The sequence below is a fragment of the Triticum aestivum genome, chromosome 1A (assembly GCF_018294505.1).
Source record: "Triticum aestivum cultivar Chinese Spring chromosome 1A, IWGSC CS RefSeq v2.1, whole genome shotgun sequence".
Lineage (NCBI taxonomy): Eukaryota > Viridiplantae > Streptophyta > Magnoliopsida > Poales > Poaceae > Triticum > Triticum aestivum.
In genome coordinates this window covers 320,319,678-320,391,766 of record NC_057794.1, presented here as the reverse complement: position 1 = coordinate 320,391,766, position 72,089 = coordinate 320,319,678, and positions in this window count along the sequence as shown.

The following is a 72,089-nucleotide window of genomic DNA, read 5'->3' as shown; positions in this document are numbered from 1 at the left end:
TTAAATTATTTTGAGAGAAGAATTTTTTTATGCTCATGTTCTTCACTTAAATTTGTTTGAGCTATTAAAAGCAACATATGAAACTAGTCCCAAAGTGATAGATATTCAAGAGGGATATAATAAAAACTTTCATGAAGATCATTGGACAAAATAAACTTGATTCCTTGTAATAGTTTTGCGATATGGTGATATAATATGTGAGTCATGTTGATGAGTAATTATGCTTTAGTAAGAATATTGGTGTTAAGGTTTGTGATTCGTTATGCAAGCACGAAAGTCAATAGTTATGCAATGAAATTACATCCTACTTTCGGTGCATTATTCGGTGTTAGTTATGCTTAATGCTCGCTTATGAGATTTTTCGTTTCTTGGTTGGATGCTTCTGAATCTTTTGCTAGCCTTCATTTTCACTAAGTATGATCATTACTTGTGCATCCAAAATCCTTTAAACCAGTTGTTGCCACATGAGTCCACTATACCTACCTATATGCGGTATTATTTTGTCGTTCTAAGCAAATTTGTATGTGCCATCTCTAATTTTCAAAATAAATTTCTCATTTGTGTGATCGTACCGCTCATTAAACGGTAGGGGGTGGATGATATATTTCCATACTAGATGTGTTATTCTCAAGATGAGTGTTTATTCACTTGTCATTGCACGAGAGTACGACAAAGGTATTAGGGATGCCCGGTCCCTAAATGAAAAATGAATTTACTTTATGTTGTCAAATAATAAATTCCTTGGAAAGTGTTGGTATGGAAGGCACCCATGGATACGGTTAGCCATGGAAAGTGAAAGTATGGTGGAAAAAGGAATAAACTTTATTTTCTGTTTGGGAACCGCCTATGATATATCTAGCATGGAAAGTATTGGAAACTACTTGATCGTTTTCGTTGACAGGAAAAGCATGCCACCCAAAATGTTTTATCTCTATCTTTTTTGGTTTGAGCTCTAGCACCTCTACAAATCCCTACTTCCCTCCGTGAAGGGTCTCTCTATTTACTTTATGCAATTTTTTTACTTGAGCCTCCATCTTCTCTTATAAAGCACCAACTAAGGGGCACTATGAACGTACTTGAGCATTGGGTCACTACTGCAGGATGCTGCTAACGCGACACTACGATCAGAGACCCTTCGAGAAACTGTGTGCGATGCAATAATCACAAACGGTGCTATATGAAAACCATTAGAAATGATGCAAAACATTTGCGATGAATGATACACCAAACACGGTTCAGATTATAGTTGCGTGTGCGATGAGGGGCATATGGTTGATCTGTACGAACTATTTGCGATGAGACAGAACAACTGAAGCGGGCAGCCACATCAAGGTGTGTGCGATATACGGCATACAGTTCACTCTGATGAACCGTTTGCGATGAATGAGGTGAACACAAATGATTCGGTGTAACAAGATGTGTGTGATACCTGGCAAACAGGTCAGTAATCAGAATTGTGTGCGATCATTATAGACACCCCATACTGTCTTTTTTGTGAATTGTGTGCTCGTTAGGGCACATAGTTCGACAAACCAACCTGTTAGCGATAATGTAGAAGATCTCTGTCGAATACATATTACTAACTGTGTGTGATGAGATTGACAGGATAAACAGAGATATATACAGTGTGCTTAATTTAGTCCTTCTTCTTATTGTTCTTGTTGGATGGCCCCGCGACATCGTCTTGGCAAGGACGCTTCTTGCCGCTGACCATTGGCTTTTCATCACCGCCGCCGTCGTCATCGTCGTTGCTGTCATCGTCCTCCTCCTCCTCCTCATTCGACCATTCCTCCTCCTCATCATCGTCATCCTCCTATTCGTCCTCCGATGGCTCCTCGTCCATCTGGTTGTTGTCTGATGACTCCGGAGGCGGCGTCCCTTCCATGACTCGGATATAATCAAGGTCTGGGCTCGACGCCTGACTCATGGAAGACGAGCGGGATGATTCCGATGTTGACCTATCATCGGGCGCCAGACTGCTGGCCGACCTGTCATCCTTGCTATCGCTCGACATGGCTGTAGAGTGTGTGCCGGTGTGTAGCGCGGCCTGCCGGGAATGATGAAGATGGTGGACACTTAAGAGGGGTATGTAGAGAAGAGGAACTGCCAATTGAAGCGGGGATTGAAGCGGGGGTTGACGTATTATCTAACAGCTGATATAATCAACCACAATTATTTATACCCAGTCGCTCCAAATTCCCGGGGTTGCGCAGGACTCCTATGGGCTATTTGGCTAGTTTCCTTTTCCAGGACAAAAACAAGGAACGACTTTTGGGATTATGCACCGGTACCGGTACGAACAGAGTAGGACAGTTGGCAAGCAATACATTGAGCTCTTCTTATTGATAAAGCCAGTAATAATCAAACTAGAAACGAAAATAAAAAAGACAAAGAAAAATATATGCACGAATCTTCGCGTAACATTAATGGCATAGGACCTAGATGTGCATTACTTAGAGCACATCTAGATGTACTTTAGCAATACTGTCAAGCAAAACCCCTAATCATCATTGCAAACAACGCATAGAACATGGCTAATGCTACAACCACAACTACACATGCTAGTTCCTTCTTGTCTCTTCCTTTCATCTGTTGCCTGTGATTGATTCTTTCTTGCTTCATCGTACTGATTGTACATTCCAGATCAGCCAGTTTCTTCTTCAACTTTACATTATCTTTTGCGAGCTTGGTGATAAAACTCCGAGCCCTGCCATGCCATTCTTCATCCAGCCAGTTAACAAAGGCACAAGACTTATATCCCTGCCAATGTTAAATAGTATTCTGGATGAGCGGTGGCATTAAATGAAGTAAAATTATGAACTTAATTAGCACTAACCTCTAAGGGGCAACTGAGAAACCGCCTGCCAATGTCGAATCTCTCCGTGCATACACGTCGAGCGGGAGTGTGCCCGTGCACACAACTCAGCTTTTGGTACTTCTCGGTGGCGCAAAACTCAGAGTCGAACTCGTGTTGCGGGAGTCTAGAGTCAAGCTCCGGACCCGGTGGCAGATAGCTTTCCTGGGGGGGTGGGGGGGTCATTCAGGACGGATTCAACAAGGATCTATACTTTGTATATGCTAAAAAAGATCGGGATAGATTGGAACCTGACAGGACGATTCAGATCTGTAGTACACCTGCTTTCTGATGACCTTAGGCAAGTGTTCGGCACTAATACGAGCAGGAGCAGCCGCACCGAAACCATCAGCACCACTCCGAATTCCCCAATGTCAGAGCCACACGAGGGAATTTGGAGGCTATGTAGGGATTTGGGGCAAATGGGGAAACTGTGGAGATAAGCTAACGGTCGGGAACTACTAATGGCACTAAATATATGTTATATATGGCACACTGTTTGAACATGTTGTTTGTGTTGGGTATTACAACGTCACACACGATTTCTGCACCAAACCATGTGAGAAGACAATGTAGGTTAGACACGGTTGCCATTACATAACCGTATGTGATGTACTATCCTGTCCATATAATTGAGTTACGGTGAGATACCATGGATATCTGTAAAAAAAACAGCCGCTCTTCATATAGAGATGGCGGCGGTGGCCTAGGCAGCGGCTACCGGAGAAGAGGTCAATCCTCGGTCGGTGGGTGGTGGCGGCATCATAGGAGGTTAATCCTCGGTCTGGGGCGGGAGATAGGAGGAGCTCGACCATCGAGGTCGACGACGGCGTGATTCAAGCACATCCATCGCGGTCGATGGCGGGATAGTGGAGGTCGAACTTCACGCGACAGTCGCACTAAGCTTTGCTCCTCGACCCTGCTGTCTCGGCGTGCCGCCGCATCGCGCTTGTCTGTCTGCTGGGTGGAGGTCGCTGCGCATCTAATTAATTAAGGCATTCTTTTCGTGAGTGGCTTAATTAAGGTATTCAATTCCTAAGTGTAGTGTTGTACTAGTACTCTGCGTGTAAATTGACTGGCCATTAATTTTTGTCATTGCACGTCTGATAACAACATGGAGCGCCCTTAGTAATTATTAAAGTAAAACCTTATGATTTATGCACGCATCTCTAGGCATCAGTTAATCCGTGTATTAATGTTGCTATTTTGTTTTTAATTACCATTCGTCTTCTACAGATGGAACGATCTCGATGGATGAAGAATCGGAAAACTGCAGATTTTATCAGTGGCGTGACAGAGTTCATGAATTTGCCTGAAAGTACAACAAGGAGAATTGGTGATGCAGATTACATCTTGTGTCCATGTATTGATTGTGCCACTACAGAGTCACATGAAGTTGCAGATGTCCAGATGCACTTAGTCTCTAGGGGATTCATGGATGGATATACACGTTGGACCAGACACGGTGAAGAGGAGGTCATGGATGAAGATACCCAGGACAGCGAGATGCCAAACCCCAATCAGTGTCACATGGATGTCGAATCTAACATCAGGGCAGAGGTGTCAAGCTACCAATGGAACATCGGAAAGCCAAAACGCCCACTGGCTTGCGTACTACCATGCCGCTGGTGGGTCCCTACTATCATCCTCTCCACGTATAGTCATCTCCTTGTTCCTCTCGGTTGTTGACGACGTTGACGACGCAAGAGGGCGACGCACCGCGCACGGTGAGCGAACCAAGGCTGCAAGGCGGAGGACGACGACGAGGCCTCGGACGGAACAAATAGGAGCCGTGGAAGATGTGTCGATCCAGTCGCAGGCGGAGGGGAGTACGAGGGTTGACTGGTTCGGTGCGGGTGCGTGTTGGGGCTGACATCACCGGAGAATAATAGGACGTGTGGGGGAATAGAGGGAGGGACTAGCCAACGTTGGAGGGTACATACGGTAGGGCGGTGGAGGCGCAGCCAGCCATGGGAGGCAGGTGTAGGAGGAGCCGATGGGGTGGCTTGGTTTGGGTGAGTGGAGGAAGAAGAAGACAAGAGATAGAAGATACATGACAGATGTTGGATGTCAATCCAACAGCTGGTAGGCAGAATCATTTGTTGACTGGCTAGTAAGTCGACACCACCTTGGATAGGCTATTTCCTCGCGGGTCCCAAATATCAGAATCCAAATCTGTCATGGTCATGCAGCCTTTCCTATGAAAATTTACAGCCCATTTGATGTGCTAGTTCGAAATAAGTTTGTGGGTGCTGGTGGAGGCTAATCACTTGGCTTCTGTAATGCACAGTGAGCTCAAGCACCGACGAGAGTGATGTTATTTCCCGTGGTTGGGATTTGTTAGTTGTTACATTATTTCACTCTAATTAAACGATTGGCAAGACATTTGCCTTGCTTCAAAGAAAATATGACAGTCACAGCCGAGTTGAAAAGGGCAAGAACATCTAACTCCAGCTTACAAACTGTACAAAAGCATGAGGGTTAATTGTTCATCAAGTTTACAAAAAAAACCAGGTTGAAAATGGCAACAACATCTAACTCCAGCACTGTTTTTGGCAGTCACAGTCAAATGGATCGGTCAGGTCCATAGAATGAACATCCTGGGTCGTAAAATTTACTGGATTATGACCACAATATGTTGTAAATAGAAGCCCGGCACGTTCAGAAGCTTATTTGCCCACCCGAAACTCCTTTTTTTGCTCTTCCACATACCCATCCGTCAAAACCATGCTGCTAATAAACTTAAGCCTGATGGACAATAGTAACCTCGCATTCAGCAGGAAGAATGTGACAAAACTAGTGTTTGCATGGTTGGCTAGATATCGTTCTAGCATTATTGTCTTTAATCGAATCTCATGAGAAGTGATAAAATCCCGATGCTTACGAATCCACCGATTGGTTATAACTTTCTTACGCTGTCTTGTTGCCTAAATAGACATGAAGATTGAAAACAATTAAGGTATAAAAAAGAGTGTCGAAAGAGCAACAGCTAAACGGTTAATTCTAGTACACTATATGCGGGCTTCCAATGTGCGTGAAATTATCACCTTTATATACAACTTCTCCAGACATGGAAAGCATTGTAGCAAGCCAATAATCTTGTTCAGATCAAAACCATAAATTTGGATATGTAAGATCTTGACAGAATCCAGCACCATTGATAGGCCATCCATGGAGAAACTCTTCATTGAGCATAGAACATAATATTAGTACAAAATGTGTAAAGATGACATATAACTTATGCGCAGAAATTTAAAATGTAGCTTATGGTTACAAGTGTAGATGATAATATAAAGTTCCTGAAGAACTGTGGAGCCAAACACCATATTGAAATGAGCACAGAGATCATGTATTACACCCAAGGTTTCTAGTTTAGGCACAGAGAGGACGGTTATTTGCAATGGTGAATAACTAGAATCAATGATCAACCTTTGAAGTGAAGGGGCATCTTGGATGATGAGCTGCCTTCCGTCAAAAGAAATTCCAATTCTTACAAGGTTAGGTGACTTTCTTTGGAGACAACCGATTCTAACTGTGAAAACAAGCACCAAGCACTCTAGGGCAGGGCAACTGGAGTGGATGATGTTGTGCAATGAGGCCTCCGATATACGAACCCGCACAAGTGAAAGTTTCTTGAGAAATGGAAGTCAAAGGTTTAGTACCAGATTGTCTGGTAGGTTGCACAATGCAAAGGTGGCAGTGTGGAGAGAGGAGGAAAATCGCGAGATGGACATCGGTGCTGAGGGCATAGGTAGATGGCATTCGGTATCTGGTAGGTGATTTCCAGGGGAATAGTAGAACTCAATCAGCTGTAGTTCTGTGAATTCTGGGGATTTCAGCCAGGCTTCCACCATGCAGGGCATGGTATGCTTGCTCAGGTAGCATGACGAGATGCAGAGGCTTTGAACGGAGCCCTGGTGGGAGGAGATGATGGCTCTGAGGATTTCAAAAACATTGAAGAGAGATAGCTGACGATAGTCGAGATTAAGGGTCACGACGCGCCATAGAGGGCGCCACTGAATTGAGAGGACTTGGGTGTGGCAGCAATCCTTGGTGGGGAGAAGCAAGATGATCTCCCCAAGGACGGCGTCCGGGAGATCGCTGATGCGGTCCACCCGAGATTCTATGAGTTCTTGGGATCCATTGGGGCGGGGTCGCCACTTCTCCCCGCACTGCCAGGTGCGGGATCTACAACAAGCGTCGCCGCTGGCAGGAGCCTCATCTTCTTGGCGTTGGGGTCAGCCAACTCCATTTTCCTCGAGGGCGTTGCGTTCACGGATTTGAGCAGAGTAACGAATGACGAGCCTAGTTGTAGTGCGAGTGAAGAAGAAGGGGAGCTAAGGTTTTTCTGTAGTAGTGAGGAAGAAGGGGAGCTGGGGTTTTCTGTAGGAGTGAGGTGAGGAATTTGGGGGTATGAGTGGAGCAAGCTGACGTGAGGTGGGTGGGAGTGAGGAGGAAGAAGAACACCCAAGTTTTTTTGGGAGGCGGTGTGCTGGGTGTGGGTAGCGCCTCTTATTCTATAAATATATGGACTTTTGAATTGATTTTACTATTTACTAGGGTGGATGGGCTGTTTTGTCTTGGGCCCAGAGAAACAATTACTACTTGTACAGTGGAGACACTCTACAGCTACCCAGAAAAACAATTACTACTAGTACAATGGATACAATACTGCCTCTGGCTCCTCCTAGGTCATCGAAACGTCTCCCTCTACTGAATGTTGTTATACTTTTGTTCACCGACATGCGGGCCATGCAGCGCGCGGGCCCAAATGCCATCCACCAAACTAGAAGGCAGTATGCGGGCGGAGAGTCACCCCGGTCGTAGCACGGCAGTAACTACGAAGCAACCATCATTTAACTCTTCACTGAATCCCCTTCTCCCTCACCGTCTTCAAGAAAGGTAACACTCGCATCTGCCACTGTTCTTCTCTCCCAACAAAGGGAAGGTAAGCGGATCCGTGATGTTGGTATATTTTCGTTCAGAGAAAAAAAGAACTTTTGCAAAGCAGTAACCGATCCTCACTCTCTTTTTTGTTTCATTGTCATTGCGATTGTGTTTTCCTTTCAGTGGTCTCCTAGTATTCGTCAGTTTCATGATGGACCAAGGAGAACCAAGCAAAGATCTGCCGATATTGGAGCAGACGCGAGAGGCTGATCCCCACGAGACAGACAGCTCCAAGAAGATGGAGGCAGCCACTGAGCCGACCCCATATACGCTCACGGCCACTACTGAGATGGTCAACGCCCCGTTTGAGGTTACAGCCCCCGTGCCACTGCAGGAGCAGTTTCCCCTTCGAGGATGTGCCCCCTCCCCCCGCTGAGCTGCCCAAGGTGATTTTCTTTTTTGCCGATCTCGATTGTGGTTTTTCATCTAAGTATGTGGTGATGAATAATGCAAAAATTTATTAGCTTCGATGCCATGGTATACATAGTGGTTTAAATAACTTGTGTTTCTTATACTGGAAAGTAATTCAGAATTTGTTTCTGTTTCAATTAGAGCCCTGATGCAAAACAAAGGATTGTGTGGTTGTACATGTCACTCGCTATGAGGCGGATGACCTGAATATACGAACTGGGAAAACAGAGTTTTTAGGATGTTGGATCCTGGAAGCCATTTGCGCTTATACCAATGAAGAGTTGTATTCCAGCCTCACTGTTGTCAGGCGTGTTTTCCAGGGTGTACTGAAGCACAAGAAGTTCAAAGCTACTCCTTCATTTGTGAGGCATACTGTTCTTGTCAAGCTTGCGAAGGAAGATGATGTGGCATGCCTCCACAAACAAGTTTATGAGTGGCAAGGCCACAAGGTTGTCTTCATGAAGGTTCACAAGATTGAGCTGCTATCGTACGTCCTCGATGATGTTCATGGCAAGGTTCGTCTTGTGTCCAGCCCAAATTAGATCGAGGCATGAAGTAGTTGCCCCAGCTAGTGTTTAATAGTAGTTTGGATTGTGTCAAATTATCCGAACCTTGCCTGTTATCGAGCCCTCTGGGGCTAGTACTCTGTTTGAATCCGTCTACGGGAACTGCTGCTACTTTTGTGTGCCCGTGAATCATGTGAGAACCATCATAATTGTTGCCGAAACAGATGCGTCCTCACTAGTTTTTTCATGAATATGGCATGGTAAGACATAAGTTGTCACGGTTTATCACACGAGCAGTGTGTGTTTTGATGAAATAGAGTACTCGTTCGAGAACTGTGCGCCGACGTATACATAAGTACTTGTAAACACTGTTGGTGCTACCCCACTTGTAAGCAGTTGTGCAAAACACGACACATTGGCTCAGCTCGCTTCAACAAAAGGCTATCGACCAACTAACAATCAACAATCTTTTGTCTGACATATAAGCAACTATGTATCTTGTTACAGTGGTTGATGCAGTTAACTGAGGCCACAATGTAAATTCCAAATTTTCACACGCTAGTCCATCATTCATGTGGAACACTCACATTAAACTCGGCTTCATAAAAAACTTGAAAATCATAAGTTAAGCAATTTTATACATCTCAATGATTCATAGAACATAACGAACATATACTAGTTCACAGCAAAAGACAAAGTTGTGAGAAGGTTTACAAATCAGGAAAAAACAAGCAAGGCTTCTCTGAGCAAAGGGCCTCGCGGCAGGCTTAAATTTCCTGGAGTTCACTCTGGTTTTTTCTTGTTGCCACCATACAGGGTTAGGTTCTCTCATTCCAGAATAACCAATTATAATTATGTTCTCAGCTGGAATGCTGAACTGAACCATGTAGTGTACTGACCAGGTGAAATTCTTATGCATTCCACTAAATTTAAGCACCGCTATTTGCAGAAATAGGCAGACCACAATGCCTCTTGTCCGCGCACCTGTCCAAAAAACCGCCGTGCAGCCGTGCCAGCTAGTCCTCGGTCCATGGATGACCTGGTAGAAAGTGCATTCTGGACTAGGATGCAGTTGTTTTCGCTCGTCCCTACACTGCAATCAGGAAGTAAAACATATGAATCAACTTCTTTTATATTGCATTGGTCATTCTACCTAGTAACTACCAATGTGGGAATACATGGAAGACAGGTGGTTAGACGACGGCAACAAGGGATAGCCATCTCATTTTGTGCAGTTCTACTAAAACTGAGGTGTGTGCTTTTGATTGCGCGGATAGAACGATACAGAGACAGACATCCCGAAACGATATGGAGACAGACATCCCTGTTTGCGCAAATACGAAATACGGTTATTTAAACAGTGACAGATATTTGCAGTGGCATATGATTAACAACAGCATCTGTTGTGTTATAATTGGCACTAGATTGACAGTATGAAAGTGTCCTTAAGTAAGTAGCATCACATCACATCAACACTGCCACTAGATTAACATGCAGAACAAAAGCATTAGTATTACTGTCATGAGAGTAGCACATGGTTAGTAAATGTGCAATCAAATTTGTGCAGTTCCACTGGGATGAAGTAATGTTAGCGGTGTGAGATTTAAGTGTAACTGCAAAAACACAATTCATGGGAAATAAAGCAACACGAAAGCACTTCATAAAATGGTGGTGGCATTGCTTCAATTTATCGATGGCACTAGACCATTACTTATAGTGACATTAGGTGGCATTGCTTAATGCTTCATGTGATTTTACATTAACGGTAGCGATATGGGCGTAGGGACAGCGGGGGCATAAAGTGGTGAGGCAGATGTGGTTGCCGAGAGTGGCAAACACTCAGGCATCATGTATGCATTTGTCCCATTTTTTATCTCCTGGGCGACATTTTCCTATGTGAGCATAGGAAATCTAGACCTGCTCATTCTCATTTGCGTTATCCCCCAACACCCATCACTTTCTTTCCCTTTTCAACCAAGAGATAGGTCCACTTCCCCCCACCCTTCGCCATCCACCATGCTTTCTTCGTCTTTTCAACCAAGAGACCGGTTGGGTAGCCAGTATCTACTACTTTCCCCCATTTCCTCTTAGAACCAAGTCCCGAACGCAGCAAGGCGGTGGACGACAGCGAGGCCCCGGACGGGAATGACTCGGAGATGGGAAAACGTGGCAGTGGAGTCGCAGATTGAGAGGAGGAGAAGGGTTATAACTGGTTCTGTTGCAGTGTGGGGCTGTAGTCTGTGGAGAATATATAACAGGAGGTGTCAAGGGGTGGAGGGATAGCCTGGCCGGCGGTGGGGTAGCGCTTCACAGTGATGCATGCTAAGCAGAGCCGCTAGCCGCCGGAGGCCGGAACAGGCGGTCCCGGCGACGCTGGAGGAAGAAAACGAGAGATTGAAGGTGCATGTCGGCCATTGGATATAAATCCAATGGCTGTGGATGACACAATCATTTGTTGAACAAGTTGACAACGCCCTGCGTAGGCTTTGACCTATTGGCCCACATGTCAGCCTGCAAAAATGTGGCATATATTTAACCCATGTTTTCTAGAATGTACAGTCCATTTGCTAGGCTGGGTGAACAAATAATTTCGCGTCAATCAGGCCCATTTATATTTTCTAAGAAATCCCAGCCCATTTGCACTTCCTTGAAATACACGTATTAGGTGGGCTCGTTATATATATAATGTTATGTTAGAAGGAGCAATTAATATCAAAGAATAAACCGGAGAGGCACATTTTTTATATATATAATTAAGAAATTAGCAAGTTATTGCTCAAAATAAAAATGAGCGCGTTATTATTAAATTGGTCTTTAAAATCTTCGCAAGCTTTTGTATGCAATCACCAGGATTTTCCTTGCCTGTGAGTCAAAAATAACCAGGATTTTCCTTGCCAACTTCCGTTAAACATTTACTTTTATAAGTTAATAACACGTGGGATGTTTTTATAATGTATATATGAGTCTCTATAAAATATACGATAATAGTAATAATATAAATATTTCCCTAATAATAAAGCACGGATTGACTCTTTGGGTTCACCGTCACAATACGCTTCTTTCCGTGAATTTACGCTTTCAGTTTTTTTCCGTTAGTTTTGATCGACACTCCGTCCAATTGCTGCGAGGTGGTACTAAAAACTTTTTCCATCCAATTGGTCCATGTCCACATTCTCTTATTGGGCATGCACGCATGTTTCAGCCTGCATGCACGCTTCTGTATCTGTACCTTACCTGATTTTCACACATGTACTCAGAGTAATCCCACCTCGATTTCTTACATAAAAGTCTACTAGTTTATATACCTAGGAAAATTGCATATCAACAACAAGCCTCTTGAATCAACAAACACAGAATGAGAATGAAGGGAAATTGTACAACAAAACGGCAGTCCGGCGCTAAGCTATTCAGTCCGACGCTCGCCGGGGTGAGGAAGCGGAGGCGCGGCGCGCAGATGCCTATGACGCAGCCTGTTCCACTCGCTGGCCACCTCTACACCACACATGACATGGACACGAGCGCGGTGTCAGGGTGGCTTGAGGCTCGTGGTGGACCGGATCCAGCGAGGGGAAGGTCGGATCCCTCAGCTTGGAGAGGGAGGTGTGGAGGAGCACGCGGGACAGAGGGCAGAGGAGGATGGAGGCGGAACGCTGAGGTCAGGCCGTGGACTCGGAGTGGAGGAGCCACGAAGAGGCCCGGGAGCCACCACGAGAGCGAGATGGGCCTGGCCATGCTCGGCGGTCGTCAGCCGACTTCGTGTTTCTCTGCTGATGATCCCTAACCACCTGTTGCCCGGGGTTGACTACATGTTGTTATCTCAGTTTGCTTGGTAGTTTCATTCTTGCTTAAGATTAGACCTAGCCGTGTAGATGCAGATGGACATTGGAGGTACAGTGTTGGAACTGACGACTTGGATAAAAATATTTTTGTATGCACTTCGAGTGGGTCAGTCTATATACACTTAAATTTTCACATTCAGTTTCCTTCAGTTAGACGACGGCAAGGAGATAATGCACTCCTTTTTTCTGAAAAAATATCATAAGGGACATCTTTTGGAAGAATGACGAGCCATGTTGGCCGTAGTTGGAGTGAAAGAATTACAACTTTTTTGTGCCAAATAATCAAATATAGCACTGGTTCAGAAAAAACCGAAACCATGAGAAATGTTGTTGTTGGATGTCAGTGCGCATCATATATCCTCTTGGCCATGCCGGTCATAACAACAACAACTTTCTTCAGGCTGGTGATGCTCATATTGTCAATCATTCTCACTGTGGTGCCTGAGACAAAAACTCCTAAGGAAGTTTGGTAATTTATGATGTTATTACACCGGAGCACATGTAATGACAGACCCGGTAAAGAAGAATAGAACGTAAGTGTGTGCCATATTTTTTCCCGTCGCAATGCACGGGCCCTATTGCTATTATATATAATGTGGTTAGAAGGGAAAACATAAATTGGACACAACATTACTTTTATAAGAGACCTGCGTTTTATACCCCATAGTAGGCATACTAACAAGTTCACACACAAATACAACAGAAAAGGTAAACATTCATATCAAACTCAGGTTCACAGGACACGTTCATATTCATAGCCAACATTCACTATCAACAACTCAAAAGATTCATATATACACAAGTTCAGCATATATATATGCATCCAAATGATTGATAGATCACACGACAATATTCATACATAATTCACAAAAAGATACAAATATACACATGTTCAGTATGTTTATGCATCCAAATGATTGAGATCACATCCAATATGATCCATGGACGAACTTTAATTACCTAGGGTACAGACTGGTAAATGGTGTTCAATCGGAGGTACTTCTTGCTAAAATTAGTTCTTGTACGAGTAAACTTTCGAGTACATAAGAGGCAGCACAGACAATCTGAACTTTGCTTGTAGGTTTATCATTAAATAGTGGCCTCGTGCCGAGGGAGGTTTGAGCAACTTGTCCACTACTTTCATCCAACTAGTTTACTAGCTCATCTTGGTCCTGTATCTCGCCAAAATTCGACATTGCAGACGAGAAAGGAGGCGGTTGAGAAAATGAACCACCCAATTTTTTTGTGCAGTTCAACTGAAATGGAGCATCCTTGGCGTGCAGACTGATTAAGTGCCAGATGAATATACGCGTCAACCAACTTGTCTGGAATCTTTAGACTCAATGCCATATAGTTCGCTACCATATGTGCCTATAACCAAAAGGCACAAGTTGGGACCAAAGACTGGACTGCGTTTTTCTAGGCTATGCACCAAGCAATATTTTTGGCGTTCACTCTCCTAATACTTGGAGTTTGAAAATTGGTTGACACCGGTTGATACTCGAATGAATATAGGCACTTCTTGTCAACATCGATGCTTATCTGAGGGAACTTTGGAGTACATAGCAGCAACATAAGTACCTGTCCATCTGATCATTTTGTGTAGTTCTACTGAAATCACCCGATGTAATGATTTGCCTGCGAGTTCAGGCGCCAAATTACTCCTTTATGAAATCGGCAAATAGTAGCACAATACCAAATTACCAATACATATGACAGGCACAATAATCAGGATAATGACCAGTACCAACCTGTGTGAGGTAGCATATCAATTACTATTTCCTTTGACTGGAAGCCGAGATAAGCCAAGCGACTGATAGCAAAGGAAGAAAGCAAGCGGAGATTAGCAACTGACAGGAAAGGACGGAAGCTGTCAAGGCAATGAATCACCCAAAGTTTTTGTGCAGTTCCACCAAAATCGAGCATCCCTGTTGGCACATATATTGAGAGAGTGAGATTACTGTAATAGTGGGACTAGTTGATGAGACATACACTAAAAAATAGAAGCACCCTCATTATCTTAATGGGTAAAGTTAGCAACATAGTAGTCTTGCTTAAAGAGAGGTATTAGTTTATTTAATCAGTGCCAATTAGCTCAACTCAACACTCAAAGTATTGCCATTTATCATAGGTTGCAAAACTTTAACGTGCAAAGATAAAGGAGTTTCTCATGACAGTAGCACGATACAAATAGAGATGACAGCAAACTAATATGGATGAAGGCCTTAGGCCTGTACCAACCTGAGAAAAAAGCTTATTCATGTAGTCCCATAAGAGATGATAAAGCACTCACTGGAATCACACAATAGTATATATTTTTGTGCACTTCAAATGTATGGTTGAAATCACTCTTGTTTACCAGTGCTGAGATTATATCGAAATATTATCAAGAACTTCCAGCAGAGTTAAAGCAATGGCTGGGATACAGTTCATTGTGTTGTCTTGCATAGTTCCACTAAAATGTATGATTGGCACAACATGTTCCCTGTTTGCACAAGTAGGAACAAGGTGAAACCTTCATTAGGTTAGTGAGAGAGGATAGGAAGACATTAGCATATTACTCAAATAGTAGCATCAAATTTATGATGGACAATACGCAAAACATTGCCTCATTGAACCAATGGCAATATATTGACATGCAAAACAATAGCACTATTATGTCATGACACTAATAATATTCCCTCCCTGCTCCACCACATGATTCACCTCCATAGACAAACATACACACGTACATGATTTAGCATAGGGTCCTACTAAGATTTGTTTAACTCCAACAGGAAAATTAGGCAGTAATAAATTAGTGGTACTTAAGTACTCCTAATTAATTAAGTGAGACAGAGAAGTGGAAGGGTGTAACGCCCTCGATGCGGCTATATCTCCCATGTGTCGAAGCATGACTTAGAGGCATAACCGCATTGAAAGCATTGTCGCAAGTGAGGTAATCTTCGCAAACAACCCATGTAATACATAAGGGAAAGAGATACATAGTTGGCTTACAATCGCCACTTCACACAATACATGAATAAAGCATTAAATCAACCAGATAAAATCAAGGTCCGGCTACGGAACCAAAATAAAAGAAGACTACCCCAAATGCTACACAGATCCCCGATCGTCCCAACTGGGCTCCACTACTGATCAACCGGAAAGGGAACAACATAACAAACACAAACTTCATCGAGCTCCTCCTTGAGCTCGGTTGCGTCATCTGCACGGTTCAACGGCACCTGCAAGCTGGTTTTGGAAGTATTTGCGAGTCACGGGGACTCAGCAATCTCACACCCTCACGATCAAGACTATTTAAGCTTATAGGAAGGGTACAAGGTATGAGGTGGAGCTGCAGCAAGCGACTAGCATATTTGGTGGCTAACATACGCAAATGAGAGCGAGAAGAGAAGGCAAAGCACGGTCGATAAAAGTATGATCAAGAAGTGATCCTAGAACAACCTATGTCAAGCATAACTACAACACCATGTTCACTTCCCGGACTCCGCCAAGAAGAGACCATCACGGTTACACACGCGGTTGATGTATTTTAATTAAGTTAAGTTTCATGTTTTCTACAACTGGACATTAACAAATTCCCATCTGCCCATAACCGCGGGCACGGCTTTCGAAAGTTCAAATCCCTGCAGGGGTGTCCCAACTTAGCCCATCACAAGCTCTCACGGTCAACGAAGGATATTCCTTCTCCTAAGACAATCCGATCAGGCTCGGCATCCAGGTTACAAGACATCCTCGGCAATGGTAAAACAAATCCAGCAAAGCCACCCGGATGTGCCGACAAATCCTGATAGGAGCTGCACATATCTCGTTCTCAGGGCACACCAGATAGGTCAAGCTACGAGTAAAACCAGCCCTCGAGTTGCCCCAAGGTGGCCCCGCAGGCTGCCCATTTCGGACCAACACTTAGAGAAGCACTGGCCCGGGGGGGTTAAAATAAAGATGACCCTCGGGAGCGCGACTCCCAAGGGAAAAAGAGGCTAGGTGGCGAATGGTAAAACCAATGTTGGGCATTGCTGGAGGAGTTTTATTCAAGGCGAACTGTTAAGCGGTTCCCATTATAACCCAACCGTGTAAGGAATGCAAAATCCAGGAACATAACACCGATATGACGGAAACTAGGGCGGCAAGAGTGGAACAAAACACCAGGCATAAGGCCGAGCCTTCCACCCTTTACCAAGTATATAGATGCATTAATTAAATAAGAGATATTGTGATATCCCAACAAAATATCCATGTTCCAACAAGGAACAAACTCCAATCTTCACCTGCAACTAACAACGCTATAAGAGGGGCTGAGCAAAGCGGTAACATAGCCAAACAACGGTTTGGTAGGACAAGGTGGGTTAGAGGCTTGGCTTAGCAATATGGGAGGCATGTTAAGCAAGTGGTAGGTATCACAGCATAGGCATAGCAAAAGAGTGAGCAACTAGCAAGCAAAGATAGAAGTGATTTCGAGGGTATGGCCATCTTTCCTGAAATCCCGCAAGGAAGAAGAACGAGTCCATGAAGAAGATAAACAGATGTAGTCGAATGAATCCTCACAACACGGCGTTACCATATTACCGAGAAGAAGTACACCGGAAAGAAAGCAAACAACATAGTAAACAACCACCACATAAGCATGGCACGATGCGCAAACAAGTATGATGCATGTTCGGTTTAATGAGGCATGGCATGGCAAAGTGCACAAACAATCCTACAAATTAAGTGGAGCTCATTATGCAACGGAGTTGCATATTGAAGAAAACACCACATGACTTATTTAGTTCTCTCTCGTTCATGAACCCAACAAGATTAAATGTTGGTAGCATGTCAAGAGGTGAAGCATGATGAAACTATCTAATATAGGCAAGTTTAAATGAGGCCGGACAACAAAACAACAAGTCCGGAAACTCCTCATATGCATAGATTAGGTTTGGTACTGTTCTGTCCTAAACATAATTTTAGAGTTGTTAAACATACTAGATGAGTGCATCATGTTAAACTAGGCATTTTTCTACCCCATTTACATATAAAGTTTATTAAATTCCGAGTTACGGTTAATTAGTTATGAATTAAATCATTTTAGCATGTTATTTAAGCAAATTAAAGCAAACAGCAAGTTAAACACCTCAAACATGCATGAATGTTGGATATTGTGAAACTAGATGAAATTCTAGTCAAGTTACATATATAAATCATTTCCATCTGATGCACGGTTTGAGAGTTATGTTATGCATGAACTAGGAGGACTTTTCTGTAAAACTTCAGTCTCAGGATAAATGGCTAAAATGCAGATATGAAAAAAAAGGAACTGGGCCGAATCTGGCCGGCCCCAAAAGTGCACAGGAGCGGGGGCTACTCATCCTGGGCTGAGGCCCACTACGGAGAGGAGAGGGACGCGCTGGGCCTCGCTGGAGGTTGCGACCTACGCGGGCACGAGGAGGCCGGCCCGGTCTCGCTGAATTGAGACGAGCAGGGCAGCAGTTTGAGCTCCTCTACTCGAACAAAGCAGAGGCGCGGCGCGGTTGCGGGCAGAGGGAGACGCAGCTCCGGCGGGCAGTGGCCGGAGACGTGGCAGCGGAGCGGCGCGAATCTGGGCGGGGGTCGAGGTAGAGGCGGCGGCGTCCTGGTAGAGGCAGAGGGCGCAAGTAGCAGTGCTGGACTTGGTCGTCGGCGGGGATGGCGGGGCTTGAAGGCGAGGCAGGAGAGACGGGGCACGACAAGGGATGCAGGGGCGCTTGCCAGGGCCTGCTGGTGCTCCGGCAGTGGCGCACCGACGACGACTCAGATCGAGGCTCGGGGCTGTTGCTGATGATGGAGGCGAGCTCCATGGCAGAGGGCACGACGACAGTCTCCTGCAGAGAGAGAGAGATGTGAGGGAGAGATAGGGGAAGGGGAAGGACGAGAAGGAAATAGAGGGGAAAACGCAGCAGGCCTCGGTTGCTGCTGCTGTTCACCGACGACGGGCGAACTCCGGCTCGAGGGGAAGGCCGAGGCGCTCGGGAACAGGGAAGCGAGGTGGTTCGAGGTGGAGGCACGCAGGGGATCCGGCGGCTGCGGGGTTGAGGATGAGGTGGAGGCAGCACGGTCGCTGGTTGCTGCTACTACTCCGGCGAGGTGGCTTGGGCACGCTGGTTCCTCGGGCACGAGGGATCGAGCAAGAAGGATGGGGTTGCGCTGGTTGGTTGGTTGGATCGGGAAGGGGAGATCCCAAGGGAGGATTAGGTCAGATGGCGGCGGCGATGAGACAAACTCCTAGGTTTTAGGGTTGCTGGTTTATATAGTGGTGGGTCTATATGCAGACTAATGGAATCCCTACGATCTAAATCAGACGGCAGAGAAAATATAGGTTAGGAAGTCCAATAAACAAAACGTAGATGTTTTGTAGACGCTTGGGGATGATCTGGATCCAACGGTGACGACAGCCCGGTTCGGGTCCGGGACAGCTTTCGGGCGCGCGTGCGAGGAGGGCCGCATGCTGACGAGAGAGGTTAGGTTGGGCCTGGTGGTGAGTAGTGGGCTGTGTAGACGGTCTCGAGCTGAGAGAAGAGAAGAGAGAGACCCGGCGACTGTTTCCGGAGACCGAAAACGTTCGACGAAAAGACGGGCTATAATGCCGCTATAGTTTAACGGTTGGGCTATCAAACGAACTCCGAATGCGATGAAACTTGACAGGCGGTCTATCTACACTATAATAAGACCACACGTCAACTCTCATCCCATTCCAAGAACATTTTCCGGCCACATATAAAATAATATTTCGGACGTGCCGCGGGCGCGTGCAAGTGTGTCTGGGCTCAGAACGAACAACGGACGAAACTGGGGAAACCCGGACGAATGCAAGTTTTGAAAACATGATGATGCAATGCACATGATGACATGGCAAGATGCAACACGCAAGCAAATGACATGGCAATGACAACGAATAACTAGAAAACACCTGGCACATCGGTCTCGGGGCGTTACAAAGGGCTCCCTGGAGGATCGTCTCACATGTAAGGTAGTCGTTACCGGAGCCCTTGAATGGCCTCGACCGAGGCCTCTGGCTTCAGCAAGATTGCCTTGGCACTATTTATTCTTCTTTTTCTTCCTCTTCATTCTATGTTTCTCTTTCTCCTCACCAGTTGGTGAAACCAAGTACATGATTGGCCTTCTAATTCAGAATTGGTTTTGTCAGTGAGGGAGTACAAGTGTACTAGTAAAAACAACATTATTTTCTCATGGCAGTTGGAAAATAGAGATGAACACATGCATTAAATATCATTCTTACCTAAAGGAAGGTTATGGCGCAAATATGGATGATGAGGATTGGAACACAGATCTCCCTTTGTGCAGTTCCACCAAAATGAACCAACTGTTCCATTCTGACATTCCAGTTAAACATCACAAAAGTCACTTCTTTTAAGAAGTGTTTTGTGCAGTGCACCAAAAGGTCACAACAGCAACCAGGTGAATTGGATATCCCTGTTTGCACAAAAAGGCATAGAGGAAACAGTCAGAGTCTCAAACAATTACAGGCAAAAACATTTGGCTAAACTTGTCATGGCTTATAACAGTGGCATGGCTTTATTTTTACCAGGGACATTAGATTAAGAACAGTGGGTGCACCAACAGTCCAACACCATGTACGTAAATAGGGGCATAAAGTGGTGATTCATAGTTTGTTGCCCCGAGAAACAACCATCCAAGAAACATATCTGGGTTGGTCCCATTTTTGTTCACTCTAGCCACCTACTCCTATGTGTGGATAGCAAATCTAGTCCTGGTCATACCACTGTGTACAGCGTTACCCCTATATTTCCTTTTCGACCAAGAGACCGGTTGGATGACCAGTGTGTACTACTTTCACCCCCTTTCCTTCATGTTTGTACCAAGTCCGATGTACATACTAAATCCCCCCACCCCCACTTTATTTCTTGTTTGAACCAAGTACTACCTCCGTCCGGAATTATTTGTCATCAAAATGGATGTGTCTAGAACTAAAATACATCTAGATACATCCATTTCAATGACAAGTATTTTCGGACGGAGGGAGTACAAGATTCGACTCCATGAAGTAGCTTTACCTCTAACATTAGAAGAAGAAAAATATGTGACGTTGGACCATCCGATCGAGAGGGACTGAGAGGTAGAAAATGATGCACATGCAACAACGTAGCGAGCTGGGGAAGTAGAGCTAGGGCGGTTTCGAATGAAGATATACCTGAAGGTCGTCGGGATGTGGAAAGGTGGGCGGCGGGAGGTCGGATCCTCCCACAGGCAATGACGAAGGGATCAGAGGACCTCCCGCGCTGGCGCTCGGCCAGAGATAACGGTGCGGCCAGTAGTGGGTCTCCTCCCTCACTATCGGCGACGGCCTAAACGCTGCCCCTCCTCCCCTTCACCGGCGGAGGGGGATACGTCCAGATCTGTAACCAGCGGTGAGGATAGAAAGCTAGTGTTTTTTGAAGGGAGAAAGACAGTGTTACTACCCCCTATCTTATTTAGATCTGGAGAGGATGAGAGTGTTTGAATAGAGCAACCCTAGCAAGCAAGCGCGGAGGCTCCGGCCTATATATACGTAGTGGGGTAGTTTTCCTTTTTCACTCCATCAAAACAATCGTTTAAAATTGTGTACTACTACATGCCAGGTCGCGGTTTTTTTAGTTGTTGATTGTTTTTTGAGATATCTACCCGCTTGTTCCAAGTGGTGTTACGGTGTGCTAGGTCGCACTTTGTATCGTTCAAGTCTGGTACTACAAGTCCCTCCATTAAATGACCAGCCACCCCCTCGTAAAAATTTTGAACAAGCCCACGGCTAAAATTAGCGGAAACGTGGGTTGCCCAAACATGCATTATTATTAATATTTTCTACTCCCTCCGTTCCTAAATATAAGTCTTTTTATTAGCCACACCTAAGACAAGAATTTTTTTATTAGCAGTGAACCCCACATGTCATAGACACAAAAATTGTGGCAAGATTCCCTTAGGCAAGCCAAAGTGTGTCTAACAATTTGAGCAACTCAGGTTAGGCAAGTGTGGAAAGTGTGGGAAAAATAATGTGGCAACATAAGACAAACATAGTCACAATCCAAACAGCCCCGTAATTTTTTGTGACATGCATGAAAATTTGGTTAGTTAAATTTATAGTCAAAATTTGGCAAGGTGCATCAAATCAACACATGCAAGTATCAAAAGGAAAGTCATGGCATGCATCCATGCATTGTACTCCCTCTGTTTCCAAATATAAGTCTTTCTAGAGATTGCAACAAGTGACTACATACGAAGCAGAATATGTCTACTCCTACATACAAAGTAGCCCATTTGAAATGTGTAAAAAGACTTATATCGAGTGCAGTGCTTTGATGTGTCGCGTCAACTCGTACAAGACCGAGAAATTTGATTACTACAACGCCCTCTCCCTCGTGTACTGAGCTTTGGTGCCTTAACTGCACCTGCCTTTGGCTGCATGACAGGAGGGCCAACCACCTGTTGGGCCCACCTGTCATAGACGCAAAGGCAGGAGCAGTAAGTAGAAGCTTTCGCTACACGCTATCCCTCCCGCACGAGGTGGACGGACATGCAGCAGTGGATTCGATACTGTAGAAGTAGGAGTAACATCATTGTTCATCTTCTCGAAGAGGCGAAGAGCCAAGCGCAACCCGAACGTGGCAGTTGCGAACGCTCGCGTGGTGCGGTTCCTTGGAGTACTAGCCAGGCTCTTGCATGAGACAAAATTGCTATTGTTTAACAATTAAACTCCATTATCCATTGGTTGATACTCATTCTGCATAGGTCCACGCGCTTAGCACCATTTCGTCCTAGGGTCACCAATGTTTATTTGCTAATTAATAGCATTGCATGCAATGAACTAGCCATTGCAAGTCATTAAAAGCATGCATACCTCTCATCTCTTATTGGTTGATATGTCAAGAAACAAGAAACAAGGTAGAAGTTAATGCACCACGCCTAAGTGTTTTGGGACTATTTGGTTTTCGTAAGATGACTTACACACCTAGACGGAGGGAGTAGTATAGCCCTGTAAACCGGAAAGGAGTATTTGCCTTTCTAGAGATTTCCACAAGTGACTAGACTACACCGTGTGCAGTACTCCCTCCCTTCCGGTTTATAGGGCTCAAATCTCAAATCTCATGAACCAAGGCATTTTGCGATTGGAGGAATGTATCTCGTACTTTACAAAACTACCCTAATTAAACTCATGCATTAATTACGTAGTTCTCTCATTTTCCTATCCGCCTTGGTCGCGGTGCACAATATTGAGCACTCCTATATGACTAGCCGCTCTATCTACATGCGGGACATTTCAAAGCATCCGAGCCCGCATGCCATACACCAAATCACAGTGAGGTGCTATAGTCGAGACTCACTTGTCACCCTGGTGTGGCCGTCATGACCCGTCATATCAAAAAACCCACACCTTTACCAGTAGTGGTAAGGTGGCCTCCAAGTTGGACTGGACGAAGCAACCATCATTTCACTGGAACGCTCGTTGAAGCCCTTTCTTCCCTTTCTTGAAGAAAACCTCACTCCAAGCTACTCACTTCTGCCATTTTTCCTATGTACCGACAAAGGAAAGGTGGGCGAATCAGTTATGCTGCTATATTTTCATTCCAAGAATCTTCTTTTTGCGAAGCACCGACCGATTCTCACATCCTATTCTTTTCCTTTTTTCATTGCGATTTTGGTTTCCTTTCGATTACTTTTTGTTTGTCAGTTCATTGATGGACCCTGGAGCACTAGGCAAAGAGTTGCCGACAGACAACCCACTGGAGACAGCGATCTCCTGGAAGCGAGCACCGACAACGAGTTGACCATGTTGGCGGGCCAACCAATGGAGACGAAGAACTCCAAGAAACAAGCACTAGCCAAAGAGTTGAGGACGTTGGCGGACGAACTCCTCAAAGGAAGTTGGAAGAACAGCAAGGGCCCCATCGTGCCTACCCCAGGAACTCTGATTGCCACCTATGTGAGGCTCAAGACCGAGTTTGAGGAGATAGTCACCATTGAGAAGCAGTATTCCCCTGGCAAGGTGATGGCCCCCATCGAGGACGAGGAGATGGCCCCTGGAGGGATGAGATCCCCCGGTGAGTTGCACAAGGTAAAAAATAATGGCATATTACCATAGTTGTGGTTTTCGATTATTTGCAATGTGCTTGCTAATATGTTAGGGTTGTGCAGATGCCGGTGGACGTCCTTGATGATTCCGATATCGTGGCTGCCCTGTTGGCATCGCCCTGGAGATCGATTTCGATGCCGCTGTCCATCCTGTGGACATCTCCCTAGAGATCGATTCCAATGTCGCTGTCAGTCCTGTGGACATCGCCCCAGAAATTGATTCCCATGCCGCTGTCCGTGCTGTGGTCATTGCCCGAGAGATCGATGACAAGAAATAGTTGGTCGCGCTAATCCTTCAGGGTAGTTTGCATTGCCCGGTGTTTAATTACCAGAACGATGCATGTTATCAAACCATCTTAGGGCTAGTGCACTGTCTTGTGTGGGCGGATCTTGCTACTTTTGTTTGATAGTGAATCATGCGATGAATCATGCGAACCCTCTCCGAGTTATGGAAACAGATGTATCCTCACCAGCTTTTGATGTAATATATGGCATGCTTAGATGTAAGTTTGAACTGTTTATCATATCAGCAGGGCTTGTTTGATGATTCTTGGTGTTAGTAGGCTAGCTACTGTGCGAGCTATAGTACTTGCAAAACACTCACCGAAGAGAAACATTGGGGCTGATGAGCTCGTGGTACGCTTATACTTATCCCTCGTCGATCGACCAATAGCCCTAGCTCCTAAAATTGTAGGCTTAGCGATCGATCAGACAATAGTCGACATACATTCAGGCCTCATTTGGTTCATAGGGTAGGAAAATCGTAGCAAAAGTACAGAGAACGTGCAACACAAAATCATAGCAGTGCAGAGACGTACTCCCTCCGTTCCAAAATAGATGACCTAGGCGGGCTAGTTTGGCCTAGTGGGTTTCAGTGATATGACGTGGTACAGTGCCGTCCAGTCTTCGCGTGTGGTAGCAGTATTGCGGGTACAGTAAGTTTTCTTGAAGAAGCGGAATTCAACGAAGTCATGATGGTTCCTTCGTCCGAACAACTTACAGTGGGAAAGGTTGGGCCTGCGATACGACCGGGGTAGACCAGGATAATTTTGTGCATGGCAGGTGGACCAGGATGGTCGACGTCCCACATGTCGGCGAATGAAAGTATTCTTTCCGATATAGAGGACGAGCAACGAGTATTCATTGTTTATTTTTGATGAAAGCTATTGTCTCCACTGTTACGACGGAGGAGTGTGAAACACGGCAGCCCAGTGAACTTGGCATGTGCACCACTCCCTCCTTCCTCATGTAATGCCCAGGTTACAGCTTTTTCTCACTTTCTCTCTATCTATTTCCTCTCAAATGTTTTTTACCTTTCTTTTTTAAGACACAATTGTTTTTATGCCTTTTTTAGAATTATTTTTTTATACCTAGGAGCACGTGTAGAGACGGGCTCTTGCAGAGCCCACTCCTTGACTTTGTCAATGCCTCTCTCTCCTCCACATAAGGAGTACTACTTGCTATGCATGCATGCGGCGGGCAGCTGGCGTCTTGAGGGGCCAGGGCGGTGAGAGCGGGCTCCGGAAGCGGTCCGGACTCCAGCATGGCCCACCTCACATTATCACCATATATTTCTTGGAGTCCGTGCGCGGCGGGCGGGCGATCTCTTCTCCCTCCCCCGTTTCTCTCTTCTCAGCCGACGCCCGCCGAGCGATTAGATTTCGGCTATCGACGGTTTATTCAATTACGGTCCCACATGTCAGTGAAATTGCAAGACAACGCGTGTCCCCTCTGGTGAGCGGCGTGCGAGCCGGACTGTCGGGGTTGCGACGCGTACGAGTCGTAAGTGTGCCGCCTTTTCCTTTAGAACTTGCGAAGCGTAACATTTTCGCGCGATCGATCGATAGAAATCCAGAACAAAATGACGAGGGCGGTGCTTTCCCGCTCGTTAGGCGGGCTAGTTCGAGTGATATGACGTGCTACAGTGCCGTCCACTTGCTCCATTTTTATGTAAGCAAGAGTTTACACTCTTACGCGGGAGGAGTGCGAAACACCGCGGATCTGATTTTGATCGAGGGATAACTGTTCCCTGCCAAATAATGGAGGATTGTTAGCGATTATAGCATGATAGTTAGGGCATCTCCAGCGCTGGCCCACAAATTTACACCGGCATCTGTCCGAGGACACTGATGGATGCCATCCGATGCTGCCCGCATACCTTTCGACAACTATATGAACTAACCGGACGAAATTCGTGCAAACAAAGCAAATTTCAAATTAACCGGATGAAATTCATTACATTTCGAAAACTTTTCCTACAAACTGGACGAAATTCATTACATATTTCGCACAAACCGTACTAAAACCTACTGTAAACCTAATCTAAACGATCGCCGGCGCCCGACCACCATGTCCGGCCATGAACCCGAGAAAGCCGGCCATTGCCTTTGCCTCCTCCTCATCCACCTCGATAACCTCCTCCTCCGGAGCACAAGGTTATGAAGATTTCCGCCTCCACGTCGCCGTCAAGCGGCTAATCGGCCGCCGATGTTTACCCCACCAAGCTTGGCGTCGACTGAGTGGAGTAGCGGTGGCCTTCCCGGGACCAGAGCAGCGGCGACCTACCGTGTACTACTCTTCCTCGCTGCCGGCTGCGCCCGCGCACGCGCGCCGGCTTCGTGGTCGTGGCGGCGGAGGGTGGCCGGGGGGGTGGCGGCGATCTCCTTCATTTGCTCCCGTGACAGTACATTGAAGAGAGCTTTGGAGCGTGCCCGGAGCGGAGCCGCCGATGTCCCTCATCTGCTCCTGCAACAGTACGTCCAAGAGGGCTTCGGAGCGCCAGGAGGCCATGGTTGAAGTGGTGCCGACAGAAGGAAGGGACCGGAGGAGAATAAGTGTGGGTCTTTGGCTATGGCTAGGAGCTGAGGCTCAAGTTAATATAGCGGGCGAATGGCAATGAGCCGCGGTAGACGGATGGACAACTGGCGTCGGAGTAGGTTCGTCGGGCGTGAATGCGGACGCTGCTTCAATGACTTAACTGCAGATGCGTTTGGGTTACTGACATGTGAGCCCAACGGGCATTTGGCCCGCATGTCAGTGACACACCAATTGCACCTGCAGTTAAGTCCGGTGAATACGGCATTGACATTCTGGAGAGACGGTGACCGTTTCAGGCGGGAAGCGCGCGCTAGCGATGGAAGGGGTTTCGGTGTGCAGTGGCACTAAGATCGGTCGCTCACGATAGTACATACTCCGTACCATACTACCATAGTACCCTCTCTAGCTTAGGCCGTTTTATAGATTGTCATTGTGATGGACGATATACATGAGCAAGGCGGTCCGAGTATGACTGTTGGTGTTGAGCCAGGTGAATACATGCTTGGCGTTCGCATAGGCCTCCATCAAACGTCTAAACAGTAATGTCAGGCACCGCCGGGGCGCGCAGGTGATGGGCTCGCCGTTTGCGTTGCGCCATGAGCAGGACTTTGATTTAGAGGGCGACGTGCATGCATTAGCATGCTTTGACAGCGTGAGCGTGAGTGTCTGACGCGAAGTATTTCATTTTCATTTGGCTGACGAGGGTGCGTTGCAGCGACGAGTCCGTGGTTTGATTCCCCACATACGCATAATTTTGGTTTTTACAGTATTTCTTTCTCCATTGACAGGTAGGCCCGCGTAGATAGATAAAGAACACGAGCTGATGAGGCGCATGCGGACTGTTTGACTGGTCAACCAGACAAATACGGAGCTATACGCTGAGCCAGTGACCGTATAATCACCATATCTCGTATACAATGATCAAAGTGAGCTATCAAGACAAGTTCGATGACCGCCAATGCATTTTACTCGGTAATAAATGACCAGGATTGAAGGGGAATCCAAATTTGCTTCGTCTTCTGTCCTTGAGCTCTTGACAAACCAATGCACTATACGGTTGTCCGGCCACTCCACCCCAGAGCTCTCACCAAGCGTCGTTCATGCCACCGCGCCGCACACTAACCGGTAAGGCAGCGATGGCATCCCGCCGCGCCGAGTTCCTCGCCGCCCACGACCGCACACAAAATGGTAGGGAAGCGATGGCATCCCGCCGTGCCGAGTTCATCGCCGCTCGCGACCTCACAACTATGTGGGAGGAATTTGAAGATGCCAAGGCCGAATGGGCGGTAGAGCAAGAGGCGGCCAAAGCCGCACAGAGGGAGCGGAAAAGTCAGAAAGCACTCAAGAAAAGAGAGGCCCGCCGCCGCAAGAAAGAAAAGGACGCACGCGCTGCTGCGGAGAGGTCGGCGGAGATCCAAGCACGGTGGGGTGTCGCCGACAAAGCCGGGAAGGAGAACGACGGCGTCTGGCCAGCATGTGAGAAGTAGTAGTACTAGTAGTTAGTGTGTGTGTCTGTGTCTGAGTACGAGCATGTACCAATACTACTAGTTACTACTGTAGTTTTTAGAGCAAATTACCAGTACATTAGCCTAGACTAAATGGAAAAATTCCTATCCTAAGCATCAAATGGCATCTCTTTCTCTATAGGAATTGAGATGCATGTCATCTCACTTCCTATGATTTTCATATTCCTATCCTATGAACGAAAGGAGGCCTCTGTTGGAGTAACTACTGTAGCTAGCAGTACTGCTGGTACAGTAGTTTTCTTCAAGAAGCGGAATTCAACGAAGTCATGATGGTTCCTTCGTCCGAGCAACTTCAAAGTGGGAAGTGGGCCTGTGATTTGACGGCTCATTAGTCATTGTTACTGCGGCGCGACGACCTGGGTGACTCTCCCTTGGAGTTCTGCGTGCATGGCAAGTGGACCAGGATGGTCGACGTCCCACATGTTGGCGAACGGAAGTATTCTTTCCGATATCGAGGAGCAAGGAAACCGCGTGGTATAGTATCACTGCTGATTGGTTCGCAAAAAAATAGTATCACTGCCGATTTATAATTATTTTTTATTTCTGATGAATGCTAGCGTTTCAACTCTTACGACGAAGGGTGCCAAACACGGCACGTGCTGGATGTCCCACACGTCAGCGAAAGGAGTGGGACATGAACAGCGTGGTAGAGCCCAGCGTAAAAAAACAGCGTGGTAGAGCGTCTCCACTTCTTCCACTTCTGGGTCGGAGACCACACGTAGTAGTACTTAGTGGTATGAACGATACAAAGTGCGACCTGGAGAGAAAGACACGTCTAGTTGGAAGGTCTCGGGGCATACACGTAAACAAATATAAAAGTTAATATGTGCCTCCAACTAATATAGTAGTAGTAGAGTACTTAGGCACGTACTCCATAACATCACCGTGCATTGCACGTACAACATTTAGTGGTAGTACGTAGTAAGAGACAAATGCCGCCCAAGAGTTCCCTTCTCGACCTACTTTTGGGTGTTTGGTAGAGTGTATGGAGGGTGCATGAGTCCACACTAGTTTAGCACAAATACACTAGAAGCATGCATGAAGAGAGCATGCATGAAGAGGGGTGTTGAGTTGAGCATGCATGAAGAGGGAACAACTATGCTGAGACGAGAACGCAACCAAACACACCCTATATGCCACGCATGTTCATACCATTTGTGCCTTTCTACTTCACTTACTGCGCTACATTACTCAGGTTCGTACGTCCACTCCTGGGTACATGTCCGTCTCGTAGTTCCAGTCCCACGTGTTCTTCATATAGATGGAACGATCCTTGCATAACACGTGCACCTTGATGCTAGATGTCTCGCGTGTTGGCAAAAGGATGAACAAAGCTCACGTAAAAAATAGAGTGGAAGAACATAGATTCCGGACGACCGAGAAGGAGCAAGGAACCTCGTGGTGGAGCGTCTGCACTCATAATATTTAATATTATTCAGCGATATAAAATTAACCAATCATCTCCACAGTGGACTGGAAGAGTACGAAACACGGCAGCCCAGTGTAGTTACATCATACTAGTACATGGCTAACCCACGCTATCACCATATTTCTTGGCTTCCGTGCGACACCTATCTCTAGTAATCCAGCAGCCCGTATCGCTTCTCCCTCCTCGTCTCTATCAAAGTGCGGCGGGCTGGCGTTTCTGCCGTCTATTGAGGTCGGTTAACTATCACATGTTAGCGACATGCCAAGAGCATTCTAAAAAAATTCCTTTCACGTTCCGTTTTCAAAAAGAAAAAAATCCTTTCACGTACGAATTTGCCTGTATGCTTTGAGCAACTTGCATGTCCTATACTGCTCCTGTTTGATACTCTAACTTAGCTAGAGGTTAGACTAACTCATGACTAACCCTGAACTAACTGTAGCCAAAGAGGTGTTTGGGTGACAGGGTTAGATTGACAATAAATGCACTTCATGGAGAGAGAAAAGTGATTTTTCAGTGGTCCCAATGAGAACTATCTCCAGTTAGCACCTCTTGGGTGGGATAGTTTTTTTGGTGGGTTCGGTGCAACTTGCTCCAATTTAAACCCTCATGCTTGGATACTTTAGGGCTATTTGAGCCCCAACTAGCTCAAACTAACTCTAACCCATGGATCCAAACAGGGCCTATGGCCAGTCTCGACGCGGAGCAGTCGCGTGCACCGGGAAGCGGCGCTCTCTCGGCCGTCGCGCCACTTCAAAGCCGGCGCCAGTGAGAGGTCGCCTCCGCTCTGGCCGGGCATTAATGCGGCACTGACGCTCCAGGGCGACGCTGACCGTTTCACGCGGGAAGCGCGCGCTGGCAAGGGAGTATAGGTTTTGAACCGTTTCAGGTGTAGTACTGGTAGTTTGCAAAACTACTCAATTATTGCACTCAGTTTCCTAAGAAATTGTGGTAAAAAACGTTACTCCACAGCCCGCTTCCCTTCTCCTTCCTCTTCCACCGCCCGCGCACGTCCGCGGGAAGCGACCGGTCAACCCTTATATAGGAGTGCTAGCACAAAAAGATGCATGCATGACCACTAAAATTTCCATATTAAAGTGCCGCTCCGGCGGGAGTATGGCGTATGTTGTTACCTTCGGCCGGCCCATGGCTACCGGGCGACGGTGACCGGAGAAGAGGCGGCGGGAGGGGAATGAATGCAGCTACTGTTTGGGTTTGCCTTCCGGCTTAAATAAATGCGCAGCATCACGTGTACCCGCGGGTGCACAAATTGTAACATACATGTCTGCTTAAGTGGGCGTCATGTAACTGGTGTGTGAGAGAAAGATTCTGAGAGCAGAGTGCGTGTGTGCGACTCTACTCTTCGGACATCTACTCAACCTTTTGCATCGGGATATAAGTATAATGGTATTTACTTTAGCTAGTGATTTACGTGGCCATGTTAACATGGTTGTGTCAAAAAATGTCACTTCCTGCTCGTGATTTGCGTTATATAATTACAAGCAAGATTCTCGTGCATTGAGGGAACATCAATATGCATTTTTTACAAAACACCTGTTGTGATTGACCCATGCAGGAGTAATACCATGTGTAAAAACTAATGATATCTCGAGAATTTTATCAGAAAATTGGTATCTCGAGAATGTCATCGAAAAACATGAAAGATGAGAGATAAGGCGAGGAGGAGTGGAGCGTGGTGGTGACTGGTGGTCGGAATGGGCGGGGGCATGGGAATGGACGGCGCCGGTAGGCGGCAGCGGCCACCATGCATGCTAGATTGTTCTAGAGACTTATTTCTTTTTTAATTGCTGAGCAATGAGGTTGCAGGAGATGATAATGTGGAGAGAGGTGTGGGTATCTTTTGTAAAATTATCATAGTTTGCTTTCTATCCTCAGATATAGATCATACGGTATGTATTACAATATGGCAGGCACACCATCACCGCCAACTCGTTTTTATAAGGGTACAGATGATAAGTTTGATGACTACTAAAGTAAAGTGGAATTTGTCCTTGTTATGCAAGTAAATAAAGGTGATTGTTTATCATACAGGTAAGGTTGGATGAAGGGTGGTAGGAACAAATGCTCCGCCTAGAGCATGTGTGTGTGAGATGGAGTCTTAGTGTGTGTGTGTGTGTATGTGTGAGAGGAGAGAGACATGGAGTCTTAGTTTGTGTGTGAGAGAGAGAGAGATGGAGTCTTAGTGTGTGTGTGTGGGGGGGGGGTGCGTGCATGCGCGCGTGTGTGTTTGTGTGTGTGTGTGTGAGAGAGAGAGAGAGAAAGAGAGAGAGAGAGAGAGAGAGAGAGAGATGGAGTCTTAGTGTGTGTGGGGGGTGCGTGCGTGTGTGTGTGTGTGTGTGTGTCGCGGGGTCCTCTGTGGCGGATGTAATTTAAGTGTGCATGGCTTCATCATAGAGAGGTGATGTGTATGGCAGAGGCCACCAACGATGGGGTGTGAGAGAGAAAATGCCCGTAGAGAGGGAAGAGAAGGTGCGTGCGCGTGAGAGGAGTTGACATCGAGAGAACGTGTTTGTTCGAGAGACACGGAGGAAGACTACTATATATCGATGGTGCATGTAGGCGGGAATTAAACAATGGGATGGTCTTATTGGTTTTGGGGTTATAGGGGAAGAGTGATAGGCGGGGGGGGGGTAGTTAGAAGGAGATTGTTAAGTGTGAGTGTGTGTTTTACCCATCTAGGCGGAAGTTATGTGCACAAAAGAGGAGAACGATTCAATGTGGCGTTAGGATTGAGGGTAATTAACTACGTATGGAGACATAGAGACCTTGAACGTGCATGTGTGAGAGGTATACATGTATACGTGGGATGTGTGTGTGTGCGCGCGCGCGCATGATCGAGATAAAAGAAAGAAGACATAAGTCATAAGATCAACAACATGGGAGAGACGGAACAGTATGACAATATGCATGCATGTGAGAATGCAGGGAAGAAGGCCCGACAATTGAGCATGTGTTTTTGTCTTTAAGAGATAGTGGCATGGGCTGGAGCATGCATCTATGGCGAGCAGAGGGAGTGAGGCGCAACGATTGTGCAAAAGAGACCAACCTATAAATGCATATGTATGGAGAGACATATATAGTGTGGGTGATAGTAAGCAAGACTCCATGCGAGAAAGAAATGTTGACGGAGAAACTACAGATAGATACAGAGATGGAGATGCTAGCTAGAGGGACATCCGCTAGTTTGGGTGTTGGAGATGACCGTCGGGTGGTTCAAAGGGTGAAGTTATATATGTGTGTGAGAGGGCACTTGACTGCATGTAGAGAGAAACATATGTAGTGTGCGTGATAGGAATCAAGAGTGAGGGCGAGAAAGAAGGTTGATGGAGAAACAGATAAATAGAAAGATAAAGATGCTAGCTAGTGTGCGTTAGAGATAGGAGTCGAGTGGATCAGAAGGCTGGGTTATGTGTGTGGGTGTGAGAGAGATAGAGAGAGGGTGCATGTGAGTCACATACAAACAGATATCAGAGAGAAATGAGATCCAGAGAGACGGAGTTTTGTGTCTGCGAGAGAGAAAGATATTTCACAACGAGAGTGATAGCTAGAGAGACATACGAGGGAACGCAAGATATCTCTAGGGAGAGAGGGTGTGTGTGAGCGACATACAAGAGAACAATGGAGAAATATGAGACCCTGGGAGACAGAGTTTGTGTTTGTGTGTGAGAAAGAGATATTGAAGAGGAAGAGTCGTAGGTTCTCATATCTAAGGAGCGAAAGACATCTCTGTATGAGGGGTGTGCGAGTGGCACACATGGGAATAGTAGAGAGAAATGAGACCCCGGGAGACAAAGTTTTGTGTTTGTGTGAGAGAAAGAGATTCCACATGGAGAATCATAGTTAGAGACACATAGCAGGGAGCGAGATATACTTAGAGAGAGATAGAGTGATGAAGGTCGAGGGAGAGAGTACCGTCAGTGTGTTACGAAGATAAAAGATCATTGTCGACATACAGGTAGCACGAGAGATACCTGAGAGACGATGAACGCGTATAGGTCCAGAGAGATAGTCCTATATAAGCATGAGTGATAGCTATATGAGACGAATATCTGGATTAAAGGGGATTCAAATATTTAAACTGGAGATCACGACATCGATAATATCATAACGCAAATTGGTGTATCAAACATGCATATTCATTTGAATTTGGGCACACGTGTAATGTTATATAGTTTATCAATATTGGTGATCCATAGATTCTTCAATTACAAACAATGCATGGTTTATATGCAATTAATGTCTAAACGGGATTACACTATATGTTGCGTGTGTGAAACACATTATACATGTTTGAGAAGTAAAAAAACCCGCATGAAACACACATTAATTGGAGACAGTTAGCGAGGAATGCATACATTGGATTTCAACATAAAGTGGTTTCAAATATTTGAAAATCCAAATTGATGGATACAACCTTATGAATCTGAGATCATGCCATTTGTAAACCATATTTATGTATAAATGGTGTTGTGCTTTTGAAAGTATATATAAAAAATGATGTATATAGAATGTAATTCCAATTGAAAATGGATCCCGCCCGAAAAAAATAGAATACAAACGGGATTCGAATTGAGTTGGCACGGTAAACGTGCACTCTGCAAAATTTGAACGAAGCGGGGAAAGTCGCAGTAACCGCCCGAAACCAAAATCTGCGAGATGGAAATCACTACTGCCTATCCCTGCCACGCAAAGCCTATCTGCTGGATTTCTATAGGTTTTGATAGGGGTAGGTTTGTAATTTCACCCAAACGTGACGTAACCGCCTCTCACCCGGATTCATACACGGTGGGCGCCAAAACACAGTGTGTCCTCGGCCGAAATCGACTCCCTCCCTGATTCATATTCATACACGGTGGGCGCCAAAAACAAACTCTCGTCGGCAAATATTCGGTGTATGCGAGATTACCGTCCTATCCCCAACCGACTAATGTTGTTGTGATGTAGTAGAAATTTGAAACGGGGGCTAAGTTTGTAAATTTCCTCGCATTTGAGACAAGTGTGCCCTGAATACATGGTTCCCCCTTCCTCTCTACCTCCCTTTTCCCCATTCGTACTCCGTGGGCGCCAAAACACCCTCTCCACCCCACCCTCCTCCGTCCGCCGCCGTCCGCCACCCCATCCACCGCCGTCCTCCTCCACCATGCCGGAGCTGATACCCCGACGCCGCCGTCCATTACAAGAGATCGACCTCTCTCATCCACGGCTTCGGACCGGGATCCTTGCATCCCGTCCTCTCACTTCATCCCCGCCGTCGTCCACCTTGCCGGCGCCGCTCCTACGACTGTCTTGTCCACCGTGCCCCACCGCCACCGTCTACCCTCCTAGATCTGCTTCCACGCCGCCGACAGCCATCGCTACCGCAGCACTGTCAAATTCTCAGTAGATGCATACACGGCTCCGCACTAGAGGCGGTACTCTTTCGTAACTGCTCAACTTATTTATCACAGCAAGAAAATAGATCGCCACTTCTTTACTCTGATTTCTTGTCTTGGTTGCGAAGTTGCCTTTGTCCGGTTTGCACCTTCAGATCCGCCATGGCATGCTCAACACTATACTCCCAATGCTTATGGTTTTCCCCTTTTATATTCCACACTAGTTAAATCACAGTAGACTAAATTTCAAAATTGGGTCAGTCGATTTTTCAGAGCTCGCCGGTGTGATCGAAGGGGCTCGGGTGGTTGTGGGGCCTTGCCAAACGAAGAAAACTCGATGTGGGTGGGGGTTGGGGCGGGGGTGGGGTGGGGTGGCGGAGGAACACAGGCGGTGGGGGCCGGTGGTCCGGCCGTCACCCATGCGGTGTTCTGTATGGGAAGAATCAGATACGAGGAAGAAGAAGGGTTAGGAGACGTATGATCTTCATCCAACCGCCTGAAATAGTCGAGAGACAGTTGGGAGTCGCATTCTTAATGTGCTCTGGTTCATCATGTGTGGGCACTGTGCAACCAATATTTTATTATCCAAAATCTGCTTGCTCTTCTTTACCATGTTCCTCTTCCGTTCTTCTTTAATATGTACTCTCTCCATTCCTAAATACAAGTCTTTGTATAGATTCCACCATGGACTACATATGGAGCAAAATGAGTGAATCTGCACTCTAAAATGTATCTGGATACATCTATATGTGATCCATAGTGGAAATCTCTACCAAGACTTATATTTTGGAACGGAGGGAGTATGATAGTAGTACAGTATGTTCCTTGTACTGAAGATGAGCAGGGACATTTGCAGTGTACAGGTCTATACGGTCGGTTATGATGGACACTTTGAGCCTCTTTGATTCGTAGGATCTTGTAAACATAGGAATAGGATTTGTAGTGGCTTGCCCACTTGAATCCTATAAGAATAGCAAGGAAATGTGGGGAGCTGTGTCGCCTTTGAGAGTTACACTGATATTAACAGTACCGCACCTTCACTTTAAGAGAGCTGGTATCCGAAGCCTTTCTAACCGTACCGGCAATACTAGCACATATATTCCAGCAAGTTTCACTTTGCTGATTTTACTCTGATGCTTAAGGTTTTCCTGTTATATCTACACTATGATCTGTGTAGCTGCTTTGTGTCGCACTAGCAGCAGTCCACTCTTGAAGCTAAACAGTGTAATGACTTACAAAATTGGCACCAAGGCATTGAGTGTCATTCTGGATGCAATGAAACTCATACGCTCCCCACCTGTTGATTCTTGTTCAGAATATGAATGACTATTCTAACCTCGAGGAGTCAAAGGCGGATGGCCTGTCCTGTTCACCCATTAAGGTGCCTGTTCTAATTTGGCAATGTTTTATTGATTGCGAGTATCTTGCATATGTTGTCTTGCATTTCTTCTACTTTGTTGCACCGCCATCTTCTTAGTTTACTCATCATATATGTCGAGATACCATGCCCATCCATTATCAATACATATTCCATCTGTCATCATACCATGTTTTCCCACTCAAATGTTGTTCTTGTGCATCAGACATCAAAAAGGAAGAGGGTGATTTCCGAACCTAAAGGAGCACCAGCAAAGTCCTTGAAAAACATGGTGGTGCCGGAGAAATCAGACAGCACCCCACTTATATTGGTTGTACAACCAGTGACACAAAACATAGGACCGACTCCAGCAGACTGTACCCATACTTCACTGGCCACACCACTAGCTCCACCACACAGGACCTGCACTCCAGCAAAAGGTATACCGATTTCATTTGCCATAGCACCAGCTGTACCACAGAAAAATCCCACTCCAGGAAAAAGTACAGCAAGTCCACCGGTCGAAGACCTATCCCAACTGCAGAGACGGCTAATTCCTGCAGATTGGAACCCCATTCCATTTATTCCCAGTTTAAAAGACAATGCTTTCAATGTTGTTAGGGACTACGTGCATATATTCCCATCATGGGAAGATTATTGTGAAGACAAACACCATTTTCACATCTTCCTGTCCAACTTACATGTAAGTGCTATTATTCATGGTTATTATTTTCCTGTTTTCTGCTGATTGAACACATCAATGATTTACATTACATTGTTGTAACTAGGCGAGGGTCAATCTAGATAGTCATGACGAGCAAAGCTTGCTTGTGCTTTTCAAGGAAGCATTGCAGCAGTATCGGTGTTACATGAGGAAATCACACTTTGATGGCAAGTCTATAAACAAATTTCCGGTGAAGTCTCCTGTGCTAAATTTAGAAGACATTGAATGGAAAAACCTTGTTATGCACTGGTCTCGTTCCCAGGATGAGGTACTATCTATGAAATCACATGACAATTTGAACTTCTACTTTTCCGCATGTGCCTTACGGATCTTCTTTGCAGGAAATCTGCTCGAAGAAGAATTCCGGTTTGACAAGAACGACAGGATATCGCAAATATGCTGCCCGCTGCTTTGCTCTTGTTAGTACCTGTTGTCCTGTATCACTGTACTTGCATACATACCTGGTTCATTATGTGACAGTAGTATGCATGATAGCTTGCTTATCAATTGTTCGCTCCAAATTATCTGATCTGTATGAATGGTTACATTAGTGTAGAATATATCCAATGCTAATGTTTTTTAGCTCTGCATTGTTCTTGTAAGTACATGCTGTCCTTTATCAATGTACTTATAATGACAGGTAGTTGTTCATGTACCATCACTCTGTAGCTTATTTTCCTTTGCCCTCCATTTTCTACACATCAGATCTATATTTACTCTTACCATAAGGTTGGTACTGAACAAGTTTAGCTATGCATTGCTCTTGGCTGTAGATTTTGCCTGTATCGATGCACTTACATTTATAGCTACTTGGTTATGTAGCATCACTCTTCATCTTATCTTGAATATTCTCCATTTTTTCATATATTATCACATCTATATTTACTCTTAACAAAATGTAGAATAAAGGCAATGCTTTTGAAGAATATTATGTGGTAAACTTCTTGAATTGCCCCCCCCCCATCAGCATGGACAAGGCCTTTATAGAGCCTGTCTTCACCAATAATGTAAGTTTGTCCATCTCAAGCCTTCAAACTTTGTTGTATATATTTGGTTAGGCATGACTGCAATAGCTATTTATTTTTGGTGTTTGCATCAAATTGCTTGTTTAAAGTTTATTATGTAGTTCATAAACAAAAGTTTGTCCTTTCTCAATTTAAGTTTTAGTTGTACAACCAATTTCCTTCTTCATACCATGTAAATTAAACTATACAGAGCGAGTGATCTTCTTTTGCACTGCATGTATGCTTATGCTCTTCATCCGTAATCCAGTGGTGTGGTGAACCTACCCACTACAACACAATGTCATATTCTGCAGTGTCTTAACTATGAACAATGTCATACCATATTGTGTTAATGCAATTTGAAACTGTGTCACTTTATTTGTCAGTAAGAAATGTGATGAATTGTCAGCACTGATACTTTTATGTGCAAAGGCCGTCATCTGTCTGCTTGTTTATCTTTCAGAGTGAGGAAGATATAAGTGTTGAACAAGTGCAGTCTCATCATCTTGCTCAGCTGCTTGCGCTGCAGCTCCCCAGCAGGGCTAACCTTTCTTGAACTCTATTGAAGTGCTGTCGGTTTTGTATATTATTATGTCGGTGTGTTTATTTGCACTGGTGGCGATCTTTGATGCCCAGTGTATGTAATCTGATGTCTGCTTGTGCTTTATTGTCATAGTGGCGAACTTTGATGCCCAGTGGATGTAATATGCCGTAATTTCTTTATTGTATAGTCTAGGTTTTTTCTTATTAACAATGGTGCAGTTATTTCACTTTATATATATATATATATATATATATATATATATATATATATATATATATATATATATATATATATATATATCCCGTCTTCGCAGTAAACCGGCCAAACCGTAAAATTACGGTACATAATCGGGTCGTCATGCAATCACGATGTATGTTGGGCCTGAAACGTGCCGAACAGCTCACAGGCCGGCAGCAGCCCGAAATGAACCCTGCCCATGATTGTGTGAATCAAATCATGGGCTTTTAACAGGCCAAAATTGTCTCGATCCTTGTTTGGCCCAATCAGATATCGGCTACGAGCAGGCCGGATGCAAACCGGGCCGTAGTTAGGCCCAACTATATGACGTGCTTTTAACAGGCTGAACTTAATAGAGGGCCGAAATGTTAAACGGGCCCTTAACAGGCAAAAACTAATATCAGGCCGAATTACTAAGTGGGCCTTTAGCAAGTGGGCCCAAAAGCATAGTGTCCAGTTGATGGGCCGAATCTGATATGGGCCATAATTGAGCCCAAAGCCTCTTAAAGGGACGGACTTGATCTGGGCCGTAATTTGGCCCAGAACGTGGTAGGCTTTTAACGGGCCGGATCTCATATGGGCCACTATTAGGCCTGGAGCGTGGCAGACCATTAATGGACCGGATCAAATATAGGCCGGTATTTGGCCCAAAACATGGCAGCCAGTTAATGGGCCGGCCTACTAGGGTCCTCAAAATCTTGTGGGCCTACAGCTGGGCCGGCCCATTAATGTCGGCGAAATCTTGTGGGCCTTTACCTGGGCCGGCCCATTATGATCCGCAAGAATCTTGTGGGCCTTACCTGGGCCGGCCCATTATGGCACACAAAAATCTTATGGGCCTTTACCTGGGCCGGCCCATTATGGCGCGCAAAATCTTGTGGGCCTTTAGCTGGGCCAGCCCATTATGGTCCGCAAAATCTCGTGGGCCTTTAGCTGGGCCGACCCATTATGGTCCACAAAATCTTGTGGGCCTTCAGTTGGGCCGACCCATTTAAACTTGATGGGCCGGTGCACATGTCAACATATCATAGGCGCGTCTTGCCCATTGGATGAGTGACACCTGTGCCAACGCGGACCTGACACGTGTCTCCTCCAGCCAATGATGATTTTACACGTGGAAAATCCCCATTGGTCGGGGCTGTTAACGGGTTATCGGATCCAAAAACCCTTGACGGTGTTCCGTTACGGTGGATGCCATGTGTCGGTCACCCTTGACGAAAGCACTTCTGTGACGCATGATTTATCGTCATGGAAGTGGACACTTCCGTGATGATAATTTTGGTAATGTCATGGAACACTTCTACGACAGCACAGGTATGACTATCTTGATTCTGTCATAAAATTGTCATGGATGTACATGCATGACAAAAAACGCGACCTACTGTGACAAACACGTATCATCACGGAAGTGTATTTTTTTGTAGTGGTAACTGCCTGTCGACTGCTCATGTTGATTGTCCTTTAAATTATCCCTTCACTCTTTTGCTTGATCTAAATGCTTATTTTGCAGAGAAAATGAGGTTGGCTCTGTAGAAGAAGGACTTGGACCTTGCAGCTGTGCAGAAGGAGGCTCAAGAGAAGACTACCCTTGCTAACAAGAAGCTGGCTTTAGTCGGAGCACTAGAAGAGGAAGTAAGCAAGCTGAAGTCCTCTCTCACTGAATCCAACTGAGAGGCAACTCGTCTGAAGAAGGATAAGGTGGCCCTAAACGAGAAGCTGGAAGACATGGCTCGTAAGAGAAATGACTTGGAAGCTTATCTGGAAACTGTCGCCAAGAAGCTCTTTCTTATGCTTGAAGGTACCCCTTTTAATCCGACTGATTTACTGTTTGCAAGTTAGTCATGTCTAGTTGACTCACTAACTCCTTGACTGCAGAATTCTGCCAAAACTTTGAAGAGGAGACTGGACGGATCGAGACGGGTTTGGACCCTATCCTTTCTCCAGTCGGCGACGAGGCTGCCATGAATGTGCTTCAACTGGAATCCCGTGTCGCCAGTGTTACAAGCTATCTTGGCCGTCTGAAGGTGGCAGTTTCACGCATCGACTCATCGCTCTGGCCAAGGGCAACTCTTCAAAATGATCTCGAGTCTTTGATGGATCGACTCAACGAGGTCCCTGGTCGGGTGCAAGAATGGAAGAAGTCCTCTGCCCGATGCGGTGCTGACGTGGCTCTGTCACTGGTAAGAGTCCACTGCAAGGAAGCCCCGAAGATAAGCTGGCAGCGATCATGGTCGCCAACACCAAAAGGCATGACTTCCAGTCCTTCATGGAGACTTTCATCGCTGTTGCCACTCGTATCGCTGATGGAATTGACTTGCACGAATTCATCGAGCCTGCAAGACCTCCTCCTGCCGAATGAACAAACTTGAGATTTAAACTTGCCTTAAATTTGCCTCAGAATGCCGAGTGGTTTCTGTAACCGTTAAACTCCTTCGGGCCTGATGCACGAGTACTTTTATCTTCGTTTTGAAACTCTTGAGATTTCATCCGATCTTGGTTTATCTTCTGCATATGCTTGCGTTTGTCTTCGAGTAGAACTTGTTCTTCACTCGGAATATCCTTCAAGATGCAACTCTAAAGGAGATATCCCAGTCGGCCAGCACCTCGCTGTCCTTGCGGATAAGGATGGAGCGCACATTGTATTTGTGGCGTAGCTCCAAGGAGAGGGTTGCGGTCGACCTGCACCTTGTCGTCCTTGCAGATAGGGATGGAGCGGACATTGTACTTGTACCATGGCTCCGTGAGAGGATTATAGTCAACCTGCATCTCGTCATCCTTGCGGATAGGGACCGAGTGGACATTGTACTTGTAGCGCAGCTCCGTGAGGGGATTGCAGTCGACCGACACTTTGTCATCCTTACGGACAAGGGTGGTTTTGAAACTTAGGCGAGTATTAGACTGCAGCTAAGCCCCCGAGTGTGAGGTTTGCTCATCACTCGGTAGGATTTTTGAAACGTAGGCGAGTACTAGACTGCAGCTAAGCCTCCGAGTGTGAGGTTTTCTCACCACTCGGTAGGATTTTTGAAAGTTAGGCGAGTACTGGACTGCAGCTAAGCCTCCGAGTGTGAGGTTTGCTCATCACTCGGTAGGATTTTTGAAACTTAGGCGAGTACTGGACTGCAGCTAAGCCTTCGAGTGTGAGGTTTGCTCATCACTCGGTAGGATTTTTGAAAGTTAGGCGAGTACTGGACTACAGCTAAGCCTCCGAGTGTGAGGTTTGCTCATCACTCGGTAGGATTTTTGAAACTTAAGCGAGTACTGGACTGCAGCTAAGCCTCCGAGTGAGAGGCTTGCTCATCACTCGGTAGGATTTTTGAAACTTAGGTGAGTACTGGACTGCAGCTAAGCCCCCGAGTGAGAGGCTTGCTCATCACTCGGTAGGACTTTTGAAACATAGGCGAGTACTGGATTGCAGCTAAGCCTCCGAGTGTGAGGTTTGCTCATCACTCGGTAGGATTTTTGAAACTTAGGCGAGTACTGGACTGCAGCTAAGCCTCCGAGTGAGAGGCTTGCTCATCACTCGATAGGATTTTTGAAACTTAGGCGAGTACTGGACTGCAGCTAAGCCCCTGAGTGAGAGGCTTGCTCATCACTCGGTAGGATTTTTGAAACTTAGGCAAGTACTGGACTGCAGCTAAGCCCCCGAGTGAGAGGCTTGCTCGTCACTCGGTAGGATTTTTTCAACTTAGGCGAGTACTGGACTGCAGCTAACCCCTCGAGTGAGAGACTTGCTCATCACTCAGTAGGATTTTTCAACTTAGGCGAAACGGGTTCGCAGCTAAGCCCCCGAGTGAGAGGTTTTCTCATCACTCGGTACGATTTTTTCAACTTAGGCGAAACGGGTTCGCAGCTAAGCCACCCACTGGGGGATTTCAGAAACATATGTAAACAATTGACAATCTTTTTAGAACACTGTAAAACTCTTGTCTTTGATAAACAAAATACAAAGGTGTTTTTATTACATCTCAGCAGACTGAGTGTTTAAGTATAAAAGGGGCGGAGTAGCTCCGCAGTCCAGGCGCGCGGCTCGTCTTTCTTGTGCTCAACGTCGTAAAGGTGGTACGCTCCATTGTGGAGCACTCTGGTGACCACGAAGGGGCCTTCCCAAGAGGGTGCAAGCTTGTGTGGTTTCTACTGATCCACTCGGAGAACTAATTCTCCCTCTTGAAATGCTCGACCCCTCACATTTCCGGCATGGAATTGACGCAGATCTTGCTGATAGATGGTTGATCGGATCAAGACCATCTCTATTTCTTTTTCAAGGAGGTCAACTGCATCATGTCATGCTTGTTCTGCTTCTTCCTCCGTGAAAAGCTCGACTCGGGGTGCATTGTGGAGCAAGTCACTCGGAAGTACAGCTTCGGCTCCATAAACCAAGAAAAACGGGGTTCTGCCAGTCGACCGATTGGGAGTTGTCCTCAATCCCCATAATACTGATGGAAGTTCGTCGACCCAGGCTCTTGCTACATGTTTGAGGTCACGTATCAGTCGAGGTTTTAGTCCTTTGTGAATCAATCCATTTGCCCTTTCAGCCTGTCCATTCGACTGGGGGTGAGCAACCGAGGCATAGTCGACTCGAGTACCTTGTGAAGCACAAAAAGTCCTGAACTCATCAGAATCAAAGTTTCATCCGTTGTCAGTGATGATGCTGTGGGGAACACCGTATCTGAATGTTATCTCTCTGATGAAGCTGACAGCAGTACTGGCAACAAGGTTCTTGATAGGCTTGGCTTCAATCCACTTGGTGAACTTGTCGACTGCTACAAGCACATGAGTGAATCCACTCCTGCCAGTCCTCAAAGGTCCAACCATATACAATCCCCAAACAGAAAAAGGCCAGGCGAGCGGAATGGTCTTCAGGGCTGACACAGGCTTGTGAGACATGTTGGAGTAAAAATGTCAACCTTCACATTTGTCGACTATTTCTTGTGCCATCTCATTTGCTCGAGGCCAGTAAAATCCCACTAGATATGCTTCAGCCACAATGGTCCGAGAGGACGCATGGTGACCACAGGTCCCCGATTAGATATCATTGAGGATCACTCGACCTTCTTCAGGTGTTATGCATTTCTGGCAAACTCCAGTCACACTTTCTCTGAACAACTGTCCTCTTATCACAGTGAAGGCCTTAGATCGACGGACGATCTGTCGAGCCTCTTCTTCATCTTCTGGGAGTTCTCTTCTAAGAATGTATGCAATATATGGTACTGTCCAATCGGGGGTGATGACCAAAACTTCCATGATCAAGTCGACCACGACTGGAATCTTGATTTCAGTCGGATCAGTGGCACTCTTCGGCTGTGGGGGCTCTTTAGTGAAGGGATCTTCTTGAACTGAAGGTGCATGAATATGCTTCAGGAACACATTACCGGGAATGGCTTCTCTCTTGGAGCCTATCTTTGCCAGATCATCGGCTGCTTGATTTTTCAGTCGAGGGATGTGAAGGAGCTCTAACCCCTCAAACTTCTTTTCTAACTTTCTTACTGCATTGCAATAACCAGTCATGGCTGGGCTTTTGACATCCCACTCCTTCATCACCTGATTGACCACTAAATCCGAGTCGCCATAGACCATGAGGCGATGAACACCGAGTGAAATGGCCATACGCAACCCATACAGAAGTGCCTCGTATTCAGCCTCATTGTTGGAGGAGTCAAAGTGAATCTGGAGAACATAACTGAGTTTGTCACCACGGGGGGAGACCAACACCACTCCAGCACCGGAACCATTCAGCATCTTGGACCCATCGAAGAACATGGTCCGATGCTCCGAGTGAATTTGGGCTGGAAGTTGCTGTTCTATCCACTAGGCGAGGAAATCAGCTATTGCTTGGGACTTAATAGCCTTCTTTGCTTCAAACATGATATCCAGGGGAAGGAGTTCAATCACCCACTTTGCCACTTGACCAGTTGCATCTCTGTTGTTCAGAATCTCCAATAATGGAGCGTCGCTGACGACTGTAACGGAATGATCAGAGAAATAGTGTGCAACCTTCTTTGTGGTCATGTAAATTCTATAAACAAGTTTCTGATAATGGGGATATCTTTGCTTTGATGGAGTCAGGACTTTAGAAACGTAATATACTGGGCGCTGAACTTTATAAGTTTTTCCTTCTTCTTCCCGCTCGACCGTGAGTACTGAACTAACAACTTGTTGTTGACACATGAACACGTCACGTGTACCCTCGACGCCGGGGGTGATGCACCGCAGCTCACGTCGAAGGAGACCCGACCGACAGCGCGATACGCAAGACAGTCGGCGGACGCTTTTGGAGACCCAAAACCCCGCGCACCCAGGAGGGACCCCGTCAGGGATTGCGGCGGCTATGGGCTGGCCTAGGTCGATTTGCTCGCCCCTAGAGCCTCGTGGATCGCTGCCCTCCAACGCGAAGAACGAACGAAGAACAATAAAGAAAGATACAAGGGTAAGGGATAAAAGTAGATGAACACAAAAGTGTAATTGATAGATTGGTTCAATTGGTGTTGTTTCAATCGGCCGTCACCCCCAACATATATAAGAGGCGGCTGGACTTCCCGTACAAGCAAAGGATTTATCTAGGCTTTCCTTACAAGAAAATTACATCAATTCACATCCAAAACCCTAGTCAAATTCGGACTGGTTTTATCCGAACTTTCCAAAACTGTTCGGTTTAAACTGGCTGCACCTTGCGGATCCTTTTTGCGGTGGTAAATGATCTCGGATGAAAACGAGCCCAAAAGCAATCTTGACCGTTTCGACGAGACGAACAACTTTCATGTTGAAGGTTTTTTGATCAGAGATCATCTTGAGGGTCAGATCGGTCTCGCAAAACAGGATATCTCCTCGCGCTACCCGTCAGACATGTGTCTAGTGGGGCGCGCCACATCTCGCCTCGTGACAGGGCTGCACTCCGATTGCTCTAACTTTTGCATACGAACTCGGATTTGAACTATTTTTATATCAAAATCGATCGTTTCGACGAGATGAAGACAACCCGTGTAGATAATTTTTTATTTGAGGTCGTCCTGGGGGCTTAAGCGGCTAAACTGTACTTTGAATATAAGATCTTGGTACTTCGAGCATAGTTTCGGCCTTCGAGATGAAATCGGACAGCGATGACCCAAATTTCAAAGATGTTCATATCAATAATACGGAACTCTTTCATGTAGATCACTTCTCCATTTGAGTCCATCTAGATAATCATTTGAGCCCATCTTTAGCTTCTGGTCGGATTGACTATCACAACCTCCACCCCGGCAGGCCTTCCACCCGGGTAAGCTTTCCGCACCGACAAGGTTTCACCCCGGCAAGGTTTTTACACTGGCAAGGGCTCTCCCTAGCTCGGCAAGGTTTCCACCCCGGCAAGAGTTCCTCCTCGGCAAGGTTTCTACCCCGGCAAGAGTTCCTCTTCGGCAAGGTATCTCCCTCGGCAAGATTTCACACCAGCAAGCTTCTTCGCCGGTAAGCTTTCCACGCCGGCAAGCTTTCCACATCGGTAAGCCCTCACATCGGCAAGGTTTACCCCGGCAAGGTTTCATTCAGTCGACAAAGGCCGAATACTTTCTCACTCAGGGGCGGCCCGCGAAGTGTTGCCTCTAACTTTTGCATACGAACCCTGATTCGTGACCATGCCAAAATCTGGTGTCAACACATGCCCCCCTGTTTTTCGGCAAAGCTTGTGTGCCGAAAAATAACTTGTATTGTGTTTGTTTTAATGATGATGTCAACACTCCATCGGCCATTTATTTTCCTCAGGACGATAATCAGGTATCGGCCATGTTTGTGCTAAGGGCGATAATCATATATCAGCCATGTCTTGTGTGAACTTTCTGATGCAAACTTGGGTGAAACCTTCTCAGCTTCATTAACAATCCGGTGATAAAGTTCCATAGATATGTATCTCAGTGTCATCCTCTGAACCATATTGTTCACCCTTTTGCTAGGATTTTGTAGACAATCAACAATAAACTTTCTCCAATCCTTACTTTCTCCTGCATAAAAATTTCATTAGTGGCCGAAGCTGTGGACTCCAATTCGGCCTTACCTATGTTGGCAAGAATAAGCATCAACTATTGATAGATGTGCAATACACCATGACCAACATGGTAGCCAAATGCTTGCTATGCCAACTCTCTCCAATTATCATGTTTAGATATAGGAAGAATCTTAAAACAACCCATGGTAAATTTTACATCTAGACATACCTCAAGATAAACTAAAAGTGATTCGTCAAAACATTGATAACCATTGGATATTTGTTGCACTACGAGTAACGAATCACCGGAAGCCTCAATATGTATAGCACCTATAGCAAGGCAAAGCTCCAATTCGAATGACAATGCATATTCGGCTTTGATCATTGTGCAAAAAAAATTTAAGCGGCATGAGGCTTCACAAAATAGCACCATAAGGATATATATATATAAACAACACCAACACCTTGGCCATTGCTACAAATTTAACCATCAATATATAATCTCCATGGTTCTAGAGAGATCAAGCTGAAATCAATATTATGCATGATGTCAATATGATGCTCAATAATAAAATCAACCATGATTTGGCCCTACATAAATTCTGAATACTAATAAGCCAAAGCACACCCAATCAAAACATAAGTTCACTTTGCAATTTTAGTGAATTGGTCTATGCATAATATCTTCAATGGCATCAATTTGACAAACTCCTTTGCAAGCACTTATCTCAAACTAAGGACGATGTTAGAATACCACACCGGACATTCTTAGATATATTCTTAGGGTGATAGATAAATATCGGCCATTACAATGAGGTCCATGTAGTATTCACCCACCAAGGTATGTATAGCCGAAATAAACAAATGAAATATCAAAAAGATATTTTGACCCCTTTGTATTAGCAACAAAAATGTAACTTACCAAATGTATAGTGATTTGGTAATACTCTGTCATGATATAGAAAATTATGTTGCATCCATGGATCAAAATAAGTCCATGGAGGGTAACTGATCATACCTGTGGATGAATTCCATGGCAAAGGCATCAATGGCATTGTTGAAGAAAATGGATGATGTGCTAACTGAAGATTTTGATGTTGTGATCCACACCTTCGGTTTAATTGTTTGTTGCTTCCATTCTTCTCTTTCTTCACTTTTATTGTACTTGTTGCAATAGAAGCATGCACATCATTTTTGTTATGAATGATCCTCTTGGGAACCCATGCCATGTTCTTCTGTCTCAGCTCTTGTGCACTATGATTTTGTAATTCCTTCTTTTGCCAATATGTTAAGCCAAGTGGGCATCTCGGCTATAATTCTGTTTTGACCAATGGCAGTTCCTTTTTGGCCTTATGCACTCTCAACTTCTTTTCTTCAGATTTGGCACCTTGACTCTCAATAATTGGTTGCTTTGTCTCATTTCCTTTAGTAGCCAATGTTAACAATTTAATTGGCTCTATTTTATTTGAGATCAAATCTGAAGTTGCACTCTTATGACCATCTCTTTTAACACGGTAAACTTGCTTGACCACCTCTTTCTTCATCCTTGAGCTCTGGACTGATTCCTTATGATTGAAACGTTCTTTAACATGTGATTGTTCAGATATTGATCTTCTCGGAGCTGCATAATATTGGTGAGATGGTCTAAAATAAGATGGAGAATGTGCCCTTGTATCATACATGTCCCATGATGGATATGGATCTATATGAGCATAGGGAGGCATCCACGGCATTGGCATTGGCGGCCCAAAATAAGGATATGAATATGTTGCATTAAAATTCTCACTTTGCCAATACCGATCCTCATATTTGTGCCTTGGGGGTGATCTTGGTTTCTTTGCATGATTGGGCCGATAAGCATTCTTCTCTTCACTCTTCTTTTGATATTTATCCAATAGTTCAGCGAAGGTGGTTTTTGATCCCTTACACTTGCGCTTATTTCGGCCTTTGTTTCCTTTTGGTTTGCTTTCATCGATCATTGGATTTGCTTGCTGCCCCCCAGTCCTTGGTGTCTCCATTGTAGTTTCGATGTAATTTTTGCCCTCAAGATTATGTTCATTATGCTCTTCGACAACTTCTTTACTTGAAAGCTTGATCCCATCACCTGCAGTTTTTACCTTCTCTTCAAATGGATCGGCTTGAAGTAGCCGATGCAAAAACTTTCTACCATCGGGACCAATCGGAATAGACTGGTCATCTCTTGGTGTCTCAACAAATTTCAATCGTCCTTTATCAATGGCCGATTTAACTATTTGACGAAACATGTTACAATCCTCAAAATTATGCTTGGACGAATCATGCAACTTACAATACATTCGTCCCTGGACAGATGGCTCAACATGGCGATCAAGAATTCTAATATAATTATTCCTCAACAACAAATCAAAGATTTTATCACACATGTTTGAATTAAAGGTAAACCTTTTATTTTCTAGCCGATCTTGATGTGAGAACGGCTTTGGAATTAAGCAAATGAATGGTTCAGATTTTGCACCACACCATTCGGCTATGCATTGTGTTTTGCACTCTATTTCCGATGTCTTTGGGTAAGATATTATACTAGCATCGGTTTTCTCAACAGAATTTAACCTTGGCTTTAAATTTCTAAAATGAAAATAGTTAGAACATACATGTCTCAATTGATACCAAGTGCAAGCCAAGTATGAAATAAGCAAAGCTACCCAAATAAATATGAACTTTAGATAAAGCAACGGGGAAAGCTTTAGCTGTAATAATAAGTCACTATCGGTCTTTATAAATGGCGTAATGGGTTGACCGATATGCTCAATAACAACTTTATTGCTAGCAAGTAAATTACCCTTCTTCATTGGTCTTTCAAAATTACTTATGAGGATTTTTCTAATAGATGCATCAACAATAAAGTCCTGACCAAATATGAAAATAGGTAAATTACTTGCTAAACATACCTCTTCAAATATATTGGGAGAGCACGATGGTGGTGTGACTTGAACAATATCTTGCTCCACCTTTGGATGGCTCCCCAACGCCTCTTCATTATCTTTTTCTTGATTCCGTGCATCATTACATTGAAAAATTTTGTCGGTCGAACTTTGTTCGGCTACTTGTTCTTGTCCTTGAAGTTCATCAATTTCTCTGGCACGAAACTCATAGGGAAGGAAGTAGGTTCCATTAACTTTAGAAAAATCAAGTATGGTCGCTTTGCTATGCTTGCCATGCCCTTTCTCAATAATGCTTGCCTCTTTGCATTTGATGGATTTAGAATATATACTTCTTGATTCGGCACTTTTAACCGGAGCACTTTCATGTTCTGAATCATCTTTCTTTACATTGCTTCTACCAATTGGCAATGCTTCTTTCACTTGAGCCAATTCTGTTTCTTTTTGTTTCTGGCGGCGAGCGGCGAAATTGGCTTTAATCTTTTTCTCAATTTCAGCCCACTTCGGATACGATTGCCCCCCAATGCTTTTAGATTCTTTCGGCAATGGCACATGGGTGTTGCCAAAACTTTACAATTGTGTAGGGGCTGTATAATATGATGTAGTATTAGGTGAAGGCATATGCATTGTTGTAAAACCATATTTTTGCTCGCCAATTTTATCAATTGGCAAAGATTCATCTTCTTGTAAAACTCTAGCTTTTATTGCAGCATAATCAGGAAACAACCCCTTTTCATATTGTTCAAGGCAAAGAGCACTAATCCTCTTGTTTTGTGCCAAGCTCTTCTTAAATGCAGCCACAACCACTTCTGGAAGGGATTGCTCCGAAACGCTTTCAGATTCTTTCGGCAATGATTCGTGAGTGTTGCCGAAATTCTTGAATTGCGTAGAGTATGCATTATATGCTACTGTATTTGATGACGGCACATGTGTTCCTGTAAAATTTTCACTTATTCGGCTATGACCATGAAGATGCGGGGCCGAATTATGAACATCTACAGTTGCATACGGTGCTGAAAAATTACTAACATGAGGTGTAGCATATGATGGTTGAGAGTAACTGGCCGAATAGCTAGTAGTAGAATGGCCAATTCTCCCATCCATTGGCAAGGTTGGATTCACATATTGCAAATCAGTTGCTGATGAGTAAAAAGGTGAAACACTTTCTTGTATGCTATTGGAAATTTTAACATGAGGTGTTTCAAATTGATTAACCAAACCCATCATGTTGTTCATCGGTATATGGATTTGTGGGGTTGCCGATGCATGAGAGTTTGGATACATATGTTGTACGTTGCTGAAATCGTAAGAATTTGAAGCATGAAAATTGTTTTACATAGGCCCTTGCGCATAATTAGATGCATGATTGATAAAACTAGGGCTAGCCGATACATTATGCTCATTAGGTGATCCAGCAACAACATATGAATTATTTGCATCTACAAAGGGGAATTCGGTATGCATATTACCTTTGTAGATTTCAGCAACTTGATGACGATCTCTTCGTAGCAAGAACGGGCCAGAGACCGTTCGAAACTTCGTCCCCAGCGAAGTCGCCAAAAAGTGTGTTGACACACGAACACGTCACGTGTACCCTCGACGCCGGGGGTGATGCACCGCAGCTCACGTCGAAGGAGACCCGACCGACAGCGCGATACGCAAGACAGTCGGCGGGCGCTTTTGAGACCCGAAACCCCGCACGCCCGGGAGGGACCCCGTCAGGGATTGCGGCGGCTATGGGCTGCCCTAGGTCGATTCGCTCGCCCCTAGAGCCTCGTGGATCGCTGCCCTCCAACGCGAAGAACGAACGAAGAACGAGAAAGAAAGATACAAGGGTAAGGGATAAAAGTAGATGAACACAAAAGTGTAATTGTAAGATTGGTTTGATTGGTGTTGTTTCAATCGGCCGTCACCCCCAACATATATAAGAGGCGGTTGGACTTCCCGTACAACAAAGGATTTATCTAGGCTTTCCTTACAAGAAAATTACATCAATTCATGTCCAAAACCCTAGTCAAATTCGGACTGGTTTTATCCGAACTTTCCAAAACTGTTCGGTTTAAACTGGCTGCACCTTGCGGGTCCTTTTTGCGGTGGTAAACGATCTCGGATGAAAACAAGCCCAAAAGCAATCTTGACCGTTTCGACTAGACGAACAACTTTCATGTTGAAGGTTTTTTGATCAGAGATCACCTTGAGGGTCAGATCGGTCTCGCAACATAGGCTATCTCCTCGCGCTACCCGTCAGACATGTGTCTGGTGGGGCGCGCCACATCTCGCCTCGTGACAGGGCTGCACTCCGATTGCTCTAATTTTTGCATACGAACTCGGATTTGAACGATTTTATATCAAAATCGATCGTTTCGACGAGACGAAGACAACCCGTGTAGATCATTTTTTCATTTGAGGTCGTCTTGGGGGCTTAATCGGCTAAACTGTACTTTGAATATAAGATCTTGGTACTTCGAGCATAGTTTCGGCCTTCGAGATGAAATCGGACGGCGATGACCCAAATTTCAAAGATGTTCATATCAATAATACGGAACTCTTTCATGTAGATCACTTCTCCATTTGAGTCCATCTAGATAATCATTTGAGCCCATCTTCAGCTTCTGGTCGGATTGACTATCACAACCTCCACCCCGGCAGGCCTTCCACCCGGGTAAGCTTTCCGCACCGACAAGGTTTCACCCCGGCAAGGTTTTTACACCGGCAAGGGTTCTCCCTAGCTCGGCAAGGTTTCTACCCCGGCAAGAGTTCCTCCTCGGCAAGGTTTCTACCCCGGCAAGAGTTCCTCTTCGGCAAGGTTTCTCCCTCGGCAAGATTTCACACCGGCAAGCTTCTTCGCCGGCAAGCTTTCCACGCCGGCAAGCTTCTCCGCCGGCAAGCTTTCCACATCGGTAAGCCCTCACATCGGCAAGGTTTTACCCCGGCAAGGTTTCATTCAGCCGGCAAAGGCCGAATACTTTCTCACTCAGGGCCGGCCCGCGAAGTGTTGCCTCTAACTTTTGCATACGAACCCTGATTCGTGACCATGCCAAAATCTGGTGTCAACACATGCCCCCCTGTTTTTCGGCAAAGCTTGTGTGCCGAAAAATAACTTGTATTGTGTTTGTTCTAAGGACGATGTCAACACTCCATCGGCCATTTATTTTCCTCAGGACGATAATCAGGTATCGGCCATGTTTGTGCTAAGGGCGATAATCATATATCGGCCATGTCTTGTGTGAACTTTCTGATGCAAACTTGGGTGAAACCTTCTCAGCTTCATTAACAATCCGGTGATAAAGTTCCATAGATATGTATCTCAATGTCATCCTCCGAACCATATTGTTCACCCTTTTGCTAGGATTTTGTAGACAATCAACAATAAACTTTCTCCAATCCTTACTTTCGCCTGCATAAAAATTCATTAGTGGCCGAAGCTGTGGACTCCAATTCGGCCTTACCTATGTTGGCAAGAATAAGCATCGGCTATTGATAGATGTGCAATACACCATGACCAACATGGTAGCCAAATGCTTGCTATGCCAACTCTCTCCAATTATCATGTCCAGATATATGAAGAATCTTAAAACAACCCATGGTAAATTTTACATCTAGACATACCTCAAGATAAACTAAAAATGATTCGTCAAAACATTGATAACCATTGGATATTTGTTGCACTACTAGTAACGAATCACCGGAAGCCTCAATATGTATAGCACCTATAGCAAGGCAAAGCTCCAATCCGAATGACAGTGCATATTCGGCTTTGATCATTGTGCAAAAATATTTTAAGCGGCATGAGGCTTCACAAAATAGCACCATAAGGATATATATAAACAACACCAACACCTTGGCCATTGCTACAAATTTAAGCATCAATATATAATCTCCATGGTTCTAGAGAGATCAAGCTGAAATCAATATTATGCATGATGTCAATATGATGCTCAATAATAAAATCAACCATGATTTGGCCTTACATAAATTCTGAATACTAATAAGCCAAAGCACACCCAATCAAAACATAAGTTCACTTTGCAATTTTGGTGAATTGGTCTATGCATAATATCTTCAATGGCATCAATTTGACAAATTCCTTTGCAAGCACTTATCTCAAACTAAGGACGATGTTAGAATACCACACCGGCCATTCTTAGATATATTCTTAGGGCGATAGATAAATATCGGCCATTACAATGAGGTCCATGTAGTATTCACCCACCAAGGTATGTATAGCCGAAATAAACAAATGAAATAGCAATAAGATATTTCGGCCCCTTTGTATTAGCAACAAAAATGTAACTAACCAAATGTATAGTGATTTGGTAATACTCTGTCATGATATAGAAAATTATGTTGCATCCATGGATCAAAATAAGTCCATGGAGGGTAACTGATCATACCTGTGGATGAATTCCATGGCAAAGGCATCAATGGCATTGTTGAAGAAAATGGATGATGTGCTAACCGAAGATTTTGATGTTGTGATCCACACCTTCGGCTTAATTGTTTGTTGCTTCCATTCTTCTCTTTCTTCACTTTTATTGTACTTGTTGCAATAGAAGCATGCACATCATTTTTGTTATGAATGATCCTCTTGGGAACCCATGCCATGTTCTTCTGTCTCAGCTCTTGTGCACTAAGATTTTGTAATTCCTTCTTTTGCCAATACGTTAAGCCGAGTGGGCATCTCGGCTGTAATTCTGTTTTGACCAATGGCAGTTCCTTTTTGGCCTTATGCACTCTCAACTTCTTTTCTTCAGATTTGGCACTTTGACTCTCAATAATTGGTTGCTTTGTCTCATTGCCTTTAGTAGCCAATGTTAACACTTTAATTGGCTCTTTTTTATTTGAGATCAAATCTGAAGTTGCACTCTTACGACCATCTCTTTTAACACGGTAAACTTGCTTGACCACCTCTTTCTTCATCCTTGAGCTCTGGACCGATTCCTTATGATTGAAACGGTCTTTAACATGTGATTGTTCAGATATTGATCTTCTCGGAGCTGCATAATATTGGTGAGATGGTCTAAAATAAGATGGAGAATGTGCCCTTGTATCATACCTGTCCCATGATGGATATGGATCTATATGAGCATAGGGAGGCATCCACGGCATTGGCATTGGCGGCCCAAAATAAGGATATGAATATGTTGCATTAAAATTCTCACTTTGCCAATACCGATCCTCATATTTGCGCCTTGGGGGTGATCTTGGTTTCTTTGCATGATTGGGCCGATAAGCATTCTTCTCTTCACTCTTCTTTTGATATTTATCCAATAGTTCAGCGAAGGTGATTTTTGATCTCTTACACTTGCGCTTATTTCGGCCTTTGTTTCCTTTTGGTTTGCTTTCATCGATCATTGGATTTGCTTGCTGCCCCCAGTCCTTGGCGTCTCCATTGTAGCTTCGATGGAATTCTTGCCCTCAAGATTATGTTCATTATGCTCTTCGACAACTTCTTTACTTGAAAGCTTGATCCCATCACCTGCAGTTTTTACCTTCTCTTCAAATGGATCGGCTTGAAGCAGCCGATGCAAAAACTTTCTACCATCGGGACCAATCGGAATAGACTGGTCATCTCTTGGTGTCTCAACAAATTTCAATCGTCCTTTATCAATGGCCGATTTAACTATTTGACGAAACATGTTACAATCCTCAAAATTATGCTTGGACGAATCATGCAACTTACAATACATTCGTCCCTGGACAGATGGCTCAACATGGTGATCAAGAATTCTAATATAATTATTCCTCAACAACAAATCAAAGATTTTATCACACATGTTTGAATTAAAGGTAAACCTTTTATTTTCTAGCCGATCTTGATGTGAGAACGGCTTTGGAATTAAGCAAACGAATGGTTCAGATTTTGCACCACACCATTCGGCTATGCATTGTGTTTTGCACTCTATTTCCGATGTCTTTGGGTAAGATATTATACTAGCATCGGTTTTCTCAACAGAATTTAACCTTGGCTTTAAATTTCTAAAACGAAAATAGTTAGAACATACATGTCTCAATTGATACCAAGTGCAAGCCAAGTATGAAATAAGCAAAGCTACCCAAATAGATATGAACTTTAGATAAAGCAACGGGGAAAGCTTTGGCTGTAATAATAAGTCACTATCGGTCTTTATAAATGGCGTAATGGGTTGACCGATATGCTCAATAACAACTTTATTGCTAGCAAGTAAATTACCCTTCTTCATTGGTCTTTCAAAATTACTTATGAGGATTTTTCTAATAGATGCATCAACAATAAAGTCCTGACCAAATCTGAAAATAGGTAAATTACTTGCTAAACATACCTCTTCAAATATGTTGGGAGAGCACGATGGTGGTGTGACTTGAACAATATCTTGCTCCGCCTTTGGATGGCTCCCCAACGCCTCTTCATCATCTTTTTCTTGATTCCGTGCATCATTACATTGAAAATTTTTGTCGGCCGAACTTTGTTCGGCTACTTGTTCTTGTCCTTGAAGTTCATCAATTTCTCTGGCACGAAACTCATAGGGCAGGAAGTAGGTTCCATTAACTTTAGAAAAATCAAGTATGGTCGCTTTGCTATGCTTGCCATGCCCTTTCTCAATAATGCTTGCCTCTTTGCATTTGATGGATTCAGAATATATACTTCTTGATTCGGCTCTTTTAACCGGAGCACTTTCATGTTCTGAATCATCTTTCTTTACATTGCTTCTACCAATTGGCAATGCTTCTTTCACTTGAGCCAATTCTGTTTCTTTTTGTTTCTGGCGGCGAGCGGCGAAATTGGCTTTAATCTTTTTCTCAATTTCAGCCCACTTCGGATACGATTGCCCCCCAATGCTTTTAGATTCTTTCGGCAATGGCACATGGGTGTTGCCGAAACTTTGCAATTGTGTAGGGGCTGTATAATATGATGTAGTATTAGGTGAAGGCATATGCATTGTTGTAAAACCATATTTTTGCTCGCCAATTTTATCAATTGGCAAAGATTCATCTTCTTGTAAAACTCTAGCTTTTATTGCAGCATAATCAGGAAACAACCCCTTTTCATATTGTTCAAGGCAAAGAGCACTAATCCTCTTGTTTTGTGCCAAGCTCTTTTTAATGCAGCCACAACCGCTTCTGGAAGGGATTGCTCCGCAACGCTTTCAGATTCTTTCGGCAATGATTCGTGAGTGTTGCCGAAATTCTTGAATTGCGTAGAGTATGCATTATATGCTACAGTATTTGATGACGGCACATGTGTTCCTGTAAAATTTTCACTTATTCGGCTGTGACCATGAAGATGCGGGGCCGAATTATGAACATCTACAGTTGCATACGGTGCTGAAAAATTACTAACATGAGGTGTAGCATATGATGGTTGAGAGTAACTGGCCGAATAGCTAGTAGTAGAATGGCCAATTCTCCCATCCATTGGCAAGGTTGGATTCACATATTGCAAATCAGTTGCCGATGAATAAAAAGGTGAAACACTTTCTTGTATGCTATTGGAAATTTTAACATGAGGTGTTTCAAATTGATTAACCAAACCCATCATGTTGTTCATCGGCATATGGATTTGTGGGGTTGCCGATGCATGAGAGTTTGGATACATATGTTGTACGTTGCTAAAATCATAAGAATTTGAAGCATGAAAATTGTTTTGCATCGGCCCTTGCGCATAATTAGATGCATGATTGATAAAACTAGGGCTAGCCGATACATTATGCTCATTAGGTGATCCAGCAACAACATATGAATTATTTGCATCTACAAAGGGGAATTCGGTATTCATATTACCTTTGTAGATTTCAGCAACTTGATGACGATCTCTTCGTAGCAAGAACGGGCCAGAGACCGTTCGAAACTTCGTCCCCAGCGAGTCGCCAAAAAGTGTGTTGACACACGAACACGTCACGTGTACCCTCGACGCTGGGGGTGATGCACCGCAGCTCACGTCGAAGGAGACCCGACCGACAGCACGATACGCAAGACAGTCAGCGGGCGCTTTTGGAGACCCGAAACCCCGCGCACCCGGGAGGGATCCCGTCAAGGATTGCGGCGGCTATGGGCTGCCCTAGGTCAATTCGCTCGCCCCTAGAGCCTAGTGGATCGCTGCCCTCCAACGCGAAGAACGAACGAAGAACGAGAAAGAAAGATACAAGGGTAAGGGATAAAAGTAGATGAACACAAAAGTGTAATTGATAGATTGGTTCGATTGGTGTTGTTTCAATCGGCCGTCACCCCCAACATATATAAGAGGCGGCTGGACTTCCCGTACAAGCAAATGATTTATCTAGGCTTTCCTTACAAGAAAATTACATCAATTCACGTCCAAAACCCTAGTCAAATTCGGACTGGTTTTATCCGAACTTCCAAAACTGTTCGGTTTAAACTGGCTGCACCTTGCGGGTCCTTTTTGCGGTGGTAAACGATCTCGGATGAAAACAAGCCCAAAAGCAATTTTGACCGTTTCGACGAGACGAACAACTTTCATGTTGAAGGTTTTTTGATCAGAGATCATCTTGAGGGTCAGATCGGTCTCGCAACACAGGCTATCTCCTCGCGCTACCCGTCAGACATGTGTCTGGTGGGGCGCGCCACATCTCGCCTCGTGACAGGGCTGCACTCCGATTGCTCTAACTTTTGCATACGAACTCGGATTTGAATGATTTTTATATCAAAATCAATTGTTTCGACGAGACGAAGACAACCCGTGTAGATCATTTTTTTCATTTGAGGTCGTCTTGGGGGCTTAACGGCTAAAGTGTACTTTGAACATAAGATCTTGGTACTTCGAGCATAGTTTCGGCCTTCGAGATGAAATCGGACGGCGATGACCCAAATTTCAAAGATGTTCATATCAATAATACGGAACTCTTTCATGTAGATCACTTCTCCATTTGAGTCCATCTAGATAATCATTTGAGCCCATCTTCAGCTTCTGGTCGGATTGACTATCACAACCTCCACTCCGGCTGGCCTTCCACCCGGGTAAGCTTTCCGCACCGACAAGGTTTCACCCCGGCAAGGTTTTTACACCGGCAAGGGTTCTCCCTAGCTCGGCAAGGTTTCTACCCCGGCAAGAGTTCCTCCTCGGCAAGGTTTCTACCCCGGCAAGAGTTCCTCTTCGGCAAGGTTTCTCCCTCGGCAAGATTTCACCGCAGCTTTCGCCGGCAAGCTTTCCACGCCGGCAAGCTTCTCCGCCGGCAAGCTTTCCACATCGGTAAGCCCTCACATCGGCAAGGTTTACCCCGGCAAGGTTTCATTCAGCCGGCAAAGGCCGAATACTTTCTCACTCAGGGCAGCCCGCGAAGTGTTGCCTCTAACTTTTGCATACGAACCCTGATTCGTGACCATGCCAAAATCTGGTGTCAACACATGCCCCCCTTTTTTCGGCAAAGCTTGTGTGCCGAAAAATAACTTGTATTGTGTTTGTTCTAAGGACGATGTCAACACTCCATCGGCCATTTATTTTCCTCAGGACGATAATCAGGTATCGGCCATGTTTGTGCTAAGGGCGATAATCATATATCGGCCATGTCTTGTGTGAACTTTCTGATGCAAACTTGGGTGAAACCTTCTCAGCTTCATTAACAATCCGGTGATAAAGTTCCATAGATATGTATCTCAATGTCATCCTCCGAACCATATTGTTCACCCTTTTGCTAGGATTTTGTAGACAATCAACAATAAACTTTCTCCAATCCTTACTTTCGCCTGCATAAAAATTTCATTAGTGGCCGAAGCTGTGGACTCCAATTCGGCCTTACCTATGTTGGCAAGAATAAGCATCGCTATTGATAGATGTGCAATACACCATGACCAACATGGTAGCCAAATGCTTGCTATGCCAACTCTCTCCAATTATCATGTCCAGATATATGAAGAATCTTAAAACAACCCATGGTAAATTTTACATCTAGACATACCTCAAGATAAACTAAAATGATTCGTCAAAACATTGATAACCATTGGATATTTGTTGCACTACTAGTAACGAATCACCGGAAGCCTCAATATGTATAGCACCTATAGCAAGGCAAAGCTCCAATCCGAATGACAATGCATATTCGGTTTTGATCATTGTGCAAAAATATTTTAAGCGGCATGAGGCTTCACAAAATAGCACCATAAGGATATATATAAACAACACCAACACCTTGGCCATTGCTACAAATTTAACCATCAATATATAATCTCCATGGTTCTAGAGAGATCAAGCTGAAATCAATATTATGCATGATGTCAATATGATGCTCAATAATAAAATCAACCATGATTTGGCCTTACATAAATTCTGAATACTAATAAGCCAAAGCACACCCAATCAAAACATAAGTTCACTTTGCAATTTTGGTGAATTGGTCTATGCATAATATCTTCAATGGCATCAATTTGACAAATTCCTTTGCAAGCACTTATCTCAAACTAAGGACGATGTTAGAATACCACACCGGCCATTCTTAGATATATTCTTAGGGCGATAGATAAATATCGGCCATTACAATGAGGTCCATGTAGTATTCACCCACCAAGGTATGTATAGCCGAAATAAACAAATGAAATAGCAATAAGATATTTCGGCCCCTTTGTATTAGCAACAAAAATGTAACTAACCAAATGTATAGTGATTTGGTAATACTCTGTCATGATATAGAAAATTATGTTGCATCCATGGATCAAAATAAGTCCATGGAGGGTAACTGATCATACCTGTGGATGAATTCCATGGCAAAGGCATCAATGGCATTGTTGAAGAAAATGGATGATGTGCTAACCGAAGATTTTGATGTTGTGATCCACACCTTCGGCTTAATTGTTTGTTGCTTCCATTCTTCTCTTTCTTCACTTTTATTGTACTTGTTGCAATAGAAGCATGCACATCATTTTTGTTATGAATGATCCTCTTGGGAACCCATGCCATGTTCTTCTGTCTCAGCTCTTGTGCACTAAGATTTTGTAATTCCTTCTTTTGCCAATACGTTAAGCCGAGTGGGCATCTCGGCTGTAATTCTGTTTTGACCAATGGCAGTTCCTTTTTGGCCTTATGCACTCTCAACTTCTTTTCTTCAGATTTGGCACTTTGACTCTCAATAATTGGTTGCTTTGTCTCATTGCCTTTAGTAGCCAATGTTAACACTTTAATTGGCTCTTTTTTATTTGAGATCAAATCTGAAGTTGCACTCTTACGACCATCTCTTTTAACACGGTAAACTTGCTTGACCACCTCTTTCTTCATCCTTGAGCTCTGGACCGATTCCTTATGATTGAAACGGTCTTTAACATGTGATTGTTCAGATATTGATCTTCTCGGAGCTGCATAATATTGGTGAGATGGTCTAAAATAAGATGGAGAATGTGCCCTTGTATCATACCTGTCCCATGATGGATATGGATCTATATGAGCATAGGGAGGCATCCACGGCATTGGCATTGGCGGCCCAAAATAAGGATATGAATATGTTGCATTAAAATTCTCACTTTGCCAATACCGATCCTCATATTTGCGCCTTGGGGGTGATCTTGGTTTCTTTGCATGATTGGGCCGATAAGCATTCTTCTCTTCACTCTTCTTTTGATATTTATCCAATAGTTCAGCGAAGGTGATTTTTGATCTCTTACACTTGCGCTTATTTCGGCCTTTGTTTCCTTTTGGTTTGCTTTCATCGATCATTGGATTTGCTTGCTGCCCCCAGTCCTTGGCGTCTCCATTGTAGCTTCGATGGAATTCTTGCCCTCAAGATTATGTTCATTATGCTCTTCGACAACTTCTTTACTTGAAAGCTTGATCCCATCACCTGCAGTTTTTACCTTCTCTTCAAATGGATCGGCTTGAAGCAGCCGATGCAAAAACTTTCTACCATCGGGACCAATCGGAATAGACTGGTCATCTCTTGGTGTCTCAACAAATTTCAATCGTCCTTTATCAATGGCCGATTTAACTATTTGACGAAACATGTTACAATCCTCAAAATTATGCTTGGACGAATCATGCAACTTACAATACATTCGTCCCTGGACAGATGGCTCAACATGGTGATCAAGAATTCTAATATAATTATTCCTCAACAACAAATCAAAGATTTTATCACACATGTTTGAATTAAAGGTAAACCTTTTATTTTCTAGCCGATCTTGATGTGAGAACGGCTTTGGAATTAAGCAAACGAATGGTTCAGATTTTGCACCACACCATTCGGCTATGCATTGTGTTTTGCACTCTATTTCCGATGTCTTTGGGTAAGATATTATACTAGCATCGGTTTTCTCAACAGAATTTAACCTTGGCTTTAAATTTCTAAAACGAAAATAGTTAGAACATACATGTCTCAATTGATACCAAGTGCAAGCCAAGTATGAAATAAGCAAAGCTACCCAAATAGATATGAACTTTAGATAAAGCAACGGGGAAAGCTTTGGCTGTAATAATAAGTCACTATCGGTCTTTATAAATGGCGTAATGGGTTGACCGATATGCTCAATAACAACTTTATTGCTAGCAAGTAAATTACCCTTCTTCATTGGTCTTTCAAAATTACTTATGAGGATTTTTCTAATAGATGCATCAACAATAAAGTCCTGACCAAATCTGAAAATAGGTAAATTACTTGCTAAACATACCTCTTCAAATATGTTGGGAGAGCACGATGGTGGTGTGACTTGAACAATATCTTGCTCCGCCTTTGGATGGCTCCCCAACGCCTCTTCATCATCTTTTTCTTGATTCCGTGCATCATTACATTGAAAATTTTGTCGGCCGAACTTTGTTCGGCTACTTGTTCTTGTCCTTGAAGTTCATCAATTTCTCTGGCACGAAACTCATAGGGCAGGAAGTAGGTTCCATTAACTTTAGAAAAATCAAGTATGGTCGCTTTGCTATGCTTGCCATGCCCTTTCTCAATAATGCTTGCCTCTTTGCATTTGATGGATTCAGAATATATACTTCTTGATTCGGCTCTTTTAACCGGAGCACTTTCATGTTCTGAATCATCTTTCTTTACATTGCTTCTACCAATTGGCAATGCTTCTTTCACTTGAGCCAATTCTGTTTCTTTTTGTTTCTGGCGGCGAGCGGCGAAATTGGCTTTAATCTTTTTCTCAATTTCAGCCCACTTCGGATACGATTGCCCCCCAATGCTTTTAGATTCTTTCGGCAATGGCACATGGGTGTTGCCGAAACTTTGCAATTGTGTAGGGGCTGTATAATATGATGTAGTATTAGGTGAAGGCATATGCATTGTTGTAAAACCATATTTTTGCTCGCCAATTTTATCAATTGGCAAAGATTCATCTTCTTGTAAAACTCTAGCTTTTATTGCAGCATAATCAGGAAACAACCCCTTTTCATATTGTTCAAGGCAAAGAGCACTAATCCTCTTGTTTTGTGCCAAGCTCTTTTTTAATGCAGCCACAACCGCTTCTGGAAGGGATTGCTCCGCAACGCTTTCAGATTCTTTCGGCAATGATTCGTGAGTGTTGCCGAAATTCTTGAATTGCGTAGAGTATGCATTATATGCTACAGTATTTGATGACGGCACATGTGTTCCTGTAAAATTTTCACTTATTCGGCTGTGACCATGAAGATGCGGGGCCGAATTATGAACATCTACAGTTGCATACGGTGCTGAAAAATTACTAACATGAGGTGTAGCATATGATGGTTGAGAGTAACTGGCCGAATAGCTAGTAGTAGAATGGCCAATTCTCCCATCCATTGGCAAGGTTGGATTCACATATTGCAAATCAGTTGCCGATGAATAAAAAGGTGAAACACTTTCTTGTATGCTATTGGAAATTTTAACATGAGGTGTTTCAAATTGATTAACCAAACCCATCATGTTGTTCATCGGCATATGGATTTGTGGGGTTGCCGATGCATGAGAGTTTGGATACATATGTTGTACGTTGCTAAAATCATAAGAATTTGAATCATGAAAATTGTTTTGCATCGGCCCTTGCGCATAATTAGATGCATGATTGATAAAACTAGGACTAGCCGATACATTATGCTCATTAGGTGATCCAGCAACAACATATGAATTATTTGCATCTACAAAGGGGAATTCGGTATTCATATTACCTTTGTAGATTTCAGCAACTTGATGACGATCTCTTCGTAGCAAGAACGGGCCAGAGACCGTTCGAAACTTCGTCCCCAGCGGAGTCGCCAAAAAGTGTGTTGACACACGAACACGTCACGTGTACCCTCGACGCCGGGGGTGATGCACCGCAGCTCACGTCGAAGGAGACCCGACCGACAGCGCGATACGCAAGACAGTCGGCGGGCGCTTTTGCAGACCCGAAACCCCGCGCACCCGGGAGGGACCCCGTCAGGGATTGCGGCGGCTATGGGCTGCCCTAGGTCGATTCGCTCGCCCCTAGAGCCTCGTGGATCGCTGCCCTCCAACGCGAAGAACGAACGAAGAACGAGAAAGAAAGATACAAGGGTAAGGGATAAAAGTAGATGAACACAAAAGTGTAATTGATAGATTGGTTCGATTGGTGTTGTTTCAATCGGCCGTCACCCCCAACATATATAAGAGGCGGCTGGACTTCCCGTACAAGCAAAGGATTTATCTAGGCTTTCCTTACAAGAAAATTACATCAATTCACGTCCAAAACCCTAGTCAAATTCGGACTGGTTTTATCCGAACTTTCCAAAACTGTTCGGTTTAAACTGGCTGCACCTTGCGGGTCCTTTTTGCGGTGGTAAACGATCTCGGATGAAAACAAGCCCAAAAGCAATCTTGACCGTTTCGACGAGACGAACAACTTTCATGTTGAAGGTTTTTTGATCAGAGATCATCTTGAGGGTCAGATCGGTCTCGCAACACAGGCTATCTCCTCGCGCTACCCGTCAGACATGTGTCTGGTGGGGCGCGCCACATCTCGCCTCGTGACAGGGCTGCACTCCGATTGCTCTAACTTTTGCATACGAACTCGGATTTGAACGATTTTATATCAAAATCGATCGTTTCGACGAGACGAAGACAACCCGTGTAGATCATTTTTCATTTGAGGTCGTCTTGGGGGCTTAATCGGCTAAACTGTACTTTGAATATAAGATCTTGGTACTTCGAGCATAGTTTCGGCCTTCGAGATGAAATCGGACGGTGATGACCCAAATTTCAAAGATGTTCATATCAATAATACGGAACTCTTTCATGTAGATCACTTCTCCATTTGATTCCATCTAGATAATCATTTGAGCCCATCTTCAGCTTCTGGCCGGATTGACTATCACAACCTCCACCCCGGCAGGCCTTCCACCCGGGTAAGCTTTCCGCACCGACAAGGTTTCACCCCGGCAAGGTTTTTACACCGGCAAGGGTTCTCCCTAGCTCGGCAAGGTTTCCACCCCGGCAAGAGTTCCTCCTCGGCAAGGTTTCTACCCAGGCAAGAGTTCCTCTTCGGCAAGGTTTCTCCCTCGGCAAGATTTCACACCGGCAAGATTCTTCGCCGGTAAGCTTTCCACGCCGGCAAGCTTCTCCGCCGGCAAGCTTTCCACATCGGTAAGCCCTCACATCGGCAAAGTTTACCCCGGCAAGGTTTCATTCAGCCGGCAAAGGCCGAATACTTTCTCACTCAGGGCCGGCCCGCGAAGTGTTGCCTCTAACTTTTGCATACGAACCCTGATTCGTGACCATGCCAAAATCTGGTGTCAACACTTGTCCAGTGGCTGCAATGTAAAGCAGTAAAGGCTCTTTGCTGATTGGTGCAGCAAGCACCGGCTGGGTGGAAAGCAGGGCTTTGAGCTCTACAAACGCTGCATCAGCTTCGAGAGTCCACTCGAACTTATCAGACTTCTTCATTAGTCGGTAAAGAGGCATTGCCTTTTCACCGAGACGAGAAATGAATCGACTCAGGGCGGCCAAACAACCAGTAAGCTTTTGGACATTGTGCACATGCACAGGGCGTTTCATCCGAAGAATGGCACCAACTTTCTCTGGGTTAGCGTCGATCCCTCGTTCAGAAACGAGGAAACCGAGTAACTTTCCGCCAGGAACTCCGCATGTGCACTTTGATGGATTAAGCTTGATATCATACCTTCTAAGGTTGGCAAAGGTTTCGGCAAGGTCAACCAGCAGGTCAGAACCTTTACGTGACTTGACTACAATGTCATCCATGTATGCTTCCACATTCCGACTGATTTGAGTGAGCAGACACTTCTGGATCATCCTCATGAATGTGGCTCGGGCGTTTTTTTAGGCCGAATGGCATAGTGACATAACAAAAACATCTAAATGGAGTGATGAAAGTCGTTTTTATCTCATCGGGTCCATACAATCGGATCTGATGGTACCCGGAAGGACAAATGCTCACACCCCGCAGTTGAGTCGACAATTTGGTCGATGCGGGGAAGAGGAAAATGATCTTTCGGGCAGGCCTGATTGATATGCTTGAAGTCAATGCACATGCAAAGTGAATCATCCTTCTTAGGGACCATGACAACATTGGCGAGCCATTCGGAGTGGTAAATCTCTCGGATGAACTCAGCTGCCAGGAGCCGAGCCACTTCCTCGCCAATTTCTTTTCTCTTATGGACAGCGGACCATCAAAGATGTTCCTTGACTGGTTTTACTTTCGGGTCAACTCGCAAACGGTAGTCAACCAGTCCCCTGGGTACACCCGACATGTCAGAAGGTTTCCATGCAAAGATGTCCCAGTTCTCACGGAGGAACTGGATGAGCGCTTCTTCCTATTTGCTGTCAAATGTTGACGAGATATGGGTTGGAGCAGCATTGGGATCGGTTGGATGTATATGAATCGGCTTCGTTTCCCCCGACGACTGAAATGCAGACTCTGTGGCAGGCTTCTTGGCTCGCAGCAAATCACTCGGATCTGCATTTTTCTGGTACTCTTGCAGTTCCACTACTGCCATTTGTGCATCGGCAATTTTGAGCCCTTCTGGAAGCACTCTTTTGCCTTCTACCGATTGCCAGTGATAGTGATTACTCCTTTGGGGCCAGGCATCTTCAATTTGAGATACACGTAACATGGCCGAGCCATAAAACGTGCATAAGCGGGTCTCCCCAGAATGGCATGGTAAGCACTCTTGAAATCCACTACCTCAAACATCAACTTTTCCTTGCGGTAATTCTTGGAATCACCGAAAACCACATCAAGTGCGATCTGGCCGAGTGATTGAGCCTTCTTGCCGGGTATAACACCGTGGAAACTCATGTTGCTTTCACTAAGCTTGGACATCGGAATGCCCATTCCCTTCAAGGTTTCAACATAAAGGATATTCAGGCCACTGCCACCATCCATCAGCACTTTAGTTAGTTGATGTCTACTACACAACCTTCTTCTTGTAGACGTTGTTGGGCCTCCAAGTGCAGAGGTTTGTAGGACAGTAGCAAATTTCCCTCAAGTGGATGACCTAAGGTTCATCAATCCGTAGGAGGCATAGGATGAAGATGGTCTCTCTCAAGCAACCCTGCAACCAAATAACAAAGAGTCTCTTGTGTCCCCAACACACCCAATACAATGGTAAATTGTATAGGTGCACTAGTTCGGCGAAGAGATGGTGATACAAGTGGTATATGGATAGTAGATAAAGGTTTTTGTAATCTGAAAATATAAAAACAGCAAGGTAACTAATGATAAAAGTGAGCGTAAACAGTATTGCAATGCGTTGAAACAAGGCCTAGGGTTCATACTTTTAATAGTGCAAGTTCTCTCAACAATAATAACATAATTGGATCACATAACTATCCCTCAACATGCAACAAAGAGTCACTTCAAAGTCACTAATAGCGAGAACAAACGAAGAGATTACGATAGGGTACGAAACCACCTCAAAGTTATTCTTTCCAGTCAATCCGTTGGGCTATTCCTATAAGTGTCACAAACAGCCCCTAGAGTTCGTACTAGAATAACACCTTAAGACACAAATCAACCAAAACCCTCATGTCACCTAGATACTCCAATGTCACCTCAAGTATCTGTGGGTATGATTATACGACATGCATCACAGAATCTCAGATTCATCTATTCAACCAACACATAGAACCTCAAAGAGTGCCCCAAAGTTTCTATCGGAGAATCACGATGAAAACGTGTGCCAACCCCTATGCATAGGTTCATGGGCGGAACTCGCAAGTTGATCACCAAAACATACATCAAGTGAATCACGTGGTATCCCATTATCACCACAGATACGCACGGCAAGACATACATCAAGTGTTCTCAAATCTTTAAAGACTCAATCCGATAAGATAACTTCAAAGGGGAAACTCAATCCATTACAAGAGAGTAGAGGGGGGAGAAAACATCATAAGATCCAACTATAATAGCAAAGCTCGCGATACATCAAGATCGTATCACCTCAAGAACACGAGAGAGAGAGATGAAACACATAGCTAGTGGTACATACCCTTAGCCCCGAGGGAGAACTACTCCCTCCTCGTCATGGAGAGCACCGGGATGATGAAGATGGCCACCGGAGAGGGATTCCCCCTCCGGCAGGGTGCCGGAACGGGTCTAGATTGGCTTTCGGTGGCTACGGAGGCTTCTGGAGGCGGAACTCCCGATCTATTGTGCTCTCAGATGTTTTTAGGGTATATGGAGATATATAGGCGGAAGAAATACGCCAGGGGGGGCAAGAGGGGCCCACGAGGGTGGAGGGCGCGCCCAGGGGGTGGGCGCGCCCCCTGCCTCGTGGCTTCCTCGTAGATCCCCTGATGTGCACTCCAAGTCTTCTGGGCTTCTTCTGATCCAAAAATAAGTTCCGTGAAGTTTTAGGTCAATTGGACTCCGTTTGATTTTCCTTTTCTGCGATATTCTAAAACAAGGAAAAAACAAAAACTGGCACTGGGCTCTGGGCTCTGGGTTAATAGGTTAGTCCCAAAAATCATATAAAATAGCATATAAATGCATATAAAACATCCAAGGTTGATAATATAATAGCATGGAACAATCAAAAATTATAGATACGTTGGAGCCGTATCATCGGTCGAGTGCCTTCGACTACTGGGTCGACCACCAGTGCTTGCCTCCCAGGGGTGGCTATATGCGCTGGGTGGTCCGACTGGTCGAATGTGATGGCAGTCTGGGACCACTTCAGATAATTGGGTGTTGCAGGAGCAACCATGTTTACTTCCCTGTTAATAACCTTCAACCGACTTTTGCTTTCAACATCAGCAAAAATCATCAGTGTGGAATTGACATTGGGAAAACCATCATCTTCTTCTTCCCTATCCTCACCTCCGTCCGACTCCTTTTCCTTTTCCTTGGGTTGTTTCTCTCAGAACTGCTGGATCAGGAAACGACACTGTCGAGTGGTGTGTTTAGGGAAAATGATGTTCCCCTCTTCATCTTTCTTGGTATGAATATGGCATGGTAAATCCAATACATCATTCCCATCTTTATCCTTAACTTTTTTGGGAGTCCAGGGCCCTTTGGGTTTTCCTTTGAACTTTCCTTGGGCAACAGCTTCACCAGGAGCAGCTGGTTCGGCCTTTCGCTTCTGTTTCCGACTGGAATTCCCTCCTCCGGTTTCTTGGGCGACTATTTTGTGTTTGCTACTTCGGAGTCGGTCTTCCTCTTCACCATTGGCATATTTGGTGGCAATCTCCATCATCCGAGTCAGAGTCATATCTCTTGTCTGACCGAATTTCAGATTCAACTCCCGATACTTAACGCCTTCCTTGAAGGCACAAATTGCTTGGTGATCTGACACATTCTCCACTGTATGGTGCAACGTGATCCATCTCTAAATATAATCCCTCAAAGTTTCATTCGGTTTCTGGACACAACACTGCAATTCTGTCAACCCTGCCGGCCTTTTGCAAGTGCCTTCAAAGGTCCTAACAAACACTCGAGCAAGTTCCTCCCAACTATATATGCTGCCAGGAGCCAACTGATTCAACCACGCTCTGGCAGAGCCCTCCAACATCAAGGGGAGGTGCTTCATGGCCACATCATCATTGCCACCACCAATTTGCACAGCCACTTGGTAATCCTCAAGCCAAGTGTCTGGATTGGACTCGCCGGTGAACTTGCTGACTCCAGTCGCCAACCTGAAGTTGGGAGGAATCACTGCTGCTCTGATGGCTCTGCTGAAACACTCGGGTCCTGAAACGTGCACCCTGCTTCCAGTCGAATGATCTCTATTGTGACCTTCTCTGTGAGCTCTGTTTCTATCAACCAGACCTTGAACTAGGATAGACCTTGCATCAAAACCTAGCTCTCTGGGGTTGACTGGAATTCTTCGTTCACCGATGTGGGGGCGCCTGTCATCTTGCCGCCGAGGCACGTATGACCCACTCCTCGGAGAAGGCGTGGGCACCCAACGACGGTCATCGTGGTCGAGTCGATGATCATACTTCTCATGGTTCCTGTACTGATCTTGCTGGTACCCATGTCCCTCACGCCGCGGAGGCGATCTCGGGCTTGGGCAGATTGGACAGTATCCGCCACCACATACCTGCTATGAATCCTATTCCACGACTGAGATACTATTGTATTCTGCTCCCCCACTGCCCAGAGTAAAGCCCGGATCTGCATCAAACCTCGGCCAGCTTCTGACTGGGAAGGTTGAATTGACTCTGCTATTCGAGTTGTAGCTGTGAGATTCTGGATCGGAGTTCGGTGTACCTGAGTCGGAGGCGGAAAAAGTTGACGTCAACTGGACTCGGGGATCCGCTGCCGAGCACGCTCGTCGAGTGCGCGCTGGAGGTTCTCCAGTCGAGTGCGCTCAGCCAAGTTGGCCAGGCGCGCCTCCTCCAAGGCCTGGGCCTCAGGGGTTTCTCCAATGATAGGAGTGTGAAGTGCATCCATATTACGGCGGCGAAGATCTTCCCTCCGCTGCGAAGAGAGGGGTTCGGGCCGGTACTCCTCGTGAGCACGCGACGGATTGCCGCCGCCATCTCCACCGCCTTCACGGTTGAAGCCAGGAGGACTGCGTGGTCCATTAACCATCAAGACTTCCGCCGCGGGGTCGCTGCTGTCGCATTCGGACGTAGTCTCGATGGAGCCAGTCGACAGATTGAACAGGCCGTAGAGAGTTTCATCGTGCTCGATTGCAGCGATTTGTGGGGTGGCCGATTGGCGGGCCACCGCGTGCCTCACCCACCGCTAAAGCCGCGACTGACCGGATCACTGGCGACGGCGAACAACAGAAAGGGAAGTTGCCGTAGGAGCCGACTGATACGGAGTCGACGGTTGCCGAAGAAGGACGCCGCAAACACATGCACAGAAGTGCATCGCCCCGCGGACAGGGAGCACCTCGACGTCGAGTGGAGCCTCGTGGAGCCAAGTAGAGTCGTCGGCGATGAAGACGAGCGCGCCGAGATGGATCTCGCGGCCATCAGCCAATCCTCCGCTGGAAACCATGATGATGGGAATCGGAAGAATCACAACTTCTCCAATAAACTGCTAAGACACCTGCCCCAAGGTGGGCGCCAGCTGTCGTGGATCTAAGACTGACAGTAGAATGGGGGGTAAGTATGAGGAGGCAAGATCCTAGCTATGGAGTAGTTGTACACACGAGTTTTACGAGTTCAGGCCCTTCTCGAAGGAAGTAACGTCCCTACGTCTCGGTGCCCTGAGGCGGTCGACTGGATTATGTGTGTGTGTGTGTGTGTGTGTTTACAAAAGATGCGAACCCTTGTGCCTGTGGAGGGGGGAGGCTTATATAGAGTGCGCCAGGACCCCAGCCAGCCCACGTTACAAAGGGTTTAAGGTACATTAAAGGGGAGACGTTACTGGTAACGCTAGCAAATAAAGAGACATAATGACCATTAAAGCTATGAGGTGATGTCTGACCGTTGCAGTTCAGAGTGACTTTAGACCTTCTGGTGGTCGAGTGATAGTCTCCGCGGTCGAGTGACTTCAAGTCTTCCGAGTGGAGGTCCTCATGGTCGAGTGGATGATGACTGTTCTTCGAATGCTTCTGGTTTGAGGGTGACGTCCTAGGGGAGGGTGTCTAGGTCAGGCCTATGACCCTACCCTAGGTACATATCTTCATCAGAGTGCCCATACCAATGTGATTATGTCTCCTTTTTCGGGGATGGTGATGTGATATTCTTGGCGATGATTCCCCTCAGGATACGATTCTCCTCCTCGATCTTATTGACTTGCTGCTTGAGGTCCATTATTTCCTTTCGAAGTTTTCCTGTAACAGCCAAAGCTCCCTGCACCCAAGGGTGTTGCATAGCTGTGGGAGAACAAGTGATACTCTTTTTCATATTCACATAAGAAAGAAATCTAACATTGGAAGGGATAACCGAGTTTGGGATAGCCGAGCTCTGAAGTTCCCCCATTGTGAATCCAGCTTGGAAGCGAGAAGTGACTTCTTGATCCTCCTCCATGGCATATATCCTCTTCAAATCAGCCTCCATCTCTTCCTCTGTTGCTAGCCCAAAGTGGTCAATGTTGTTGTTTGTCATTGATCTCGGTGCCGGATGAGACACCCGGCTCTCCCCGACTGACTCTTGCGAAGACATCTTGCGCTAATCTGCAGCAACAATAGCTCGAAACACAAACAGAGGATAATTGCGTGATATGGGAGTTAAAACCTTTGGGGGATTATATAATGAATTTTTACCAACCAAAATATG